This window comes from Haliotis asinina, chromosome 1 (assembly GCF_037392515.1).
Source record: "Haliotis asinina isolate JCU_RB_2024 chromosome 1, JCU_Hal_asi_v2, whole genome shotgun sequence".
NCBI classification, from domain to species: Eukaryota; Metazoa; Mollusca; class Gastropoda; order Lepetellida; family Haliotidae; genus Haliotis; species Haliotis asinina.
This window is the reverse complement of record NC_090280.1, coordinates 83,215,709-83,281,533: the sequence shown is the minus strand read 5'-3', so window position 1 is coordinate 83,281,533 and position 65,825 is coordinate 83,215,709. Positions and strand designations below refer to the sequence as shown.

The window sequence follows — 65,825 nt, the reverse complement described above, 5'->3', positions numbered from 1 at the left end:
GGTTTACTTTTCACCGTTTGTTGACTATCAGCTGTCGATTGAGACTTTGAGTGTGACTGAGATGATGATGATTTGTGATCAGAAGAAGAATTGGATGTTCTAGGAAGTGATTCCTCAGTTTGTGATGATATAGCAGGGTAAAGCATCTGTGGAGAGTCGCAATTGACCCAAGTCAAGGTAGTTTGGCATCCTGTGGATGATTTTGTTATTTTAGGGCTGTACACAGATGATGTGTTTGCTACTGTAGCATAACCTTTTGTAAGGTCAGCTCTGTTCACCAGTTTCTTTGCGTCAGAAAAAGAGACATTTTGGCTAAACCTTATTCTGTTAATCGTCATTTGCTCTTTCCTGATTGGACACTGTTTGGAGGAAGATGAATGGTCGCCTGAGTAGTTGGTGCATTTTTTAAAATCACTGTCACAATCTTCTGTTGTGTGTGTCTTCTCACCACAGTGAGCACACACAACAGACAATGTACAGGTAGATACACCGTGTCCATATTTCTGGCATTTAAAACACCTGAGCGTGTTGGGGATGTTGGTTTCAACTCGGATGTTACAATAACCTGCCTTTACTGACTTAGGAGCATTTGGAGACGAGAAGGAACACAGATAGGTGTTTGTTTGGATAGTTCCAGTATTCCGTGTTGAACAACGCTTGACATAAAGCACACCTTGATCTTTCATTTCGCATGCTATGTCAAATTCTGACATATCTGCAAACAGTCGATCGCGATCTCTGACAATAACTTTACTTGTGTTTAGGGTTTTGTGAGCAGAGACCGTGACCGGAATGCCCACGAAAGATTTAATACTGTTCAGATTGGTTGCTTGCCGTTTTTTTCCCGCACTCAACTAGCAGTGCACCCGAACGTAAGAGTCTAATGTTTTTAACATCCCCAGCAATACCTTGAATACCCTTAGATACTGCATAAGGGCTCAACTGTAATGGTTTCTTGTCAGGAGTTTCAATTACAAGGAAACGTGGCCAATACTCAATCGATGCAGACGGTCTGTGGTCAGTATCAACAGGGTCAATATGAAGTGGACGTTTTGTTTTCTTTGGTCGGATTTCATAAGCCATGGTTAGTGTAATACGGTTCATCATCCGAGCCCCCACCCACTACGGAGTATCACAAGGACAATGCTGAAAGCAAGTGGGTCTCCGACGAGGAGCACCAAGGATACCCGGATGATATACTCCAGCAGAAGAATTATGAATAATTTATTCTACCAGATTGGCCCATGAGCCTCCGCCTTCTGAGCATAAGACTCTAGGCAAAGTTCACAACGTCAAAAATGCATTTCAAAATCAGAAACTATCGATGAACAATTAAGCCAAGTCCGAAATTAAAACATATATATAGTCCATGCACAGGGCTTGGCATGACCAGCCGATTGGTTGAATCGGGCCCATTCAACCACCCGTCTAGGTGAAGTAAGGGCCGAAGTGGTGTGTTAGGCAAACAGAACATTTTTATAGGCCCGATTGCTCTCAACCACCAGGATTCCGTCCTCCACCGACACGGGACGCAACCTACGGAAAACAGGTTGCCCAATTCGGCCGCTCCTTGCGACCAGCAATGGGGTGCTATGGACCTTGCTGACCCGGGTCAACACGGGGATTAGTGAGCTCTTGGTGTTACCCAGCACCCACCACGAGGAGGTGGCTCACCACGGGTGCCCATTCTTTAGAAAATACAAATGGACACCAATGCAGTTTGTACATTTCTTAACGTTACTGTCACAATCTTCTGTTGTATGTGTTTTTTCGCCACAGTGAGCACAAACAACAGAGAATGTACAGTTATTAACCCCATGGCCGAACTTTTGGCATTTGAAACATCGAAGGGGGTTTGGAATGTACATTTCAACGTTGATGTTACAGTATCCTGCTTTTAGTGATTTTGGGACATTTGAAGAAGAGGAAGAGAACAAATATGTATTTGTTTGTACAGTAGCACAATTTCTACGGGTTGTAAAATGTTTGACATAAAGCACACATTGATCCTTCATATCTGAGACGATGTCAAGTTTTGACATGTCAGCAAACAATCATTCACGGTCCCTGACTATTCCTTTGCTCGTGTTAAGTGTTTTGTGAGCCGAGATGGTAACTGGAATGCCGATAAAAGATTTAGTACTCATAAGGTTGGTGGCTTGCTGCCTTTTTGCACTCTCAACCAGCAGAGCACCGGAACGTAGTCGTCTAATATTCTTAACATCACCAGCGATGCCTTGTATACCTTTAGCTACAGCAAAAGGATTCAACTTGAAAGGTGTCTTGTCAATAGTCTCAACGACATGAAAATGTGGCCAGTAATCAGTTGAGTTGGGCAGTCTGTGGTCAACTTAAACGAGATCAGTATCAAGTTGACGCTTGCTCCTTTTTTGAGGGGTTTCATAAGCCATGTTTAGTTAGTTACATTTCATCATCTGAGCTCCCCACCCACCACGGAGTATCACAAGGGCAATGCTAAATGCAAGTGGGTCTCTAACGTGCAGCACCAAGGATACTCGGATGATAAACTCCAGCGGAAGAATTACAAATAATTGTAAAATCATTTATTTTCGCGCGGCTTAATTTTCGCGGAAACAGAAAAATTGACTAATTCGCGCGGTTTAATTTTCACGCGTCATCAAAGTACGGAAATCACGAGCGTATAGCACAGGGAACTGTAAACTGTAAAGAAAACACTGACCCTAGCTGTCGTCCTGTCGCCTGCCTAATTAGCTGGGGAAACATGAAGAATCCATGTTGAGATTTGTGTAAGAAATCATTGACCTATATGTGACCTCGATCCGTGACGCGCTCGGCCAATCAGCTACTCAAAAAGCTCTGTGCACGTGTACCAGTATTGACAAACCACTACATGCGCAATGGAATATCCAGACCTACAACAACATATCCAAGAGGAAGGATTTACACCAAAGCGGATTCCACCAAGCTGGACTTTTGGACTACTTCACTAGTAGCAGGTGACCTGACATTTTTAATTTAGTAAAGTCGTGTGTATCGTCTCAATCAGAGACACTGAAAATGACGTGTGTTGAATCAACTATTTAATTTGTTGTCATGTATCTTTTTGTTTCACTGAGTCATGAATGAATGAAGTGTACTTGTAGTCAAATTACTAGCAATACAAAACTAAAACTCAAAGCTCTTTGTTTGTTTTTATTTCCACAATTTATCATAATTATTCGCGGAGGTTTTATTTTCGCGGATAATTTTTTTGCGCGAAAAGCGCGAAAATTAATCCCCCGCGAATAATAATGATTTTACTAATCCACCAGACTGGCCCTTGAGCCATCGCCCTCTGGCATAAGACTCTAGGAAAAGTTCATATGATCATATTTCACAATCCAAAAAATACAGACCAACAGTAGTGCCAAGACCGAAATTCAAACAACTCCAAATCAAATTTGTGCAATGACACATACACAGTCCATCCACAGGGCTTGGCATGACCAGCCGATTGGTTGAACCGGGCCCATTCAACCACCCGTCTAGGTGAAGGTAGGGCCGAAGTGGTGTGTAGAGCAATAGGAACAAGGTTCCAGGCCCTCAACCACCAGCATCCCTTCCTCCACCGACACAGGGCCGCAAACCACGGCAAACAGGTTGGTGGACCAAATATGCCCCCGGATCCACACGGGGGATTGGCGAGCACTTAGCGTTAACCAGCACCCACCACGAGGAGGTGGCTCGCCACGGGTGCCGATTTTACAAAGAGCCATCCTTATTGCGTAGGATTTATTTGGTATAAGTATCAGTGCACATGTCCCATATTGTCATGCATGACATGTTCTTCACCTTTTGCTGTAAAGCTGATTTTAGCTCATTGGGTATGTGTTTTTCCCAACAACCATGAGAATCGCTGCAGCCCAGGAGGACGCCTGGGAAGTACCTCTTCACTTTCTCGAGACTCACCTATCACAGCAGTATCACATCTCTAGACGATAAGACCTGAAAACATTGTTCCATAGCCTTACATATTTAGCTTTTACTCTAAAACGTATGTGTTAAGGACAAATGAGATGTTTTCACTTCCCCACCACACATCCAGATTACATGGAGACGATGTTTAAACAAAATGTCTCTGTTTCCTTCAGGTGATACCGATATGTACTATTGTGGCTGTATTTCCAGGGAATAAATGAGTTGTGTTGAGTAAAGCTCTTGTCAGAATACGAGCAGTTAGCCCTTTACATAATTGTGAGAAGATGTGGGTTCACCCTATCCAATTATGGGACTTATTCAGAAACACATGCGAAGACACGCCAAACGTCCACCGGAACATCGTTAGAATTGCAGACTGCAAGAGGAATGAGGCTCCATTACGCGCACTAGTGAAAGTACGGGATAGAGTCTTGATCTTCAATAAGGCAACTAACGGGATCGATTGGCGAGGCAAGACATGGTTAGCCACATGTTTTCGCCAACGCTTTCATATATATATATGGACAGAAGGGCAATGAACACAAGAACCACTTCTTGATCAGTCAAAGAAGCATTTTCTAATCTGTAATTTGTTTTAACCCTGTTCAATTAATGTCATCTCACATGTAAGTTGATACATGCAATAATTTACCTTGTATTAAAGTATATTATTTGCCCATGTGGGCCCTGAAACATATATGACACTTACAAAATAATTAATTATTTTAATAATTATTTTCATAATTCTGAACGTTAAGTAAAATAAACCCATTTTCTGCCATTATCATCAAAACAAAAAATGGCACACGCAACACAGTAACATTGGGCGGACATTTTCGGACTACTGTTCGTAACCAGTTTGGTTTTGTCAGAACCGAGATTCTTTATGAGGAGACGTTTATTTCTGACTTGTTATATATGCGTTCGTATTTATTGGAATACATTACGGAGAACACAGGAGTTGACCGCCACTGAAAATGTGTAACACCTGGTTCAAACTGTGTATGCTTGTCTGATAATGTGCTATTTAGTTGAAATTATATAAAATAATGTCACATGGTATTCAATTGCGCACGTTTTCGTTTATCCAAGGGATGGGTTATTGCAAATTTAATAAGCTTAATAACAACCGATATACAGTAAACATGAAACAGGTGGTTAATTGCAGCAGACTGTAAGAATTTTCAAAACTATAGCTGCTTTGTTGCAGCATTAAAAAGCACTTGTTCAATAATACCACTGTAAGACGACTCCATCTGACAGCAAATTTAAAAGTCATTTTAAAATTCACTCTCCCAATATTATCTAATAGTACAGAGAAATATATGTGAAGTGCTGGACTTGACAACATATGTATAATTTGGAAGTAAAGCATTTAGACACAATGTGGGCATCGCCATGGGCGTATTAGCTCCCTTCTTCGTTATGCATATTAATCAAAATTAGTTTACTGATATCTTTTTCATGGTAACACACTCGTTTTACTAAGTTTGATAATATCTAAAATGTTTAAATTTTACCCTCTCTTTTGTGTAACACATACAGTCGCGATTTGTCGATTGCAGAAAGTGTCAGCAGTGATCAACACTTTAGCCGTTCCGAGTGATAAGTAACTGTGTATTTTAACGCAGCTTTTAGCAATATTCCAGGAATATCACGGCGGGACACACATTGTACCTATACGGCAATTGGGTTTGGATTGATTGATTGAGTTAGCTTTTACTTCACTTTTAGCAATATTGCAGCTACATCACGGCGGGAAACACCAAAAATGGGCTTCACACATTGTACCCATGTGGGGATTCGAACCCGGGTCTTCGGCGTGACGAGCGTATGGTTTAACCACTAAGCTACCCCACCGACCAAATAGAATCTGGACCTCCAAATCGGTTGCTTAATTGCTGAGGTCATAATGGTCTGCAAGGAAGTAGTAGCACTGTCCGCATTATATTAAAAATATTTGATGTTAACAAATAATGAGCCAGGAAGAAACCTAATTCCTCTTGATGGACATGGCACCCTTGAAGAGCAACCTTCTAGTCGTGAGTGCTGAGTAACGCAAGTGACTCTTCGCCCCTTTGTGGAATAGATACACAGCACCTCATTGCTGGATGTTAGAGGCAACCAAACTGGACAACCCGTTTGCCGTGGGTTGCGACCCTGTGTCGGTAGAAGAAGGGAGTTTGGTGGTTGAGGATGAACCAGGAGTAGTGTTCAATAATCCAGTTCACCACTTTGACCCTAACTTTGCCTAGACGAGTGCTCACGCCGTGCTATCTGCATGGAAATTGTATACAAAGTTTGGCATGTTCAAAATGTACACTGATATTCTGTGAAAGTCAATCAGCTGTGCAGACTCATAAGCAGAAGGAGGTGCCTTATGGGCCAATCTGTTGATGCTGACCTCTGATATCTGGACGCTTCCTATTGATTGTTATTGACAGAACCATCCCGACCTTTAATCTGGTAGACAGCTGCAGCATTTCATGTCTAATTCGCTTGAGTACAACGTCCCTTTATCCTCGGTCTTCGCAGCGTGGAAATTCGTTGCACTGTACGATCGTCCTTGACATTTCATGGTGGGTGCCGAGAGGGGGTGCCGTACCATATCCCTTACGACGTGGCTTCCCAAAAGTCCGGTTCAAAATGAAGACTTGTGAATTCCGACAATTCCTCGTCTAATGAGAGTACGCCCATTCGACCTGTTTACTGGCTACGTTCTGTAATCATTGGATCTTCTGACAACCAACGTTTGCAACCTATTTGCAGTATCCAAGGGTATCGGTGGTATCTGCGGAAAGGCTGCCAATGTCACAAAACATCGATCCGGTTCTCTCCTCGTAGAATGTGCCCGAAGATAGCAATCCCTGAATCTACTGAATTTACACGAGTTTGACAATGTACTGTTAAAGGCTGGTGTGCACAAAGCACAAAATACGTCTAGAGACGATTGTACGTGACAAACCTCGATGCCTGTCTGAAATGGCAAATTGAGGAACAAATTGTCCAGGAACTCATCCAGCAGCCTTTCACAGCTGCAAAGATAGGAGTACTACAAACGCTTCCTCACGATCACGTGACAAATCGCCAGAGGAAGCACTATGAATCCACGAAACATGATTCAGTGACATTGCACAGGACTTTGGAATAATTTTAATGAACTAACGTTACTGATTAAAAAAAAGACGTCTGCGTTTTGTCTCCAAGGCAACTTAGAAAGAACTGAAACAATTGACATCCGTCGTTACAGCCTACCTCTCCTTTTCTCTTGGTATTAAAGCCACAGGAAGCACTTCTATCCTGATCAGGAAGGACATCCTCAACGGCCCTGTTCCACTAAACACTGTTGTGGTGAGCATGACTCTGAACATAGGGTTTACACAATGTTCATTCTATCTACCTCCACCCTCAACTGTCCGCCTATCAGATATTCAAAACCAGTACAATCAACTCCCGAAGCCCTGCATAATCATGGGCGACTTGAACAGTCATAACGCCCTACGGGGGAGTACTGATACAAACAACAAGGGAATAGCCCTTGAAGATTTTCTCATCAATAACAATTATGAATCTTCGACGATGGCTCAAGGACCTATCTCCATCCTGCCACTGGAATTTACTCTGTTCTTGACCTATCACTAATGGTCGGCCCATGGTTGGTTCTACTCCTATCAATCCTAGGAATGCTCCCGATCCCATGAACCTATGTTCCTGATCCCATGGACGTATTTCCTAAATGCTATTCCTAAGTTCTGCAAACCTACACAAACACAAACCATGGTTTGACACAAACTGCAAACATGCTGGAAAAAAATAGGAAGGAGGCGGAAAATTATGTGCGTTATCCTACTGTGCATAACCCGAATGCTGTTAAAATTACAAACGTCAAGGCCAAACGTACCTTTAAGGAAACTAAAGACATGTCACGGGGAATATATATCCAAAATCAGCTCCAGCAAGCACATGTCCAAGGTGTGGAGCTCTGAAAGATGGTGAAATTGCAAACAACTTGGCCAACCTTTGGCAAATCACTCCTCCTCATCAAGATATAATCCTCAGTTCCAGAAATACCAAATCCATTTACAAGAAATGAAATCAGTCAATTTTAACTCTGATAATGGCGAGGATTGCAATGAAATGTTTTCTCTCCATGAATTACGTACTGCCTTGGGGCGGAATTATGACACAGGTGCTGATGATATCTATTATCTGAATAGCTTCTGAATTCTACTCATCATATTTGATGACATTTGGACAACTGGAAACTTTCCTCCCACGTGGCACAATACCATCGTCGTCCCTGTACCAAAGCCTGGCCTTGATCATACCGATCCCTCTAACTACCGTCCTATATCACTATCTGATATTTGGAGGCCAATAACTTCCTTAGTGATCTCCAATGTGGTTTCTGAAAGAACCGAAGTACCATTGACCATCCGTTGCGTCTGGAATCATTTATCAAGTATTCCATTGTCAACAAACAGTATACTATATCTATCTTTTTTCGACTTTTTCGGAACAACATGGAAACGTGCTATCTTAAGGAATTCGTATAAATTTGCAATGAGAGGCAGATTACCTGAATGCATATCCTAGACTTTATACAACGGAACATTGCTAATGCTGGTGGGATCCACATTATCTGACTACATCCACCAAGAACAGGGCGTCCCTCAAGGCAGCATCCTCTCTGTCACCCTTTCCAGCATCAGAGTGAGTGAGTGAGTTAATATTTAACGCCACATCGGCAATATTTCAGCCATATCGTGACGAGAACAATTTAACATGAAATGGAATATATTTATATCCTAAAAACCTGTCAACAAAGGACAGTAAAACAACTAGAATATCACAGAGAATGTAAAACTAGTAATTAGATCTAGAACAGTTCAACTATAAGAGGACAATACAATATAAAAATGGGCTATGGATCGCCAACAACTGAAGGTAGATCACCATACTAGGGACCATGGGGACTTACATTACTTTTGCTACCTACATGGACCCTAGCTGGATTCACATCATCCCTTCAGTCATTGGCTTTTATGCGGAGAATTAGCCATACAATAAAATAACAAAAATACTGCGATTAAAATCCTGGAAACTTTAAATTTAGATCAAATGTTTCGGGATTTACGTACCCTCTCAGGAGGACAATAATTTTACAGTACTTTAACCCCCTTTGAGGGTACAGCCACTAACAATTTGAGTTACTAATCTAAACTTCCAATTATAAAATATATATCTATTTACAAATCAGTTAACAGATCTAATGCTTTTAAAAATTCTATGATTAAATGAGAACTAGTATTGTTAAAAAGACCCTTCATTGTTCTTGAATTGAAATAACTGTCCCTTGTGATGGAATACTCGACACAGTCAAGCAAGATATGCTTGACTGTGATTCTTTCATCACAAGGGATACAAAACGGAGGATCCTCACCTTTTAGTATATATTCGTGGGTGTATCTTGTGTGGCCAATGCGACATCGTCGCATAATGACCTCTTCAAATCTGGACTGACAACCCAAGTAGGTATAACCAATAGAGGGTTTTATCGCATGTAATTTGTTTATACCCACTTGGGTGTCCCACTTCTTCTGCATCAGATCACGGATATAAGATCTAATGGTGGCTTTATAGTCACTGTAAGGAATAAGAAGTGGTGTCACAGATTTCTTGAGTGCTGCCTTAGCAGCAAGGTCAGCCAATGTGTTACCTGAGATTCCTACATGGCTGGGTAACCAACAGAAGACGATGTCGTATTGGCCAGTGGCAAGATCATTACACAGTTCAATAATTTCTACTAAAAGAAATATTTTTAATAGCCTGAAGGCAAGAAAGAGAGTCTGAATAGATTATGTATTGTTTGTGTTTAGGATGTTTCTGAATATATTGAAGAGCCGTTAATATGGCGTTAGCTTCAGCAGTGAAAATAACTATTATCCGGTAATCTAGACGATGTTGTTCTGGATCCAATGACAGTGGCACAAGCCACTGTGCCACCGTCCTTGGACCCATCTGTGTATATACATTTATAGTTGTTGTATTTACTTTTTAATTGATGATTTTCTTGTTTATATTGTAATTCATTAGTTTCTGATTTTTTAAATCCAGTTAATGTTAGGTCAACTTGTGGCCTAACCAATTGCCAAGGAGGAGAAGAAAGAAGACAGGAAGGAGCTATGTTTTCCAGCTCAATGCCGGAAACAGCAATAAATGGCTTAATTCTCAGTCCAAGAGGCGGAAAAAGAGAAGACTTTTTGTTGTATAAGTCCTCATGAAGGGGATTGAACACACAATTATAGGCAGGGTTAGATTTATTACAGTATAATTTAGTAATGTATTGTAAAGACAATTTTATACGACGTTGTGTAAGAGATGGTTCATCGGCCTCAACGTAGAGACTATCAATAGGTGAGGTTCTGAAAGACCCAAGACAAAGTCTTAAACCTTGGTGGTGGACAGGATCAAGAAGTTTAAGGTTGCTTTTACAGGCTCCGCCATATACAATGGAGCCATAATCAAGCTTTGAACGGACCAATGATCTGTAGAGGTGAAGGAGGGTAGCTTGGTCCCCTCCCCATTTTGAGTTGGAAACAACTTTTATTAAATCCAGCGCCTTCAAGCATTTATTTTTTATATATTTAATATGCGGAAGAAAAGTTAAACGGGAGTCGAAAATTATACCCAAGAACTTGGCCTCCTTGACCACATTGATGGGAGTGCCATCTAGAAACAGTTCCGGGTCCTTATGTGGCTTATATTTTCTACAGAAGTGTAGACAATTAGTTTTTGACTGAGAAAATTTGAATCCATTTTCGAGACACCATTTATTTATTTTGTTTAAACATAACTGTAGTTGTCGTTCAATAGTGTGTATATTTTTACCACGACAAGAAATATTAAAATCATCCACGAAAAGTGATCCATCTATTGAATCATTTAAAACCTTGGACAAACTGTTAATCTTAATACTAAAAAGTGTGACAGACAAAATACTGCCTTGTGGGACACCCTGATCCTGATTATAATGGTCAGATAAGGTTGAACCCACCCGGACTTGAAATTGTCTATCGTTTAAGAAATTTGATATAAATTGAGGCAAACGGCCCCTTAATCCAAAATCATGTAAGTCTCTTAAAATACCATATTTCCACGTCGTATCGTATGCTTTTTCCAGATCGAAAAAGATCGACACTGCATGTTGTTTATTAATGATGGCATTTTTAACAAAAGATTCTAAACGTACTAAATGATCAATGGTACTTCTGTTTTTACGGAAACCACATTGTATATCACTGATTAGATTATTTGTTTCCAAGTACCAAACTAATCGGTTATTGATCATGCGTTCCATGGTTTTGCAGACACAGCTAGTGAGTGAAATTGGTCGATAATTGGAAGGATCGGTATGGTCACGTCCAGGTTTAGGAATTGGAACAATTATAGCATCACGCCATGAAGAAGGAAATTCACCAGATGTCCAAATACTATCAAAAATATTTAAAAGGGTCTCTAAACAGGATTCCGGTAAGTGCTTCAGAAGTTGATAATGTATGTTATCAGCTCCTGTAGCAGTATCGTGAGCCTGGTCAAGAGCAGTATGAAGCTCATGTATCGAAAAAGTTTCGTTGTAATCTTCCCCATTATCTGAACTGAAATTAATAACCTTCTTTTCTTGCTGATTTTGGTATTTTTTAAATTGGGGTACATAATTTGATGAGGAAGAATGTTTTGCCAATGTCTCGCCAAGTTTATTCGCAATGTCTGATTTATTAATCAATAAATGTTTCCCATCTTGGAGATGGTGAATGCTAGATTTAGAACCCTCACCCTTGATTTTCTGGATCATAATCCACACCTTTGATATCGGTGTGCGTGAATTTATTTTAGATATATAGGTTCGCCAAAACTGGCGTTTACTTTGCTTGAACGTACGCCTTGCTTTAGCATTTAAAATTTTGAATTTGTCTAAATTGTGGACCATAGGATGGCGACGGTAATAATGCTCCGCTCTCTTCCGTGCTTTCCTAGCCTGTTTGCATTCATCATTAAACCATGGTTTTCTTATGTGTGGAACTGCAGAGGACTTTGGTATACACTCGTCAGCAATATTATTCAATTCATCTGAAAAACATTGTATGGCATCAGGAATATCATTAAAAAGTTCAGGTTTAAGTTTCTCTGCACAAAGTGTTTCATATAAAGGCCAGTTAGCTTTTTTAAAATTCCATTTTAATGATGGTGTAACGTCAGATGGAATCACAGGGTTTAATATTGTTGGGAAATGGTCACTTCCACAGAGATCGTCGTGGACTGACCATTCAAATTCACTTAATAGGTTGGAATCAGTAACAGACAAATCAAGAGCTGAATAAGTACCTGTGCCAGGATGTAAATACGTATTTGAGCCGTCATTATATATGCATAAATCATTATTTGAAATAAATTCCTCTAGTAATTTACCTTTGGTGTTTGTATTAATGCCACCCCATAGTGGACTGTGGCCATTTAAATCACCCATGATTATACAGGGTTTAGTTAGTTGCTCATAAAGATCTTGCAGATCAGTTAGTTGGACAGCCGATGAAGGCGGAATATATAAAGAGCATAAAGTAAAAACAACTTGTAATGTAAGTCGGACTGCAACAACTTGAAGATTTGTTTTTAGTGGTACTGAGCTATGGATAATATTGTTCCGCACCAGGATTGATGAACCACCAGAAGCTCTATCACCCGGGGGAGAAAAGGAGTGGTATGCATTGAAGGGACGGAGCTCAAAATTATCTGTCTGTTTCAGATAGGTTTCTTGGATGCAGAACACCGACGGTTTAAAATCTTGGTTTAATAAGTGTAGATCATTTAAATTATTCCGGAGTCCTCTACAATTCCACTGAATTATAGCAGAAGACATTATTTCCTTGGTGGATGTACAGGAGATCTACCCCTCACTTTCCTTGTGGGTGACAAGCTATGAGTCCGACCTTAAATGTGGTCGGACACATCCATGGCCTCAAGTGATCCAAACTTATTATATAGTTGGACCTGATCATTAGACCCCTTAGGAGGCCTGTTACGTTGATTTTTCTTCGTGATTTCATTGCTCGATCTCGATGTAATGTTCACATTTGACTTCACATTAGAGTCTGATTTAGATGCCTGTTTCTGAGAAGCAGATGAATCCTTCCCAGAGGAAACCTTAGACTGAACAATAGTTTGTACGCTGGAAGTTTCTTTTGAAGAACTCGCCTGTATTTCAGCAGACAGCAATGTTGGAGCTGATGTACTAGCCAACGTGTAATCCGTTTGACAACCGACTGAACTGCATGAAACGTGTTTTGGTTTAGAGGCCTGCACAGAAGCAGAAACAACAGCAGCATAACTCGGGCCCGACTGTTCTTGTGCCAGAACGATCTGTTTTGCTTCAAAGAACGAAACGTTTTTCTCATGCTTCACCCGTGAAATCTTAGATTGTAACTTCCATGAAGGACATTCCTTGGATGAAGAGGGATGGCAACCAGAGCAGTTTACACATACAGGTGTGTTATCACAAAGGGTACTATCTTTGCACGCTCCAGCGCATCGTTGGCATGCAGCTGGATTGTGGCATGACTTGGATCCGTGCCCATACTTTTGGCAATTATAGCACCTCAAGGGGTTGGGGATAAAAGTATCAACCCTTAAGTTGCAGTATCCTGCTTTCAGAGATTTTGGAGGCATCGAGAGACAAAATGTAAACAAGTAAGTATTTGTCTTGAAGACATCATTATTCTTTTTGACTGTAAAGCGTTTAACATGAGTAACACCATGTGATTGTAGTTCAGTAACTATGTCAAGTTCACTCATGTCTGAAAGGCAACGTCCAGTATCACGGACGATGCCTTTGCTGGTATTTAATGTCCTGTGAGGGGACACCTCTACAGGAACATTTGCTAGAGACTTTGTTTTGAGCAGAATTTTTGACTGTATTTCTTTCCTGCATTCGATTAGCAGGGAATCAGATCTCAACTTTTTAATGTCTTTCACCTCCCCAACCAAACCTTCAATGTCTTTTGACACAGCAAAGGGATTTAACTTGAGAGGGCCCCCTTCAGGGGCACACATCACAATGAAACGAGGCCAATTATCAGGGTTACTGGACGTTGTACGCGACTCATCATCTGAAGATAACGAATCATCAGATTCGTGTGATCGTTTTTTAAGTGGGGGTGCCATGGTAGAAAAATATATGATTCACCCTCCTAGCTCCCCACCCACCATGGAGTGTCAACAAGGACGATGCCTCATGCCTGTGGATCTCCTGCAGACGGTACCAAGGATACTAGGAGGGTATACTCAAGCAGAAAATATCTTGAAAAGATATATCCCACCAGATTGGCCCATGAGCCACCGCCTTCTGGGCATAAGACTCTAGGCAAAGTTCACAACATCAGATTTCAAAATCAATAAACATTTTAGATGAGCAATTAAGCCAAGACCGAAAGTAAAACAAGTTCAAATCAAATTTGTGCAATGACATATATAGAAAAGCCATGCACAGGGCTTGGCATGACCAGCCGATTGGTCGAACCGGGCCCATTCGACCACCCGTCTATGCGAAGTCAGGGCCGAAGTGGTGTATTGAGCAACAGGAACACGGTTGCAAGCTCCTATTGCTCTCAACCACCAGGATCCCTTCCTCCGCCGACACAGGGCCGCAACCCACGGCAAACGGGTTGGTGGACCAAATATCCCCCCGGGTCCACTACGGGGGTGTCGGCGAGCTCTTAGCGTTATCCAGCACCCACCACGAGGAGGTGGCTCGCCACGGGTGCCTCCAGCATCAGAAAAGCCTCCCCAAAGTTTCAAATAGTTGTATTGAAGGGTCCATGGACGTTTTCAATATTTCATGCCACTGTACCTGGTATGGCGATCTACCTTCAGTTGTTGGTGATCTATAACCTGTGTTTCATATTGTATTGTCTGCTTTAATTGCTAGAGTGTTTCACTTTTCCACGCTACTTTTATACACATATCTGTGATAGCCTAATATTTTATTGCCCATTGTGACAGGTTTCATTCTTCAAAATGTTTTCATGTTTCTCATATATATTGCTTTCGTCACGATAATATTACCGATGTGACGTTTTATTTTTAACTCACTCACTCAATATTTTGTGCCGTGGAAACAGTATGGATTACAACTCCATTGATAATGGTGGCGCCTGCCAAATCAATCTAGGAAAACAGATTCTATCCACCACCAAGGCCCTAGAGCTAAGGCTTATGCAGGAAGCAAATGTACTCATGTAAGTCCCTGTGTTGCCTAGTATGTTAATCTACCTTCAGTTGTTGGTAATGTGTAGCCCGTTCTATATTGTATTGTCCTCTGTCGTTCAACTCTTTCAGATCTAATTATTAGTTTTAAATGGATACCTGTGGTATATGAGTGGTTTTACTCTTTGTCAAATGGGTTTTAATTTTCAATTTTCAATGTAATACAATGTAATTCTTAATTGTTCTCGTCACGATATGACCGCAATACTGCCGATGTGACGATAAATATTAACTTCCTCATCTTCACAACTAAGGTCCAAGCTATCTTCACAGCTTTGGCCTATATTAAACACCAGAACTACTCGAAAAAACGTCATCGTTTTTACAAATTCATGATCTTGCCTTCAGGTACTTCAGAATGTTACTACAAGTCACCCTATCATCCTAAACATTTTAGAACTTTACAACAATCTTTCTTTTGACCAATGTGACATCGTCCTCTGCTGGTTGCCGGGTCACGTCTGTATAACAGGTAACACAAAGGCCGATTTTGCAGCTATGGCGGTCCTTTAGAAACCCTTATCTCCATAACTCATCCTGTACAGAGATTTCAAGCCCAACATGTAAAGTTATACCCGTGACTTTATGCCAAAAAGGTGGGACACCCAGGTAGGAGAAAATGAACTTCAGGAACTGAAGTCAAACAGTAGTAATATCTACGTCGATTGTCAGTCAAGACGAGATGAAGTAGTTCCACCAAGATGTCGTATTGGCCACAGCCGTTTTACTCATGACTGTCTGCTGAAAACGTATAGGGATGAACCTACATATGTGTCTCTTGCGATGAAGTGTTCACCTTCTAGCATATTTTGCTTGCCTGTGATCACTTTTCAGTGAACTCCCATTATGATGCAAGCAATCTGACAGATGTGTTTTCCAGTGTGAGCGGGCGTTTGATTGTAGTTTTGTAAAGAGAAGAACGAACTGTTTGTTTAAATGAAAATATACTCTTCAAAACAAGTAGGGGATAACGAACTTTCAGTTTGGATAGGAAGTGTAAACGTTAACAAACGTTTCAAGAACAGAAATCTAATGAACGAATCATCATTTCCCTCTATTACCAACCCTAAACACCAGGCATGATATACGCGTGCATGGGGTCTCATTCTTGATTTTGACGTTTTTTTTCAAGAAGGTCGAGAAATTACTTAGAACATTAATTGTAACACTCATCTTGCATCACACATTTGTTAGTGTTTGTTTCTAGTCGGTTTTTTTCTAAAATGAAAATCGTATACACACAAATTACATGCCATACACGAATCATCTTTAAAAAGCGACTACATTCCAAATAAGGAAGTAAAAAGAAGTGATGCACTCCCAAAACATTAAATGATATCATATCAACATTGATTGACTCCGATAAATCTCCTCACCCGAGAAGGTCCCGGGGTAGAATAGGCCTTCAGCAACCCATGCTTGCCAAAAAAAGGCGACTATGCTTGTTGTAAGAGGCAACTAACGGGATCGGGTGGTGAGGCTCACTTACTTGGTTGACACATGTCCTCGGTTCCCAATTGCGCAGATCGATGTTCATGTTGTTGATCACTGGATTGTCTCGAACAGACCCGATTATTTACAGCCCTCCGCCATATATCTGAAATATTGCTGATTTCCTCGTAAAACTAAACTCATTCACTCACGATAAATCTCCTAAATATTTTTTGGACCATTGACCTAGAATGGTATGAAATGTAAAGTTGATCTCGTCACTTCATTGCTGGAATAATGCCATTATGAATACTGTAAATATTACTGGAGTTGTTAAATCTCTCCCTGCTGTATATGTCCAAGGGGAAAGCAAAGAAATGATGCATGGGATGTTTTGTCACTCCAGATTTGTTTGAGTGGAAAAGTACCGCTGCTGGTGCGAATGTAATTGATAATATATGATGTCTGGGTTTAAGATGAAACATTCTGTTTTGCATGAACATCAAGGAGGCTATGATATTGTGGTTTGGCGGCTGTCGTTTCCATAAAATGCCCCCAACCACACCTTATACAAATACATTGAATCTGATCTGAACTATGTTGTATTGGTATAGCATGGAAGTCGGGACAGTGGGCTTGAACCCTGAATTATATACATGCAACATTAAATGAGAACGTTGGCTAGACTCACCAGCTGTTGCCAAGCTCAATCCGTCATGATTTACGTAAATGTAATTTTTACTAAATAATACCTGCACGTCAAAGCAGACATGAATGCTTCTGTCGTATTTAGATAGATAGGAATAGGCAAGAAACCAATAACCTCTAAGGTTGCTTGTAAAGTAGTTGGGATGTTTGCTTTGCGTGATAAGCGTTACATTAAGGCAATATCAGGGCTCGTCGCCAGTCACAGCCAAAGATATTCCAGCATGGTTTTTGTGAATATCAGTCCTCGTGTGGCGCTTGTTGACGAAAAAGTATCCATCACAGTCAGCGGTCTTCGTCCACAACAGCCCGTGACGGTAAAAGTATGGGTGGAGGAAGGAAAGGCAGTGTTCAGCTCATGTGGCCATTTTCTAGCAAACCAACAAGGACAGGTCAACGCTGCTCAACATGCTTCTCTAGGTGGAACGTACAGAGGTATGCGAAAATGGCTGCTTCACCTAAACACCCCAATAATCGTTATGATAGACATCTTTAGACACGAATCATCTTAATTGGAATTAAGACGACCTTTCGAGCTCGGGTTCGTATTGTGCACACTTTCATTAACGTGGTTATTTACACAATAATGCATTACAACAACTGCGGGTTTATCTCTGTTATGTTCAATTTGAGGATGTTACAAATGTGCAACACCTGGTAAAACAATGGTGTTCGCATAAGTCATCGTGTAACTATTTTCTTGTCTCTAGGATTTTCTCGAAAGGTCACTCACTTGGGTTGTCAGTCCAGATTTGAAGAGGTTATCTAACTTAACTTAACTTACCCCGTACATGTGCTGGTGTTGCGCTTTGGTGGTGAAAAAGAGAAAATGTGGACTACCACAAGTGAAAGGCAGTACAAAGCTTTAAATATGACAAGAAGGTGAAATCTATCAAACAACAGAAACCTTGACAACAGGCCAGTGCAGAGATTGGACTTGACACAAATTACTGACTCTTAATAACAGACTACAAGCTACCAGCTGCAACTACCTTACCAGGGAGTTAGTGAATCAGTGCAAATGTTGGTGTTAACACAGACCTCTTCAGAAATGATAAAGTTTTTTTATACCTAAGTTTAAAATTATGAAGTTTAACATATTGGTATGACATTTATTTACACACTGTTACATATATGTCACTAATCTCTGACTTTAAATCCTTATGTGTCTACACAGGTTTGATAAATTTAGATTTTATTTTTTGTAGGCACAGTTTCTTTATGTGTGTAGTATATAACAGATCTCTTTCACTGTGTTAATAGTCATAGGACATGTGATTTCCTATTCCTAAACACGCATGTATCACCATGTATTTTTTATCCAGGTGTTGACAGGATGGGACTCATCTGGAGTATGAAGCCTGTTCCAGGAATTTCAAAGAATCCACTTCTTAGAAAACGAGATGTGACGACACCTCTTGTATTGAAGCTATCTGTGATAGATGGCCACGTTCCTTTGGATGACCTCCACGTGGACTCGACAGTGGTGCTGGCCACAGACGAATTAGAACGCTGGTACAAACACAGAACTGTGAGGAGGATTGTCGTTCGGGAAGGTTCCCTGAGAGGAGCTCTCTTCTTCCCTGCAGGTAATACCTACACAAGCTTCAGTTAATCTCTCTCTCTCTCTCTCTTTCTCTCTCTCTCTCTCTCTCTCTCTGAGAGATGAGATAGATTAACTTCAAAGTGAGCAGTCAGGTACGGAGTGTCAATCTTGAATGTTGATGATGTTGTTGACAGACGTTCATAGGCAAAGGCACACAACCCAAGTATAATTCCAAATGTAAGCATACAAAGCGTTGTTGTATCGCCATTCTCTTAACACTTTCTCCATAGCCGGAAGAGGCAACTCTGTCGCGCTATGAAAAAAGGTGTACCATTAAAATACTGTGGCGATTGAACCACACCATAACAATTATCACCTCATCATTGACTACAGAAATTAGAAAAAAAACACACTCCCGTAACAAACGGTGGTAAGATGACAACCAAATTGTCTTTCTACAGCGTGTGCAGAGCTGTCTTCTAGCAAACTTTCCTATGGCTATTACCCTCTGCTCAGTCGTCAGTCTTTGGCGTGACCACCTTCCAGTGTCAATACTGAGTGAGTGAGTGAGTTAATATTTAACGTCACATCGGCAATATCTCAGCCATAGCGTGACGAGAACATTTAAGACTGAAATGAAATATATATATCTATTATAAAACCTGTCAACGAAGGACAGTAAAACAACCAAAATATCACAGAGTAGAATATAAAACTAGTAACTATACCTAAAACAATTTATCTATAGAGGACAATACAAGATAAAAATGGGCTATAGATTGCTAACAACTGAAAGTAGATCACCATACTAGGGACCATGGGGACTTACAGTACCTTTGCTACCTGCATGGACTAGCTGGATTTACATCATCCCCTCAGCCATCAGCAATTTGGGAAATCTAGCCATGCAAATAAAACGACACTTATGCTACGATTAAAAACGTGAAAGTTTGAATTCACTTTGAATGTTTGTGGACTTACGTACCCTCTCAGGGGGACAATAGTTTTACAGTACTTCAACCCCCTTTGAGGATACAGCCACTAACAAGCACAGTTACCAATTTAAACTACCAATAATAAAATATTTATCTATTTCTATACTCTGTCAATAAATCTAATTCTTTTAAAAATGCAATGATTAAATGAGAGCTTGTGTTATTAAAAAGATCCTTCAGAGTTCGTGAATTAAAATACTGATCCCTTGTGATGGAATACTCAACAGTCAAGCAGGATATGCTTGACTGTGATTATTCCATCACAAAGGATACAAAATGGAGGATCCTCACCTTTAAGCAAATATTTATGTGTATATCTTGTGTGGCCAATACGACATCGTCGCATGATGACCTCCTCAAATCTGAACTGACAACCTAAGTAGGTGTAGCCAATATACGGTTTTATTTCATGTAATTTATTGATACCTACTTGAGTGTCCCACTTCTTCTGCATCAGATCACGGATATACGTTCTAATGCAAGCTTTGTAATCTGAATGTGGAAGAAGAAGTGGTGTCACAGATTTGTTGAGTGTTGCCTTGGCAGCAAGATCAGCCATCACATTCCCAGAAATACCTACGTGACTAGGTAACCAAAAAAAGACGATGTCGTATTGGCCAGTTGCAAGATCATTATACAATTCAATAATTTCAATTAAAAGTGGATGTTTACAAGAAATATATTTAATAGCCCGAAGGCAAGAAAGAGAGTCGGAATATATTATATACTGTTTACGTTTCGGGTGTCTTTGAATATATTTGAGAGCTGTTAATATGGCGTTAACTTCTGCTGTGAAAATAGAACTATTATCTGGTAATCTAGAAGATATTGTTCTGGATCCAATGACAGTAGCGCAAGCAACTGCACCACCGTCCTTGGACCCATCTGTAAATAAGGATTTGTAATTGTTATATGTATGTTTCAATTGATTATATTCTTGTTTATACTGTAATTCATTCGTTTCTGATTTTTTAAATGTAGTTAATGTTAGGTCAACCTGTGGCCTAACCAACTGCCATGGAGGAGAGGAAAGAAGACGGAAAGGTGTCAATACTGAACTGTTTGTGGGACACAAAAGTTTATACAGGATACCTGAGTGTGAAATGCATGTTTTCCAACCAGAGCCGTCGATACAGACAATACAATTACGGCAAAATAAATGACGACATTGATTATAAGTACATTGCTCACGACTTTGAAGAAATGAATGATTACGTATCTGATCATTTTAAGGACCTACAGTTCTCTTGTGAGAACGGTGTTTGTATTTGGTAAATACCTGATGGAGCTATGTAGACACCATCAACTTGCACATGATCAGTGGCCGCTGTGGAAGCGATAAAGTGAGTGAGTTTAGTTTAACGCCTCACTCAGCAATATTCCAGCTATATGATGGGCTGTAAATGATCGAGTCTGAACCAGACAATTCAGTGATGAACAACATGAGCATCGATCTGCGCATTTGGGAACCGATGCCATGTCAAACAATTCAGCGAGACTGACCACCCGATCCCGTTAGTCGCCTCTTACGACAAGCATAGTCGCCTACTCTACCCCGGGATCTTCACGGGTCGGAAACGATATAGGTGTTAGTGATTTCACTGTCATACGTAATAAAGGTTGCTGTGTTATTATGTTATTGAATCAGAACCCATTTGCAGAGTAATATTTTCTTTTCACATCCTTTCAAAACCTGATTCTGAACACCTGCCAATTAAATTCCCATTACCTACCAACACATGTTCGGGTGATATTGCTGATAACAGCACTTTTACTACTGATTCATGCTTTACCAAGTAAAACGTGGAAGCACGATCTCAGAGATATTTGTGTCAGTGCTCGAAAGCTCATCTGACGCTTTGAATGCTGCTAAGTATTTTCTTTATTTGATACTGAACAAGGAGTATGCATATTTACGGAGGTCAGCTGATTGTATGACACGAGTTGTTAAATCACGCAGCAAGGCACATAACTGGTTTAACAATGCGTGTTAATCTTTTAAACACCAGCGCTGTTATTTCTTCAACATATTTCGTAAAGGCAATGATGAGGCATCTCTAGTCGCTTACTTAACAAGTAGAAATGCATACAAACCAGCTTGTAAGACGGCCAAGTGCACTTCGATTAATTGAGATGAATGACTCAGTGGGTGATCTTAAAACGTTCTGGCAACAGCTGGATCTCCTGACCGGTAGGGTTTCAACCTCGAAAAATGGTAGTGTATCTCCAGAGGCCTGGTTTAACCTCTTTCGGAACCTGTTTGCCGGAAACCAGAATGACCCCCGCGACGATCTCCTGTTCTATGATTACATCTTGTACAAGTCAATGTGACTTGCAAACCCCGATGGTATATTTGATTCACAAATTAGTACTCCAGTATGCTCTATACTCCAGTATTACCAGGCTCAAGGCAACATAAAGCGAGATGGTTACATAGCGAAAATCTTCAGCACTTTTTCGCCTACCTTTTCTACAAAGCATAATATTATTTAATTGTCTTTGTTATAAAGGAGTGTTTCCTTTGCCCTCCCCAAAAGCTACCATTTTCCCATTTTATAAAATGGAGAGAAAACTGTTCTCTGCAAGTTACCGTACCACATAACGTCTAAGTGTATGTGTAAATTATATAAAAATATCGTAAACAGGAGACTTGTATTTTGGGGTGAGTGTAGCAATACAATTAAAGAGGAACAAGCTGGTTTCCGATCACGACAATCTAGAGATGATAATATCTTTACCCTACAGGCCATTAAGAGCGAAAACCTCTCAAAAAAGGGTGGACAATTCTATGCTTTATCAATGATTTTTCCAAAGCGTGCGATACAGTCAAAAGACAAAAGCACTAGTATCTGTTCACAAAGAACCGACAAGGTTAAAAAAGGGATAAAGTGTTGTGATCCGTGTACCAAACCGTGAACGCATTTGTGTGTACATCGAATGACGTAAACAGAAGTATCTAAATGTCCTCTAGGGGTGCGGCAAGGTTGTGTTCTTAGTCGGTTTCTGTTCTCATTTTTCATTAATAAAATGGTCGATGAAATCATGTCCACTTTTAGAAATGTCGTTAAGTTATTCCCTTAATCTGTCGATCTGTTTCTTCTTTATTTGTTGATGACGTTGTTCTGTTTCCTAGTACGGTAATTGGACTCCAAAACAAATTGATCTTTTAGAGAATTACTGCGAAACATCGCCAAGTAAGTTTAAGTAAGACATATATTGTATTTATACATGGGGCAGACTTTCCAAAACGGGAAAGTAGACCTACAAACCCGCTGCAATTAGAGTTTCATCATCACACAGATACCTTAGCATGCTAGTTACTAGAAATCTTATTTGATAGGCATCAATAAACGATCTGACTCTTAAAGCTAAGAAGACTCTCATAACCGTTTAAGTTTGAAAATCTCTCATATGAACCAGCTTTTAAAATCTTGACACTTGGATCCTGATAATTATATCGTTTTTATTTAAGGTGTGTGGTATTCAAAGATTTAAAAGGCACCCACCAAGAGCCACCTCCTTGTGGTGGTTGCTGGGTAACGTAAAGCGCTCTTCTCCCATTTGAACCCGGGACAGAATGTGTCTACGGCACTCCATTGCTGGTCGTAAGAGGCGACCAAATTGGGCAACCTGTTTGCCGTGGCTTGCGCCCCTATGTTGGTGGAGGACAGGATCCTGGTGACTGAGGGCGTCTAGAGATTGGAACCGTGTTACTGTTGCCCAACATACCATTTTTTGCTCTTACTTCATCTAGATGCATGGTAGAATTGGCTCGATTCTATCAATCGGCTTATGCAACCACGCCCTGTGTATGCACGTATTGTACATTATTGGGCATTTTATTTACATTGAATGTTTGTATTTAACAATATATTTTATATGTTTACCAAGAGTACAATGCCAGAAGACTTTGGCTGATGGGCCAATCTTGTGATATGGAACGGTGATTACTGAGAGTTCTTCTTTCTTTTATTAACAACAGCTTGTCATATCCTTATTTATGGACTAAGGCATTACTGTAACCCTGGTGTCGTAGGTTTGCTTCCACTTCTGTACCGTCCGTGTTGACACTCGATGGCGGGTGGGGAGCAGCGACGCTGGAACTTATTCTTTCAACGTGGCTTTAACTGCACACCCTGCTTCACTGAAAACAAACAAACAAACAAAAACAGACATGTGGATTCTCTTTCATCTGATGAAGATTTTTCTTCACGAGTTCCACTTTCCCTAAAACAGAATCCCTTGGCAATATCTAAGGAATCTAAATTGTTTGTGGGGAGGTGAAAAACTTCATTCTTCTTCGTTGTGGATCAACCCTCGTGGAATGTGATGGGAGAAAAAAATCTGATAAACTGATGCGTCTTGAGCATTTTCTTAGAAGTTGTTGTTTCTGCTCACAAGTCACTCAGTTCTTGCCGAGGCATAGTGACATATCGCTGTCTGTCGGACATGGCGGAGGGGCACATAGCAGCTGAACTGACGTCTCAAGGCAAAACCGCTGTAAAGTGCAAGAGGTGGAAATGCTGTGAACACTCACACATATTTCTTTTTCATTTTTTCGTAAGCAATACTTCCTACATCAGGCACCCGTGGCGAGCCACCTCCTCGTGGTGGGTGCTGGGTAACGCTAAGTGCTCGCCAACCCCCCGTGTGGATCCGGGGGCATATTCGGTCCACCAACCCGTTTGCCGTGGGTTGCGGCCCTGTGTCGGTGGAGGACGGGAGTCTGGGGGTTGAGGGCACTGGGGGCCTGTGACCGCGTTCCCTTTGCTCAACACACCCCTTCGACCCTTACTTCACCTAGACGGGAGGTTGAATGGGCCCGGTTCAACCAATCGGCTGGTCATGCCAAGCCCTGTGCATAGATTATAAATTTATTTATCATTGCACAAGTATGATTTGGAACTGATTTTGATTGATTTTGGTCTTGGCTCTAATATCTAAAACATGTTTGATGTTGAATTATGTTGCTTTGAACTTTGCCTAGAGTCTTATGCCAGAAGGCGATGGCTCATGGGCCAATCTGGTAGACTAATTATTTCTAATTCTTCTACTGGAGTATATCATCCGGGTATCCTTGGTGCTGCAAACTGGAGGCCCGCTTGCTTTAGCATCGTCCTTGTGATACTCCGTGGTGGGTGGGGAGCTCGGATGATGAAATCTACATAACTAACCATGGCTTACGAAACCCCCACTAAGAAGAGCAAACGTCCTCTCGAAAATGATCCCGTTGACGACCTCAGACCGTCCAAACAAATTGATTATTGGCCACGTTTCCTTGTCATTGAGACCAAAGATAACACACCTTTGAAGCTGAACCCGTTTGCTGTGTCTAAAGGTATCCAAGGCATTGCTGGCGAAGTAAAGAACATTCCACGATTACGTTCTGGTGCGCTGTTGATTGAGTGTGCCAGAAAACAACAATCAACCAACCTTTTGAATATTGACACTTTTGTTGGTACTCCGGTTACTGTCACGGCCCACAAAACACTCAACACCAGTAAGGGAATAGTGCGAGATCGTGATCGATTGCTTGCAGACATGTCTGACCTAGATATCGTTTCCGAGATGAGAGATCAGGGTGTACTATATGTCAAACGTTTCTCAACCCGTAAAAACAACACAACCATAAAAACCAACACATATCTGTTTTCCTTCTCATCGCCTACTGCTCCAAAGTCACTTAAGGCAGGGTACTGTAATCTCAATGTTGATACATACATTCCGAATCCGCTGAGGTGCTTCAAGTGCCAAAAATTCGGCCATGGTGTAAATACGTGCACATTGTCTGTTGTGTGTGCTCATTGTAGTGAAAAAACACACACAACAGAAGATTGTGACAGCCATGTTAAAAAGTGCACAAACTGCGCAGGGGATCACCCATCTTTCTCTAAAGAATGTCCTGTGTGGAAACAACAAATGGCCATTAACAGAATAAAGTTTACACAGAACATCAGTTTTGCAGATGCAAAGAAATTGGTCCAGAGCTCAGTACAAACGGAAAGCTATGCTTCCGTTGCCAGACCAAACCCAGACGCAACATCCACAATTATGAAATTATCTGCAAGCTGTCAGACAAACTTGACTTGGGTGAACACGGATTCCCCTCAACCTTTGTCACCTGCCATATCTACTCAAACTGCAGAATCACTTCCTGGTACATCTCAGATTCAATCAGCAACATCCCCTGATCATAACATATCTTCTCAGTCATCAACAAGGTCTCAACCCAGTAAAACAAAAACTAAGAAGCCTGATTCTTTGAAAAAGCTAAGTGGCAGAGCCCCAAAAGGTTCAGAGAATAAAATTCAAATTTACAACAAATATGGATCACTCGAAGACATGGACGTGTCTGAAAACGTCCGCTCTAGGGCACACAGCCTGTCGCCGACCAAAAAGGTGCGGGGTAGATCCCCAATAAATCCCCCCAAAAGATAGGTTATCAGAATAATATTATTCAGTGGAATTGCAGAGGACTAAGGACTAATTTTAATGAATTGCAGCTTTTAATCCAGGATTTTACACCGTCAGCAATGTGTCTACAGGAAACATATTTAAAACACACTGATACTCTCGACCTCCGTCATTTCAATGCATACCATTATTTTTCACCTCCCGGTGATAGGGCAAGTGGAGGATCATCAATCTTGGTACGGCAAAATGTTATACATAGTTCAATAGCGCTTAAAACAAATCTCCAAGCTGTAGCTGTGCGACTTACATTACAAGTTGCATTTACGCTTTGTTCATTGTATATTCCACCTTCATACACTGTCCAGTTAACTGATCTACAAGCTCTTTACAATGAACTTCCTAAACCCTGTATAATCATGGGCGATTTCAATGGCCATAACCCACTCTGGGGTGGTCCTACTACGAACACCAAAGGTAAATTACTTGAGGATTTTCTTTCAAATAATGATCTCTGCATTTACAATGACGGATCACATACATATTTACATCCTGGCACAGGGACATATTCAGCTCTTGATTTATCAGTTACTGACTCTAATCTCTTAAATGAATTTGAATGGTCGGTTCACGATGACTTGTGTGGGAGCGACCATTTCCCTACAATACTAAAACCTGTGAGCCCCTCTGATGTACCTCCATCATCACGATGGAATTTTAAAACGGCCAACTGGGCTCTATATGAATCTCTCTGTACTGGCAAACTTAATCCCGAACGTTTTATTACTGCTCCTGATGCTATTAAATGTTTTTCAGATGTACTCATTGACATTGCTGATGAGTGTATCCCAAAGTCTTCTGCAGTTCCACATATTCGAAAACCATGGTTCAACGATGAATGCAAACAAGCTAGAAAGGCAAGAAAAAAAGCAGAACATTATTTCCGTCGCCACCCTATGGTGCATAATTTAAATAGATTTAAAATTTTAAATGCTAAAGCACGGCGTACCTTTAAACAGAATAAACGCCAATCTTGGCAAAATTATGTATCTAAAATAAATTCTCGGACACCAATGTCCAAGGTATGGAACATGGTCCAGAAAATTAAAGGTAAAGGTACTAAATCTACTGTCCATCATCTTAGGCATGGAGATCAATTGCTTACTGATAAATCAGATATTGCTAATAAACTAGGTGAAACCCTTGCTAAACACTCTTCCTCTTCCAATTATGTACCAAAATTCCAGCAATATCAAAAACAAGAAGAAAAGAAAACTATTAATTTCAATTCTGATAATGGGGAAGATTATAATGAAACTTTTTCTATTCATGAACTCCATACTGCTCTTGATCAAGCTCATGACACTGCTACTGGAGCTGATAACATACATTATCAACTCCTGAAGCACTTACCAGAATCCTGCCTAGAAACTCTTCTCAATATTTTTGATGATATTTGGACATCGGGTAACTTTCCTCCGTCATGGCGTGACGCCATAGTAGTACCAATACCTAAACCTGGACGTGATCATACGGATCCATCCAATTATCGACCTATTTCACTAACTAGCTGTGTTTGCAAGACCATGGAACGCATGATAAATAATCGACTTGTTTGGTACTTGGAAACAAATAACCTTATAACTGATATACAGTGTGGTTTCCGCAAAAACAGAAGTACTGTCGATCACTTAGTGCGTTTAGAATCATTTGTTAAAAACGCACTAATTAATAAACAACATGCTGTGTCTATCTTTTTTGATCTCGAAAAAGCATATGACACAACCTGGAAATATGGTATTTTACGAGACTTACATGACTTCGGCTTGCGAGGTCGTTTACCTCAATTTATAGCCAACTTTTTAAATGACAGACAGTTTCAAGTTCGAGTGGGTTCTACCCTGTTTGATCATTACAATCAGGATCAGGGTGTTCCACAAGGCAGTATTCTGTCTGTCACACTTTTTAGCATCAAGATAAATAGTTTATCAAAAGTTTTAAACGATTCAATTGATGGATCGTTGTTTGTGGATGATTTTAATATTTCTTGTCGTGGTAAAAATATGCATACCATTGAACGGCAACTGCAAATGTGTTTAAACAAAATAAATAAATGGTGTCTTGAAAACGGCTTTAAATTTTCTAAATCCAAAACTAATTGTATACATTTTTGCAGAAAATATAAGCCACATAAGGCCCCCGAACTATCTCTAGATGGCACTCCCATCAAAGTTGTAAAGGAGGCCAAGTTCTTGGGCCTAATCTTTGACTCCCACTTAACATTTCTGCCTCATATTAAATCTCTTAAAACTAAATGCCTGAAGGCTCTTGACTTGTTGAAAGTTGTTTCCAACTCAAAGTGGGGAGGGGATGAGGCTACCCTCTTACACCTATATCGATCACTGGTCCGTTCGAAACTCGATTATGGCTCCATCGTATATGGTGGAGCCTGCAAAAGCAACCTTAAACTTCTTGATTCTGTCCACCATCAAGGTCTAAGACTTTGTCTTGGGTCTTTCAGAACGTCACCTATTGATAGTCTTTACGTTGAGGCCGATGAACCATCTCTTACTCAACGTCGTATAAAATTGTCTTTACAATACATTACTAAATTATATTCTAACGAATCTAACCCTGCCTATAACTGTGTGTACAATCCGCTTTATGAGGATTTGTATAACAAAAAGTCGTCTCTTGTCCCCCCTCTTGGGCACAGAATTAAACCATTTATTTCTTCTGCTGGCATTGAGCTGGAAAGTATATCGCCTTCCCGTCTTCTTTCTTCTCCTCCTTGGCAATTGGTTAGGCCACAAGTTGACCTAACCTTAACATCATTTAAAAAATCAGAAACAAATGACTTACAATATAAACAAGAATATAATCAATTAAAACATCAATATAGCAATTACAAACCCTTATTTACAGATGGATCCAAGGACGGTGGCGCAGTGGCTTGTGCCACTGTCATTGGATCCAGAACAATATCTTCTAGATTACCAGATAATAGTTCTATTTTTGTAAACGCCATATTAACAGCTCTTAAATATATTCAAAGACACCCGAAACGTAAACAGTATATAATCTATTCAGACTCTCTCTCTTGCCTTCAGGCTATTAAAAATCTTTCTTGTAAACATCCACTTTTAATTGAAATTATTGAACTGTATAATAATCTTGCTACTGGCCAATACGACATCGTCTTCTGTTGGATACCCAGCCATGTAGGCATTTCTGGTAACGCAATGGCCGATCTTGCTGCCAAGGCAGAACTCAACAAATCTGTGACACCACTTCTTATTCCCTACACTGATTATAAAACTACCATTAGATCTTATATCCGTGATCTGATGCAGAAGAAGTGGGACACCCAAGTTGGTATAAATAAATTACATGAGATAAAACCTTACATTGGTTATACCCACTTGGGTTGTCAGTCCAGATTTGAAGAGGTCATACTACGACGATGTCGTATTGGCCACACTAGATATACCCATGCATACCTGTTAAAAGGTGAGGATCCTCCTTTTTGTATCCCTTGTGATGAGAGAGTCACGGTCAAGCATATTCTGCTTGACTGTGTCGAATTCTCCATCACAAGGGATATGTATTTTACAGTTAAAACTATGAAGGATCTTTTTACCAGCGTTAGTTTTCATTTAATTATTGGTTTTTTAAAAGAAATTGATTTTTTGATTGAATTGTGAGCAATATGTTTCTGTAAAAAGATGTATTTTAATAATTGGTAGTTTGGATTCGTAACTAGAATTGTTAGTGGCTGTACCCTCAAAGGGGGTTGAAGTATTGTAAAATTATTGTCCTCCTGAGAGGGTACGTAAGTCCAAAAACATTCATAGTAAATTTAAATCTACCAGGCTTTTAATCGTAGTATTCGTGTTGTTTTAATTTTGGCTAGCATATTGTACACTCGCCAGCGGCTGAAGGGATGGTGTAAATCCAACTAGGGTCCATGCAGGTAGCAAAGGTACTGTAAGTCCCCATGGTCCCTAGTATGGTGATCTACCTTCTGTTGCTGGCGATCTATAGCCTGTTTTTATATTGTATTGTCTGAATATTGATATTAGTTTTAACTTTCCAAGCTAGTTTTAATTCAAATTGTGATACTGTAGTTGTTTTACTGTCCTTTGTCGACAGGTTTTATAACACACATATATTCCTTTTCAGTGGTTTGTTCCCGTCACGATATGGCTGGAATATTGCCGATGTGACGTTAAATATTAACTCACTCACACTTCCTACATCAATAAAAGCCGGTTACTCTAACATCGGAGATGAGGTCTACGTCCCGAATCCATTCCGATGTTACAAGTGTCAACGGTTTGGCCATGGAGCCAAATTTTGCACTGATACGGCAAGATGATTCCGTTGTAGTTGAAGTTGTGACAATTGTGAGTGCACAACTGATCTTAAATGTGTCATCTGTGGTGGTCAGTACTTGTCTTCGTCCAAAATATTTAATTTAAATGTACAACTCTTACAATGAAGCAAGAAATTTATTTTCAGATCAGTCTCCTCCTCGAAAACCTTTTCAGATGCTGCGTTTTCATTTCAAGGAAATTCATTTCATTGTTGAATTGTGAGTAATATGTCCTGTAGATAGGTGTATTTTAATAATTGGTAGTTTAGATTAGTAACTAGAATTGTTAGTGGCTGTACCTTCAAAGGGGGTTGAAGTATTGTAAAATTATTGTCCTCCAGAGAGGGTCCGTCAGTCCCAAAACATTCCATGTACGTTATACTTTCCACTGTTTTTAATCGTAGTATATGTGTATTTTTAATTTGTGACTAGATGTGACTAAATTGCTAACATCTGAAGGGATGGTGTAAATCCAGCTAGGGTCCATACAGGAAGCACAGGTACTGTAAGTCCCCATGGTCCCTAGTATGGTGATCTACCTTCAGTTGTTGGCAATCTATAGCCTGTGTTTATATTGTACTGTCCATATAGCGATATCAGTTTTAACTTTCCATGCTAGTTGTAATGCTACTTGTGATATTTTGGTTCTTTTAATGTCCTTCGTTGACAGGTTTCATAATATACATATAGTCCTTTTCATTGATAAATGTTTTCGTCACGATATGGCTGAAATATTGCCGCCGTGACGTTAAATATTAACTCACTCACTCACTCATCTCTATCTCGATCTCAGGTTAAACCTGCTTAAACGGCTCCATTTTCGACTGCAACATAGCTCAGTGTAATTGCAGAGGTCTAAAGGCTAACTTCAATGAATTACAATTGTTACTACAGGATCTTCTTCAGGAGACATATCTTAAAAATACTGATACCTTACCTTAAGACATTGCAGTAATTATCACTCCGTTTCCGCTCCAGGAAAAGAGCTGCTGGAGGCACTTCACTTTTAGTGCTTTTATTCACAGCCCCGTCTCACTTAATACAAATCTTCAGACTGTTGCTCTTCGGTTAACCCTGCACAATGCTTTGACACTGTGCAGCTTGTGTAGTCCCTCTTCGTGTAATATACGACAATCGGATCTTCAAAATCTCTATGAACAGCTTCCGACGCCATGTCTCATCATGGGTTACATGAACGGACACAATCCGCTTGTGTCATTGAGGTATTTATTTTGGATAATAATTAGTGTATTTGTAATGACGTTTAAGACACTTATTTGCATCCCTGGATATATCACTTGTTGATTCTAATTTGTGTAATAAATTTGAATGGGATTGTAAACGACGATCCTATACAACTGTATTCAGATATCCTAAATAACATTGCTGACCAAACTATACCGAAGTCTTCCGCCGTTCCACACATTCGTAAGCCATGATTCAATTGTAAATGTAAACAGGCCAAAAACTGCAGGAAGAAAGATGAAAAGTATTTTCGTAGACATCCTACCGTACATAAGCTAGATAACGCTAAAATATTTAATGTCAGAGCCAGACGTGCTTTTAAACAAAATAAGCATCAGTCTTGGCGTATTTATTTTTCTATAATATATTCACGCTCACCTATGTCAAAGGTGTGGAACATGATTCAAAGATTATAGGGTAAAGGTTCCAAGACTACTGTTCAACATCTGAAGGACGGTGCTAATTTATTAACTAATAAATCTGGCATTGCCAATGAAATTGGTGAAACGTTCGCCAACCATGCTTCATCACACTGTTCACCATCTGAATGAAGTTGCTAATTTATTAACCAATAAATCAGACATTGCCAATAAACGTGGTGAAACGTTTGCCAAGCATTCTTCATCAAACTACGCCAAGTATTCTTCATCAGAAACTACAGGAAAAGAAAACATACAGAAACAGGGGCTGATGATATTCACTATCAGATCCTGAAGCATCTGCCCGAAACATGTCTGGAAACAGTGCTAAATATTTCAATATGGACTTGAGGGAATTTCACAGCTTCCTGACGTAATGCCATTGTAGTTTTCATTCCAAAACCTGACCGGGATCATGCTGATGATCTCTGTAACGAATTGTGTCTGTAAAACTATGGAACGAATGTTAAACAATAGGTTAACATGGTATCTTGAAACCAATAACCTTATAAGAAATATTCAAAGTGGTTTGGGGGAAAATCGTAGTTATTGAAGTATAGAATCCTTTGTCAAAATACTTTAGTAAATAAACAACATGCAGTATCGTTCTTCTTTGATCTAGAGAAAGCATAAGGTGCCACGTGGAGCCATGGCATTTTAAAGGATTTATATGATTGTGGGTTTAAGGGGTCGTTTATCTCTTTTTATGTCCCTGTTTTTAAAAGACGTGCAATTTCAAGTCCGAGTGGGTTCAACCCTGTCTGATCATTACAATCAGGATCATCTTGTCCCTCGAGGCAGTATTTTGTCTGTCACTTTATTTACTATCAAGATCAACAGTTTATCCATTATGCTAAATGATTTAATCGATGGATCAATTTTTTGTGGATGATTTTAACATTTTTGATGCAGTAAGAATGTGCATACTACTGAACAGCAACTGCAGCTTTGATTAGACAAAATAAATAAATGGTGTTTGGAAAACGGCTTTAAATTTTCTAAATCACAATTGGTTTGTCTTTAAGTCTTTAGACAGTACGAGGTGAATAAAGACCAAGAATTATTTTTAATGGCACCCCCATCAAAGTTGTTGAGGAGGACAAGTTTTTAGATCTAATTTTCGATTCCATTTTAACTTTCTGCTGATCGCACTGAGCTGGAAAATCTACTTCCCGTATTCTTTCTTCTCCTTGGCAGTTGGTTAGGCCACAAGTTGACCTCACATTAACCTCTGTTTTTAAAAAATCAGAAACTAATGAATTACCGTATAAACAACAATTTAATCAATCAAGAAACAAATATAATTCATATAAATCCTTATTTAAAGATGGATCCAAGAATGGTGATGCAGTAGTTTGTGCCACTGTCATTGGATCCACAACAATTTCTTCTCAATTACCTGACAATAGCCCTGTTTTCACAGCAGACGCCAACGCCATACTAACAGCCTCAAAATATGTTTATAGACCCCCAAAATATAAACAATATATAATATTTTCAGACTCTCTTTCTTGCAGTCAGGCTAAAATCCTTCTGTTAAACATCCACTTTTAATAGAAATTATTAAATTATAGAATTATCTTTCTATTGGGCAATAGGACATTATCTTTTTCTGGTTACCCAGCCACGTTGGTATTTCTGGGAACACAATGGCCGATCGTACTGCCAATGCAGCACTCAGCATATCTGTGTCACCACTTCTGATTCCATATTCTGGTTCGGACTCGAGTATTTACAGACTGCCAGCTGAATGCAACGTAAAACTAAACTTACTCACTTACCCACACTCCGATTATAAAACTCTGTTTAGACCAGGCATGCATGTATGAATCGATGCAGAAGACGTGGAGCACCCAAGCAGGTGCTAATAAATTACATGAATGAAAACCTTATGTTGGTTATACCGACTTGGGCTGTTGGTCATGATTTGAAGAGGTCATCATACGACGATGTCGCATTGACCACACAAAATATAAACATGTGTCCCAGGTATAAAACACGACCACTGGGCTGGTGCCCAATTTGTTTATTTGCTACATGCCATCTGTAATTATGAAATTGCATACAGGGCTGCCACTGCCAGCATTCGGTGTGTCATTATAAATTGATATCATAAAGTAAAATTATATGTAATTACTAAGTGGAAACTATTATGAAATTTAATTGTGACTAAACCATTATTAAATATAGTCACTGGAATTTGCTATAAAATATACAATTAAACAAAGTTGCACACCTGTAATTATGAAAGTAAATACACGGCTGTCACTACCAGCATGGTGTGTACCATCTGAGTGCACAGACTGCAGGTGCAGCATGTCCTAGAGTCCAGGATGTACCTGCCGGCAGCCAGCTCATCTGTATGGTGATCTACCTTCGGATGATGGTGGTTTATGGCCCGCTTTTTATTTATCTATAGTGATTTCACTTTACAATAGCGCACTAGGTTTAATTGTGTATAGCTGTGGTACTGTGATGTTTTTATGGTCCTTCGACAACAGGTTTTATCTAATTTTATTCATTTATTATATATTTAATGTTATTGTTTTCAAATCGATATAAACTAGATTGTTCTGAAATGACTGACATATTCCCGATATGACGCTAAATAACTCACGCACGCACTCACTCACTCACGCACAGATTTAAAAGCACTGCTAGCATGTTAACGCTTTGTGGGTATCCCCAGATCAACATCAATACCAACATTATCATCAATATCCCTTAGAGGCCAATAAGATTCTACTGTATAGGTTTGAAAGTGCTAGGGAGGCTAGAAATATGGCTATGTTGATTTAAAATACATTGTTCCAACGGGGTCTTGGATATGCATGGCTCGGACAGGGAGTTCAGGATGCTACAGCTTTTTTCCTGCGAGCAAGAGTGGACCAGATGTATTCAAACTGGGAAATGTTCATGTGCATAGTCTTCGTTAAAATAACATTTTATGTGTGAAAAGTGTGAGGAAATTAACAGTATCGTTATTACCGTTTCCATGTGGATAGTATGGTTTAATGTATTTTACAAGAATATATCATGATACCAAGGGTCAGCCCTGCAAAGTGTGTGACAGGGATATTATTTACAATACCAAGTCCTCATCTGTCGAAAGTATGAAGACCCAAGGAGACATTATATGCCATCTAAATGGACGTCCTGTCCGACATTTTACAAATTCTGCATACTATTGTCAACAGAAAAAGTACAGCTTCTTCGGATTATTGCTACGTGTCTATACCATTAGATTGTTAAAGCGGAAAGGCGCGTGTACTACTCACCCATTGTAACTGTACTATGCGACTCTGGCCTAGAGTTCAGAAATATTGAGTGGAAACACCCCAGATGTCTTAGATGAAATATATTGAGTCACTAAGAACATTCACACCCCAGAATGATTAGAAATTCCATTGAGAATGCAATTTAATTATCCTCAACGTTTATTTAAAAGTTTATATGACTGAACATATATTGTTCACAGGTGAAGGGCCATTTCCTGGTGTAGTCGACATGATTGGGATAACTGGAGGTCTGGCCGAGTTCCGTGCTGCCTTGATGGCTTCTAGAGGCTTCGTTTGCTTTGCTCTTGCCTACTTAGGATATGATGATCTGCCGACTGCAGTTACTGACATCGATTTTGATTACTTTCTTGTAAGTTAGTTTAATCTCAATATAATATACTCTTCTTGGAATATTTATTTCTGTGTGCCGTGGGTGACATGAATGGAATTGTAAGTACTGATGCGTGTGCGCCGGCTTGTAGTTAATATCCGTTTTCAGTTGGTCTCCTTGCATGTATTTTTGCGTCCAAAAATGATATCGCATTTTCTTCAAACTCGATGGGGAGAGAAATCAAAGGCTGGACCGAATCAAGGATATTCTAAAATGATTTAACTCTTCCACAGTTGAAATCCAGATAGGTAAACAATCGTCCAGATACTTTCTCCATATTTCATGAACATGGTTTGCTGTCTTCTCATTCATAATGCTGGCCGTTTTGTACAGAACGCTGTAAACTGGCTAGCATCTCATCCTGATGTCCAGCCTGGGGGTATTGGTGTTGTTGGTAACTGCAAAGGAGGTGAACTGGCCTTCCTGCTGGGCATGTCAACTGATAAGGTGAGCGTGAACTATTAGTGGACATTTTACACTATCAGTCAATAAACCTGCGAAGATCCATGTTAGGACAGGTGGCGACTAGCGGGATCGGGATGTTAGTCTTGCTCACTTGACTTGACACATGCCAACGTCTCCAATTTATGTACATTGACGCCGTATAGCTGGACTATTGCTGAATGTAGCATGTACCAAACAAACAACTATCAAGATAAAGAGATATAAAAAGTAAGTAAGGCACGATTTCTGTTTCAGTATTCCAAACTATGACAAAGGCTAAGGCACAGAATGTAAACACTGATTACATTTGTTTAACAGGTGAAGGTGTTGGTGAATCTTAGTGGTATCCCAATGTATTCACTTGCCGATTTACAAAAGTCCGGACAGTGCTTTTGGAAAGGGTTTAAGTAAGTAATTGGTTTATAGAGTATGTCCCGATGTTATGGTTTATTATTTGAAATGGATACAAAGGGTGTTAATAAAGTTAATAGCCGATGTGACGTTAAAAATAAACTCACTAACTCACTAATAAAGTCAATTGAGTGGTACTGAAAAGTATTTACACAATAAATTCTATTTTAATAAAAGTCATGGAATACCATTGCCTTTTTGTGGCATCACTTTATATTGTGTCCACCTCTCAGATACACCTTTTCATTGTAGTCATATTTTGCATCATGTTTTTCGACTCGTGACTTATACGCATGACAAATAAAATGTGTAGTTTCTTTTTGTAATCATAAATCAGATAAACAAAAGAAATACATTTAACTGAGAAATGTATTATCTGTGATAAAATACCAGGATGAAATTCGTTTTTGATCCTTTCGTAATCTTAATTGCATTTTTACATATGTTTATATATCTACAAACCCATGTCGCCAAACGGAGCAAAAAACACTATTATCACAATTGTGCAATTTCATAATCAACAACGAACATTCTAGAAAAACAAACGTGAATATCTGAAGAAAAAAATAAAATATCACATGATAAAAATTATCATGACTCGCGTCATACACTCTTGTTTCATGCAAAGGTGCGTGGCAACTCAATTATTTATTCTTCTTTTCTGTAAGCCAATTTACTGTGCGCCAATTTACTGTGCCCTGGTTGGCATTACAACACCCTGGATCGAGCATATTTATCACCGTTGCTTTGTTTAGATCAAACGTATATTAAATTATTAATGTTTGTGTGAAGACACGGGTGGAACTGACATGTTTTATGTTAACTTATTTCATTTTCAGGCTCAATGAAAGGAAGATCATACCTGGGGACGAAGGTGTTACTCTGAAAAACAGCTTCTCATATGACAATGAAATCATCCCGGTCAGTAGCGGTCTGAAGTTTGGGGTATACGATTTACAAGAGTGTTAAAATGCAAATGATCCAGCATGGAGGAAACAGAAGTTGAGGAGGAATTAAAGGAAAGTGCCACAATTTTTTCCATTCCCATGGAAATGTTGCATCTCTCTCTCTCTCTCTCTCTCTCTCTCTCTGAATATATGTATATATATATATATATATATATGTGTGTGTGTGTGTGTGTGTGTGTGTGTGTGTGTGTGTATGATCTTCATATTTGTATATATTTAGGAGATTTATCGGAGTCAATCAATGTGGATATGATAATATTAATTGTTTTGGAAGTGCATCACTACTTGCACTTCCTTGCAACCGCAGTTGTTTGAAATGTAGTCGCTTTTGAAAGATGATTGGTGTAAGGCATGTAATTTGCATGTATACTATGTTCATTTTAAAACAAGCGACTAGAAATAAACATTACCAAGTGTGTGATGCAAGATGAACGTCAAAATTAATGTTCTAAGTGATTTCTCGACCTTCTTGAAAAAACGCCAAAATCAAGAATGGGACCCCATGCACGTGTAAGGGGCTGCTGCGCTGAGATTCTCCTTTAGAGGTGTTTCTTGTTATTAATAACCATAGGCTTCATCAAAATACAAAACTGATCAATAACAATCGCCAAATTATTTTCCCCAAACAAAAGATGCCTTTGTAAAACAGTCAAGTACACTGTACATGGATCAAGGGCATGTAAGTGGTGTTTTGTACAATTGTACACATCTAGCATTGAAAAACTCACCAACGAATTACTTGACACCAGATGTACACTGCACGGCATTCTCCCATTTGCCAGACAGGTTATGATTGAGTTATGGCTGAATGTACAGAAAATCATCTGCCTCTTAATGAAATAGGAATAGTCCATAAACCAAATAGCAAAAATCATATACGTACGAGGAAAAAACAATATACAAGGTCTCAACAGTCAAAATTCTGTCAGAATGCCGGGAACGTATAAGCTGACAGGACATTATTCGCTGTCCACGATTCTTCTGCACGAAAATCGGATGTGATCCGCTGATAGAGATTTATCGAAGAACAATGTCTGCCATTCAGAGTGGTCTTTCAGTCTGACGTTAACGGCATAAAAGCACTCACGCCACACAAGAAAGTCAAAGGAAGCATTGATTCATAACAAAGCAATGTCTTCCCAGCAACGATTGGTCCTTGGCACTAACGACGTCTTGCAGGTATATGACAGTCCGTCAACCGTGGAATATGCTTTGGACGTAGTGAATACAGGATCTATCTGCGTGGACGAATCGTTTATCCAATTGGGAATCGTCTACTCACTCTAACCCATAAAGCTCTGTGAAGCTTTCTATTATGTGAGAGGCACTTAGACCCAGTTTTATAACTGATCTACCTTCGCTTGTTAGCAATCTAGAGCACGTTTTTATATTGTCTTGTCCTCAATAGTTAAACTGTTTTAGATTTAATTACTAGTTTAAAATGGATACCTCCTGATGAAACTGTTTTGTGTGTGTCAGTTGTACATGTCGTCCTTTGCGAACCAGATCGACGCCCGTCATTGATATTTTATGTTTGTCGATACCTTGAAATCTGCTAGTGCGTGAAGTGAAACGGTACGAGTTTATCACACGATACTCTGTTTTGTTCCAATTTCTAACATGAAAATTGCACCTAAAAGTTTCTGAGGTCCACCACCATGATACGGCTGGAATAATGCTAAACTATACACCCCTACACACTCCAACGTCCAATGCAAGTTCGTGTAGTGTCAGATGATGCATATCAAAACTTGTTTCATGTGAGCTGATAATGATATCAGAGCAACTTTCAATCACAGGCGTGTTTCACTGTTACTTTGAAGATTACCCCTATCATGATCACAGGCTGAAGTTTGATCGAAATTCATATCTCACTGTGACTTGAACAGCCATTTCCATAATCTCTGAACATGCGCACGACTTGATTTCAAATGATGCCATCCCAAAATTGGAAAGTGCCTACTGTTTTGCACTGACACATGCACCGCATCTTAAATGGCACAATTAAACTAAAAACTACTGTTAAGAGAACGTTTACGTCGCCTGTTGTGTTTACAAATTTGATGTCCACTGAATGTTGATCCTTATTCGACTCCCGTCGTGTATAATTTGAAATCCCAGAGGTTAATATCTCTTAAATGAGAGGGGAAGAACGTTACACATGTCATTTGATTCTGACGCAGGGTGACAACAATCTCTCATTTTTTATTATTTACAAAATTTTCTTATATCGAGGTTTCGACTCTAGTATGACGATCTACATTGTGTTGTTGGCGATCTTTAGTCTGTTTGTATATTACTTTTGTACAAATAATGCTACCCATATTAACTGTTCACGCTAGTTTTAATTTTCAATGTGATAATCTAGTTGTTTACTGTCCTTTGACGACATACATACTGTACAAGTGTCTTAAATACATTGGATAATTACAGTATAGATGATCAGTTTATGTAGCTACGTAACACTAACAGAAGCGCACGTAAAATCAATTTAATGCCAGTAACCAAATGTAGATAATTTACACATTAAATTCGCCGGCCCGGTGGCCGTGCGCCAGCGTGTCTGCCTGCGAATTGTAGAGTTGCAATTCCAATCCCACTCGGAAAAACATTTGTATTTTGAGCTTAATCTTGAACGATATTTTTCAATAGATTTCAAACACTCATGTATCATTTGAATGTTGATGTTCATAAAAAGTTAGGAAAAGTAAAACCTTTGAAGAGGACTTACAAGCGAAGAGTAAAACCTGTCCTCCAAAACAAAAACCTGAAATGCGTTTATTCTGGGAAAACAAGAGATGATCTGATATAAAGTGAGAACAACACTTCAGGTTTATATTACGAAATCAAATATCTAGTATAAACCAAAAGACACCGTGTTGTGTAATATGACTGGTTGGAAAACAGGAATGGTATTGGATTCCCGGAATTGCAAGACCATTCGCTGGGTAAGGTACTCGTAGAAATATCGCACAGAATTGTTTTGTTTCATCATCAGGAGTGGTGACATCATTCAAATCGTATTGTGACATAGAGTCAGAATGACTTTACAAATGAGCAGTTCCAGATGCTACAATGGGAATCACTGCTGTACCCGTACATCGTGTAAATGAGGGGAAGACAGTAAAACCCATGTGGGACTTTTTGTTTACTTTTGTTTACAATGTGGATACACGTTATGTCTTTGCCAATTTCTGGGTGTTATTGAATATTTGAAGGCCCGGAATTCAGTTGGAAAAGACGGCTTCAGGTACTCAATAACACCCGGAAATTGGCCAACACATCTTTATCTCCGAATTGAATTTTGCTAGTTCGAACCTCCCGCAGTGGAACAGAGTGAGTTATTTTAGTATCACGGTGTATGGGTTTGTCTTCATTCCACTTTGTCGTTAGAAATTTCAGATCCACAGATACCTGTCGTGGTATGTTATCTTTGTGGTGATCTCTATCACGTTTCGGTCATGGCGCCCATCGTGCTTCCTCGGCAATCCCCTACTCAGCTGCACCAAAGTACTTTTCATCTTTTACATCTGAATGTAAATCCACCTAGGGTCCATGCAGGTTGCAAAAGTAATATAAGTCTCCAAGACTCCCTGTGTGGTAATCTACCTTGGGTTGCTGTCGCTCTACTGCCCATTTTCATACTGTAATATCCTAAATTCTGTTATGATTTTAAGTGACATGCTAGAGATCACACAACGTTACGGATTATCAACTTCTTTATTTTAACAATTGCGATGTTTCGTTATAGGTTCTTATACCGTTTTCAATCATATCAACGGTAACATAACCTATACCGAAACTTTGCAATTCTTTTCAAGCGTATCAACGGTAACACAACCTATACCGAAACGTTGCAATTGTTTTCAAGCATTTCAACGGTATAGGAACCTATACCGAAACTTTGCAATTGTTTTCAAGCATATCAACATTAACACAACCTATACCGAAACGTTGCAATTGTTTTCAAGCATTTCAACGGTATAGGAACCTATACCGAAACGTAATTCTTAAAATAAAGTTGATCCATAAAGTGTCATCTCTTCACCAGCAACTTCTAAAATGCCACTCAAACAAGTAAATCTATGGTGATATAATAGTCACTTGACCACATATTGTATGCTACAATAGTAACTAATAGTAACATATGATAGGCTGTACACACGGTATGTCTGTAATATTACCGACTTGACTATACATTTTAATCCACATACTCACTTCTAAGTATTATGTATACTGCGAAATAAGATACGGTTGCTTCATGATTAATCTCGCCATGCTCACATCGTTTCAGGCCTGGGCGAATAATGCCAAGATCTTGTACTTGTGTGGCGAAAATGATGACGTATGGAGAACTGACTTTGCCCATACGTTTGTTGAGACGTGTCCTGAAGAGAAGAGGAAGAACATTGAGCTCATCATCTATCCGGGTGCAGGACATGAGATCGAACCCCCATATACACCGTTGATGACATCATTTGTCAGTAAAACCCTTGGTGAGTATTTGCATTAAGACATGCAAACGTAGCTGAACATATGTGAGTGATTTTAGTTTTACGCCGCACTCAGCAATATTCCACGTATATGGCAGCGGTCTGTAAATAATCGAGTCTGGGCCAGACATTCCAGTGATCAACAACATAAGCATCGATCTGCGCAAATGGGAACCGATGATATGTGTCAACCAAGTAAGCGAGTCTGGCCACGCGACACCGTTAGTCGCCTCTTACGACAAGCATAGTCGCCTTTTATGGCAAGCGTGGGTTGCTAATGACCTATTCTACCCCGGATATGTGTAATCTGTAATATTATGTAATCATCATGTAATATTATGATAATAATTACCATACGAAACATACTGATCACTCAGAACAAACTTGCAGTGAATGAGCGAAAATACTAAAGTCATAAAGACTTGTTTTAGCATGCGAAATGAAAAAAGTAATTACGTACATTTCATAAAGACCTGTAATCAAATGGCTGTAATATATCCATCATATTACATCAAACTATATGACAACATAAACGTGATTGTACTAAACGTTACAAAACCTTATAAAAGCGTGCTATTGATGACCAGCAACTGCACTAGAACTGTAGTTCTGCTATCTTTGAGAACTGATCATGTGTACGTCTGGTATGACGGATGTCATGTCGTTGTAAAAGGATTTATTCAAATGTGGACCGACAGATAATTTCATTCTGCGGTAGGACGATTGACTGTTTATAATGTGTGCATCATTTTTTTGTGGATAAGAGACACGCTATATTCGTTAAGACAACTTGTGACTATTATTACTCGAACCTGTCAAGAATATTTATCTTCAGTTAGTTATCTTCAGCAAACTATGCTTGTCATAAAAAGCGACTAACGGGATCTGTGACCAGCTTAACCGACATGACCCACACAGGTCATTTTGTCCTAATAGAGGCAGTTGTTGGCAATCTATGTCCTCCTGAGAGGGTGCGTAAGTCCCAAAACATTTGATGTAAATTTCAGTTTTCCAGGATTTTAATCGTAGTATTTTTGTCGTTTTAATGTATGGCTGATTCTCTGCATACAAGCCAATAATATTGCAAATAATTGTAAGTCCCCATGATCCCTAGTATGGTGATCTACCTTCGCTTGTTGGCAATCTATAGCCCATTTTTATATTTTTTATCACTTTATTTCTTTTTGTTCTGGGTACAACATTGACAAGTCAGCATATCTGTGTATACACAATTAGAAACAAACCAAATTTAGGAGTGAGTGAGTGAGTTTAGTTTTACGCCGCACTCAGCAATATTACAGCTATATGGCGGCGGTCTGTAAATAATCGAGTCTGGACCAGACAATCCAGTGATCAACAACATGAGCATCGATCTGCGCAATTGGGAACCGATGACACGCGTCAACCAAGTCAGCGAGCCTGACCACCCGATCCCGTTAGTCGCCTCTTACGACAAGCTGAGTCGCCTTTTATGGCAAGCATGGGTTGCTGAAGGCCTATTCTACCCCGGGACCTTCACGGGTCCCAAATTTAGGAAACTATTATTGTGTAAATAGATTTTGGCAAGACGACCAGAATGTCACAAAAGGGTCATATTTGCACTGGGAGTTAGCATTAAATTTATCTAATTGGTAATTGTAATTCAATATTGGTTTCAAACCAGTGAGAGAAGGTACGATGTTTGCTACCTTTCTTGAATATATGTATTTTTTATCTAATATGAGTATGAAATTTAGTATTTCTTCTCTCTTTAAGTCTGAGAATAAGGGTTTCATTGTTCAATTTCAACTGGGTATCTGTTTCATTCTCAATCCATTCTAATAGATCATGCCACAACTTTTTGACATGTTTGCATTCATATAATAAATGAATGATCGATTCTATTTCAGGGTCACAAAAAGTACAAAGTGGTGATTCTATTAGTTTGCATTTATATAAATCTTTATTAGTTGTGAGAATCATATGTAAAATACGGTATTGAAGCCATCTGTGTCTAGAACTATACGAGGCTCAAAATGGTATAGAATTGTATGTTTTCCATAGACTAGGTGTGATGTCTATGTTTAGCTCTTTTTCCCACCTACTTTGATAAGCCAGTTTTTTGTTTATAGTATCTTTGTGAAGAAGCCTGTTGTAAAATATACTTTATATTGTATTGTCCTCTATAGTTAAACTGTTTCAGATCTAATCACTAGTTTTACATTCTTCTCTGTGATATTCTACTTAGTTTTACTGTCCTTCGTTGACAGGATTTTACAATGTGTCATTAATTAATATGTATTTTTGTAATTCATTGTTCTCGTCACGATATGGCTGAAATATTGCCGATGTGACGTTACACTTTAACTCACTCTCTCACCTACTCCTAATGGAGGCTGTCGATGTCCATCAACGGTATATCTGTGGCAGGCTCGATCACTTACAGAACGCTGTCAATTTCCTGTAGTAGTGGTAAAAAAGAGAAAAACAAACAAATATGCACAAGCGTTGCGTTTTCTTCTGCTCACATTAAGAACGTTATTTAGAACTAAAGTCACGCTTATTACCTGTGTATATATTGGACATATAAAAACAAGGCATATTCTTCAAAAACAAACTTGTTTGTTTTGCACACAGGCATGACGATAGCAATGGGAGGACAACCTGAAGCTCATGCTGCAGCCCAGGAGGATGCCTGGAAAAGACTTCTCCACTTCCTCCACAAGCACCTGCCACAGAAGCATCACACAACCAGTCGGTTATAGCTGATACTGTGTAAAGTGAGTGTGTATCTCTTCGACAGACATGTTTTGTTCTGTGGGGAGGACAACCTGAAGCTCACGCTGCAGGCCAGGAGAATGCCTGGACAAGACTTCTCCACTTTCCCTACAAGCACCTGCCACAGAGACATCACACATCCAGTCGACCATAGCTTAAAGACTCCTAGACTCCTTGCAGTTTCTGGGTCGCAGTACAAAAGGTGTAAACGTTGCTTTGGCTTGTTGTTCTGGCCATGACAACTGTATTCGCTACTTCGTTAAAAACTGTATACTAAGTATATATGCTACTGTCATCACGAATGATGAGATTGGACAAAAGATAAAATCCGGCATGTGCTATGAATTCTCATGGAATATTCTGGTGTAAACATTATTAAACAGTTGCATCAAATGCATGTGTTCTGTCGGTGTTGCGGTAAGTTAAGGGGTTTAAATACTTTTTTGTGTGACAAGTTTTGGGGTTCTACATGTTATTGACCCTACGTAGTTGCAACCACCTTCAGCAAGTGGTAAGAAGTGACTAACGGGATTGGGTGGTCAGATTTACTGATTAGGTATCGACATGGCAGCCTATCTTAGTTGCATGTATCGATGTCCATAAGGACCTGAATAATGACTGAGGTCCAAATGACCAATGAACATAGCTGTAGCAAATTAGGAGCCACGTGACCATTTGGGTAATCCACATTTGACACCACCCGTCTCTTTCCGTCACCTCGAAGAAGACTCGTCCTCCTATCGATACTTGTTACGTGCAAAAATACCAAAAACCAATCAGAACGCGCGTAACGGTTGCAGTGCTTTGATAAAAATAATCCGGACTGCATAAATCGTTTATGGTATTACGTTTTTTGTTAACTAGGGGCGTAGCTAACTGAATTGTGCTATCTAATCTGAACTTTTTGACAAGAACTGAGGGTAAGAGATTCAAATACACGAATCAAATACAAACGGCTCTCAGTGGTCCAACTGAATGTATTTCTTGTGGACTTCAAGTGGTGATTGTACGTAGGTTCCCAACAGTTTTAGGAAATGTTTCGAAAACAACAATATTATATCTGTATGTACCTAATCCAATTAAAGTGAATAACACAGGGCACATATTTCGCATCTCGGGAAATATTTTAGTCTGATTACTTTTGGTCTTTATATATTTTGCAGCGTCTTAAAGACACTACATCACACCACACTTTGATAAACGATCGTAGATTTAATTTTTTAATCTAATAAGCGTGATTCTAACCTACCAAATCCTACCTATTCCAAACACACGAAATAATTCTTACATTATCTTGCTTCATGTTTGTGAGTCATTTTTGCAGATTTATTTTGGGCGTATCAAGATGAAAAGTCAAACCAAAGTTTCTCTCTCTCTCTCTCTCTCTCTCTCTTTCTCTCTCTCTCTCTCATATATGGGAAGTGTTCACTGTCTGGAAGCTGTCCTCCTCCAAGTTCCGCTCATCGATTTCATTCAAATCGTTATGGTAAAAGTCATTTTTTGATCAATAGGAGACTAACGTGAGTGCATATGCCCATATGCCGAGCATGACTTGTCTTTAAATGAGGCAAATTTTTCTTGTTTCAGGATATAATAATAATTTATAAGACAGATGATAATGATTTTGGTATACATCCATAAAATCTATCATAATAGTATAATGAGGGGAAAATTAAGGGATCACATAAACGTATCTGGAAATGATATGCTTTCGTGTGATCTCATATTTTTGTCCCTTTTTATATTACACCTAGCCTTAAGATGAACATAATACGAGCAAAACTTCATAGAGTTACACCTTGAGCTCCGATACCACTATAAGCGTAATATTTAAAGAAGGGGATGTGAAGTGGAAATGACCATGCTGATATTTACATGTTTGAAAAAATGAAAGGCATTTTTAATTATAAATCTAGGTGCTTTTTGCACAAAATATCGTGAAAAGTATAAGTTGGATTGTTTTCAAACAAAGAATGGAAAACATCTTAACCCGAAGTCTGATTTGTTTTGTTCCACTTATTACGTGAAAAGTATTGGTTGGATTGTTTTCAAACTTTTACATTTATCCTTTCAGGCTCGAGGAGATGTGGAGTGTAAATTATGATGATGGTGAAATTTCCATTTTTGAAAGGATGGACAACATTATATATGGGGTGGGGGTGGGGTGGGTATTGGTGTTAAACTAATTACTGATCCTAAAAGATAGGGGCTTTTCTAGCATTTGGCCTGGGATTAGTATAGTCGTGCCCTACAACAGAACTAGAATGTCGATTAAGATTAACGTTCGGCTGTGATGAGTTGTCTCCCCTGGGCAAGAGTAGTACCAGTGAGACCCCCATTATCCGATCTAAGTTCGTATTCTTAGATCTTTTCCAAAGTAGTAAACGTTAGACCTCCAGCAACATATTCCTTTCATATTAAGCTCATACTTACCTTGTGATTTAAGTGTTCAAAGCGTTCGTTAAATATGACGGAATCAATAGGCACAGAGCATTTAGAAAAGGTGCCAAGTCGGTTTCACCATTAACGACAAAGAAAGAAATCTTTAAAAAAGTGTACAAACAAGTTTTAATGGTAACCCATTACAAATAAACATGGTTGCACTCTGTATGTGTTAACGTCTTCCGATCTGTAAAAAAAAGAATCAAAAAGTAGGAATGAATTAAGGCACACCTATAAAATTCCCTGCAGGTAATACCTACACAAGCTTCAGTTACTTCAAGCCAACCCCACAGCGTTTAGTCCCTTGGAGCGATTGTGATTGAAACCGGTGAGGCAAACACCGCTTGCGACAGCTTTCCATGTAAGAAACAACTTTTTACATTACATATATGGCAAGAGTCATACATACACGCACGCACTCACGCATTATAGTGCTATTTAACATCTCTCTCTGGGTTCAATGAGTGAAGCCTATTTCTGGTGTCCCGCGCCGTGATATTGCTGGAATCCTGCCATCAAAACTTACCCTCCTCAGCTTCTCAGCCTCCTTTCACTCAGCTGAAACAAGGAATGCGAAAGATATAGCATCGTTTATTCAGAGGTCAAAAATGGGAATGCACATTCGTGATCATCTCTGAAACCAGTAGGAATGCATTTGGTTATTAATCGTTTAAAACTACACTTGAAGAAATGTTCATTTTCATTACTTACTGGACAAAGCAAATTGTTGATTCTGTGTTCATAATAAACCAAACTTAAGTGTTCAGGAAATATTAAGGCCGTAGGCCGCTTACGGGTTTCGAGGGTCCAGTAGGAGAATCGGACAGGGAGAATCCGTAGCAATCTCCAAGGTACTAGGAGGAGCCGTCGGTGCACTGGTGTTGAAAACCTCGATCATACTGAAACAGAAATATCCATGTACAGCTGGACAAACTAGTACACTTTCATTTATATCTGATTTAGGCAAGGTAATGCTTACTATTAATGGGATGATAAAACATGTACACCAAATCCAATGTAAGTTTAATCCACATACGCACAGCTAGTGACTATATATGGTGATTCCGTTGATCAAACTTTCTGAGCGTGTGGTGATCGTGTTACCCACGACCATTGTGATACAACACCAACACACCAACCCCCGAGGAAGAGCTTTACAATTCGTCGGCGAAAACAGTTCATATTCCAACACATCTCTCTATTCACAGACGAAAGATTACATGTGCAAAACAGCCATCAAGTACGTCTATCATTTCATTCCCCGTGAAGGTACAGGTTAAATTTGAAATTTAGCAACCCATACTTGTCGCTGATCACTGGATTGTCCGGTCCAGACTAGATTATTTTCAGACAGGTTCCATATAGCTGGATTATTGCTGAGTTTGGTTTTTAACAACAAACAAACCATATCAACCCATCCTCATGTATTACCTATGAATTACAGAAATCAACACGAATGAAAGATAAGGATATTGTCAGGAATATGTCAGTGGGCAAGGACGAATGGATTAATTCACAAAGGTAACAATGTATTGTATTAACAAATCCGTCTGTATATATTAACTCTTTTTACAGCATTCACCTGACGAAGGAGCAAGAATTAGTTCTAAAGCGTCGTGTAAAGAATAAAACAGAAGTTGGTATCCACCCTGTTATGAAACGGATTTGGGTATGGTAGCATTACTTTGAACCCTGTACTGCGTAGTATATAGTGGAACCGTCTGGACCAACTGCGATAGATGAGCACGATTCCCCAGCCACTGGTTGTTTCAGCTGCCGGTAGATGGCTCCGTCAGGCTCGTACAAATACAGGGCACCAGAATCTTCGCAGAATAGGAGGTTACCTGAATCACAGAAAAGTGTAACCTAGCTGAAGTGATTAACTAAAGGCTGTAGCACATGTAACATAACTAGAAATCAGCAGCCATGATGGCTAACGGAATTAGAAGTGGATCCAGGATTGTGAAGGGTGAATCTCCAAATTAAATCCCTCTCCCCCTCCCTTCCCCCATACTTTTTTGGGATACGCCATTACTGATGCTGTTGTTATTATAGTCAACTCACCACTATCTTGAACTGCAAATGCAATGGGAGGTAAAGACCAAACGACTACAGTGGACCAGGCAGTTTCGCCATCTTGGATCCTTAAGACAGTCTGGTTAGAAAGCATGTACACATAACTGCAAACAAAACAGGTTAAGTGCTATAGGCATGTAGACTGAGGAATGACCTGAGGGAAAACAAACAGATTCGTGGTCATATTGGTTTAAAAGGGAAATCAGTGATTCCTTAACGTGGAATGACGTGAGATAAATGAATAAGAGAACGTCTGTAAAAGCGATATGTTCCAGATGTCTGAGGAAATATTTAACTATAACGGAGTGAAAACGTTGCACCCAAACCCCATTTTTCACGGGCGGTTTAACCGTGAGGAGTATGAATTTTTTTATCTCTGCAGAGCTAAGATTCCAGACACTCAGAAAATATTAAAATCATGCCACGATACTTTTCTGTACAAGAGAAATGGCAGGCAATGGGCAGCGCCGACAGTAGGACAGCAATGTGTCAGAGAGCGAAAGACTTTAAGAGTCAAAAAGTGTGAGATCGCCTAACTTATACTGCATTACAGGGAAGCTAATATAAGACCATATATAAACGCGTTCATTACCTTCACTATACAATATGAGAAGAGTGAGGGCCACGTAATGCAAAGAGAAAGTATTTCGCATTACACGGGAAGGACCATCCCCCACCACTTACCCCAAGCATCTAACACCACCAATCACTGTGAGAATACGTTGCCTTTATATGTGATGTACATACCTTCCAGATATGTATATGCTCCCAGTCTCACCACTATAAGGGAAGACTAGCCTGACGTTCGGAAAGCTAGTCCTGTTGAAGGCATAAATTCCATTTGATGCGGCATTGTCAGGATGTGTAATGGCGACATATATTTCATTTGTTGGCGCAAAGTAGGCAATGCCTGTTCCAGATGCTGACGGGGCCAGTGGAGCCACTATCAAAAAGGAAAGACCTTTTGCAGACGACATGCTATTAAAAGTATAGTGCACTATCGTTTTATGAAAAGGACAGCAAACATGATTTTGTATAGCTACAAAGAATGACCAGACACCGCTCCCGATTAACGGTCTCATCATTTATGCAGTTACTGTTTAGGGCAATGTACGTCAGTGCCACAGAGAACATCCGTATAGGGCATCTACTTGACTCCAGTCTACAAACGATTCGTCGACATTATACCATGCCTGTGCCAGAGTTGAAGGCAGTTTGGGGAAAGCGGAATTAGTTCATGGAGACAGTTAGTTTAAGGACTGCACACGCTGATTTCAGAGACTGTAAATAAAACGTTGCTACTAACATACCCGAGCTGTTAGCCAATATAACCTCCGGCCCGTCTGGAATAAGACGACATCTCAGTACAAACGGGTTGTTTGAAAAGTAGTCGTACTCAAACGAGTCGTTAGTGAAAGGGCCCACTGTCCACCCAGAAATATTCGTGGTTGCTTCGAAGCCATTTTGGACGGCACCGTTTGGATCCACCTCGCTAACAACTGGCGAGTCACACGAAGCAACGAGCAATGACCCAGTACCTTGAGATTGAAAACCAAAAAGTGAACAATGCATACAATATTGTGGAATAGGCATGTCCCAGGTATTTCCCGTATTCAAGCCTTGGGATTACATACGGAAAATCACTCTTCTAGTGTTGAACTGCTTTAACCATATTTAAGCCCAGGGCTTAAATTCAAAACTGCACATTATTTTGATAAAAATGCACAGAATCAAGATTTTCGAAAACTGGTCTATAAATTCAAAACTGAAAGATATGAAAATGTAAAACGAAATTAAGCCATGGCCTTAATTTCGCGAGGGTTTCAATGCGGGAATTCCCGGTTGCTTACTCGTGTTACAGCTGTACATTCTGACTCTCTAGTCAAGCAAATACTACAGACTTACATGCTAACGATCAAGCAAGTACAACATATTTTAACTCTTGTGTCAAGCAAATACTACGGACTTACATGCTAACGACCAAACAGGTACTACAGAATCTATCGCTCGTGTCAAGCAAATACTACATTTTTTTATGCTAACGACCAAGCAGGTACTACAGAATCTATCGCTCGTGTCAAGCACATACTACATTTCTATGCTAACGACCAAGCAGGTACTACAGAATCTATCGCTCGTGTCAAGCACATACTACATTTTTTATGCCAACGACCAAGCAGGTACTACAGAATCTGTCGCTCGTGTCAAGCACAAACTACATTTTTTACGCTAACGACCAAGCAGGTACTGCCGATTCTGACGCTCGTCTCAAGCAAATATTAAAGATTTAGATACCAACAATCAAGCAAGCACTACAGATTCTAGCACTCGCGTCGAGAAAATACTGCCGTTTTAGATACTAACGACCAAGGAGGAACTACAGATGCTGACATTCTAGTCGAGCACATACTAAGGTTTTAGATGCTAACGGTCAAGTGGGTACCACAGATTCTAACAATCGTGTCGATGCCACTGATCAAGCAGGTACTGCAGATTCTGACACTCCAGTCGAGAGAATACTACAGCTTTAGATGCTAACGATCAAGAAGGTACTAACAGATTCTAACGATCGTGTCGAGCAAATACTACAGATTTAGATGCTACCGATCAAGTACTACAGATGGTAACGCTCGTGTATGGCAAATGCTACAGATTTAGACGCTAACGACCAAGTAGGTACAACAGACTGTAACGCTCGTGTCATGCAAATACTACAGAACTAGATTCTAACGATCAAACCGGAGTACAGATTCTGACGCACGTCATATGCTATTATGCCAAACAAGTCCTGTATATGTAGGTTCTGCAATAGGATAATATCGACATTCTCTGGTCGCTCAATCGACTCATGGGCTCACGGTCAACACAATATGCAAGTAAACACAGTCTACAATAATTCACAACACAAGTCCTGACGAACGCAGGGAGTTGAACCATACGGCAGATTACACCTTTACCATGTCAGCGAATAGAGGTGACCTGTCTGGACAAAACGACTGACTCTGAATAAGATTCTCTTGGGATCGAACCCCATCGCGGGGCTCCAAATGATGGCCACCATCCATTTGTGTGTGTGTGTGTGTGTGTGTGTGTGTGTGTGTGTGTAATACACGTAAGACAAGAAACAGTATGATCAATGACGCTAAATCGAGCAGACAATGCCAAATTCTAACAAAACGAAACATAGATAGCTTTGTCACAACCAACTTTATACATAACAATAAACGATTAAAACTATTCAGTTGAAAAATGAAACTAGTCACACTGACTCTGAATTTGAATTATCCACAAACCCAGTGTTTTATTTGTTTGATATTTATGGTAAAAACTGCTTCCGTTATAATGTTAATATACTCTATCCAGGTGACAACAGTACGTTAGCGATTATGACATCACTATCGTTCAATAAGCCAGTCTGGTTACACTTTACTCGTAGGACAACTTTCATCTGGTGACACAGCTACTGTTCCAGATACCAAGGATAATCTCATAAAGATATTCACAGCACGTGTGTAATAATATTCATGATTGATCTAAAATACATACGTTCAGGGCACGCGGTCGATGAGTCATTTTTGAGACCTTCGACGAAGGTGATCGTTGCTCGTAGGTCATTTCTGAAGACTTCAACCTTTGTCTCGTAGCATTGCACGTCTTGGAATGTTTCGTTTCCAATCAGGGTTACGTCATCTGCAAGAACATAGGTGATTCACCTCGTAAGGATAGGAAAGCCACATTAAATCGGTGCGCCTGTTTGCCGTATTAGTTGTATGATATCCACGGGGAATTGAGACTGATAATAGCAGTTAAGGTATATATCCAGGGATTGGGGGGCTGTGGGCTACAGCTTTTGAGCAGCTGGATACCTGCACTATACAAATGTTGGCATAATAGTAAATAATAATAATTTATGTGGGAAGCATAGAGTACAACATGTTATACTATATTTAGTGATATTAAATCAGTGATAAAGAAAGTAGCTATATTTTCTGAGTACAGGACGTATGGGGTTAAAGAGGTAATGAGGAATATTTCCGTCAGTGAACCATCACTTGTCATTTGGTGTACTGTGTTTATCCCAGTCAGCAATTCTCTAGTTATAGGGCGGCGATCTGTAAACAATTGAGTCTGGTAAGGTCATCGACGTTTATATAGCTGTCTAACTTGGATATATACCTAAATATATAACTCGAGGATTGCCTCCTGGGCAGTACTGACGGTCCACAGACTTCCCGCACAGCCCCCGTGGCAATCATTACTTACACTGTTTCTTTGGACACCAACTGGAGTGTCCATTACGGTGTTTTTGTGATGGAATTACTGAGAAAGTAACCGTTAGTTATCGTAAAATGTTGACACCCTAATTTGGCACAGAGCTGTGGCATTTTTCTGAACCCTATGAAGACGCGTCTTAAATAACCAACTGAGCAGATTCCAAGGGCAATAACTCCAAAACTCTTAAAAATATCGACATGCGTTGAGCAAACTAAGTAGTGGAGAGAATGGGCTTTACGACAATACATTGTATATCAAACATTATTGCATTGTTTGCGGTTAGGAGGAGAGGAAACGTAAAGCATGCTTAAATGTGAAAACAAATCGACCTTTGGGTTTGTGTCGAAATTGTGAGGTAATTATTCATCATTTTACATAATAATAATGTGAAGGAAAAATTTTCCCATCCAATTATCTACAGTTTGGTACCTTGAACAATGTAATTTATTGGGATTTTTTCCGCAGGGCTGTGAGATTCTGATGAACCCTATGAAAACGCGTCTTGGAAAATTGACCAAAATCCAAGGGCAGTAACTGCGAATGTTTTCAAGATATCAACACGTGATACACAAACTACAACGGCGTATCACACACGATTATACAACTTGCAGTTCTCGAGAAGAGGCCTTTTAAACACAATCACCGTCAAAACTTAAAAATCGGCAAGAGTATTTTTTTTCCAAAATTGCGGCAAATTTATTTTGCGTTGAATCACATAGGAATTGTTATGTTTACATCGAGTGAAAATGTGGTCAATTTATCTCTCTTTATATTTTTGGAGATACATGTATTAGGATTCGAGGATTTTGACATTTTGGATTATGTGCCCTCGGCGGAAACCGGAAGTAGGACGTTTTACAGCATTGTACCTATTGTAGCCTACAGGCTATCATCCTTGAAACATCAAAGCCAGGGGTTAGTTCAGGAGAGTTGGTATATATATCTTACAAATAATAACTAGGATTGCCTCCTGGTGAATACTGATGTTCCCGCACAGTTCCAACTATCAGTGTAAGTTAACTTAGCCTCAGTGCTTTTCGTTATACTCCACTACTGAGTCTAACAAAACGTAGTAAGAGGATGCGTCAGGTAGCCTTTGGGCGACCTGCGACCGTCCAATCACACGTGAGAAGGCCGAACGGATTTAACCAACCAGACAACGGCTACTGTTTAGGGTTGGCGGGACTTAAAAAAGTCGTTGGTCACTGACACTGATTACTCAATACACGAAAATTGGCATAAAACACAGGTATTCGACCTGTATTAGATATGCTTGGGGCTTTCCGATAACATGGTTAGCATTAGCTAATATTTCCGCAACCTGACATCCTTGAATATTGACAAAAATGGTATTTTCTGCGACTGTTTGCTCCCTGTTGACAGTATTGTAGCGTGCTAAATGTACATTACCCGGTAACGATCGTATGGAAAATCGTTCGGGTACAAACCTTCGCGAGGTAAAAGTTCAAAATGTGCCCGTGTGCGAATGTCCAATTTCGCGATTAGGTAGTGTTCTGACTGGTCAATCGCAAAGGTTACGTCACGCGACCTCCCACATGGTTTTGTTAGACTCAGTAGTGGAGTGTGACGAAAAGTACCGAGACTAAGTTTACTTAAACTGTTCCCGCTACCGCCTTATTTTGTTACTGTTTCTTTGGACACCAACTGGAGCAGTGCAGAAAAGGTTCAATGATCCTGGTACAGTGATGGTGGTAGACAAATTGGGAAGCTCGTGCTCGGAGTGTTCATCAATGCAAATTTAATCTCGACGCTGTATGGCTATAATAACAGCGATGAAACGTAAAGCGCAACACAGCCCAACGCATTGCCCGTTTAACATTTGTAAAGCCGGTTGTAGAGGGACGTTGCTAGATTTTCCGAGCGCTTCCATCAACTATTCCAATATACTTGTGAGTGAGTTTAGTTTTACGCCGCACTCAGCAATATTATAGCTATATGGCGGTGGTCTGTAGATAATCGAGTCTGGACCAGACAATTCAGTGATCAACAATATAAGCATCGATTTGCGCAATTGGGAACTGATGACATGTGTCAACCAAGTCAGTGAACCTGACCACCCGATCCCGTCAGTCGCCTCTTACGACAAGCATAGTCGCCTTTTATGGCAAGCATGGGTTGCTGAAGGCCTATTCTATTCCGGGACCTTCATGGGTCCAATATACTTGTGACGTAAGTACTGTACTTAAAATAGTAGGAATGTGGAGCAAACACGTTTCTCATTCAACTATCTACAATCTGACACCTTCACAAATGAAATGCGCTGTGTCTCAAGAGAGCTATGACATTTCTATGAGTCCTATGAAAACCCGTCTTGGAAGAATGGACCAAATTTTTTAGGACAATAACTCCAAAACTGTTCAAGATATCAACATGCCTTGAACAAACTACGTAGAGTATGGTCTTTCCAACGGCGTATAGAACAGGATTGTACTATAAGTTGTTCTGGAGAAAGTGTTTAAACGCAGGCACCACCAAAACGTGAAGATCGACAAAAAATCAGTTTTTCCAATATTGTGGAACGACATACTTTATTCATTGAATCAAAAAAGGATGATGATGTCTACATCGAGTGAGTGTGTGGTCAATTCATCTCTTCTAGTTTGGGAGATATTGGGGTTCAAGGATTTTGACGTTTAGGATTATCTCCCCTTGGCGGAAGGCCGAAGTCGGGATTTTTTTCAACATTGTATCAATTGTCGCCTGCAGGCTACCATTCCTGACAGGTATCATTGAATAGACCCAGGGATTAATTCAGGAGAGCTGGTGCAAAATTCGCACAAATAATATGAAAAATCGTTTGTGTAAAAACAGAAGGTATTCCAGGCTGTCGTCTAAAGCCTAATTATAATTATATTGTGTGAAACAGAAATATATTACACAAAACGCCCACTTAAGCACCCCCTGACACATCACAAGACTCAATGAGTCCCGATTTAAACCCAATGAAGCATATCTGGAACAAAAATGACTAGCCGCTGTGTGCGACAAAGTAATCCTCATATATAGACCCTGGTACAACTGGAAGCTAGAATGCCGTAGACTGGCCCTTCCACAGGATCAGGAGGCTGACAGGGGGTATGAGGAGAGTGTCGGTTGTCATCCACTCACGTGGACGTTACATTTCGTATTGACCTTGAATCGTTCAAGACACTGAAAGTGACATTTTGAATGTTTACATTCGCCACAAATAAAAAAAATAAACATTCCAGAGCCATACTTGCACATACGTGGCTTTGTAAGAAAATCAGTTTTTAAAATTGCAATTGTTTTGTCGTTTTGTTATGAGTCAGAGGATGATGCGACAAACACACGCTTTTCGTGGTCCCCACGAGATAGTTTATGTCCGTGTAGAAAACCTATTATTGCAAAAGTACAAGGGTTGTTTAATTATGTTCTTGTGAATGTTATAATTGTCTGGTAGAAACAAAATTATGGTTATGATTAAACAATAACAAAATCCATGAATAAATTACAAAAGCTAGAGGAATTCTAGGGAAGAGAAGCTGTTGGTGTATATTAGGCTTATAATGGGCTACTGCATCCCAATACAAGAAACATGGGTACGTGTATCAAGTTCCATTTCATCAGAGTTTGTCATTAAAAAGAACTTTAATCCGATCTGTCCGTTACCTTTTGACATATCCACGCACACTGAAGGAACTATGTGAAGAAACTGTGAGGACAAGCTTGACGAAAGATGCGTGTCAACTTTGAAAACAACAATACGACGGGGTCCCTGGTTATATGCATTCTACATGTACACGCAAGGTGAATCTTTAGAACACATGTTATAATAACAGTTTTAACAACTAGAGCTGACTAATCCAACCATCAAATGATTTGTATACAGGAAAGGTAACCACAGCGTTGTAATAATTTTATGGTATTAAAAGATTACGAGCACGAGTGTTGCAAGATTTCACGTAAAAAGAGCTGGCTCGCTATGAAAAGACTGAGATTACCCGAAAAAAGTGATTATATGTTGAAACGCCGGGCTATATGTTAACGCTTTTGCTTTACAGCACACAGACACAGACACACACGCACGCACGCACGCACGCACGCACGCACACAGACACAGACACACACGCACGCACGCATGCACACAGACACAGACAGACACACGCAATAAGTACTGAAGGACTAAGGCATAATTCAATGACAATGTAAAAACAATTTAAATTATGAAAAGTAATTTAAGTTATCCTAAAAAATATCGAAATTGTGATGAAACAATAAAATTTGAAATTGTGACTTAATCGGCACTACCAATGTAATCGACGTTGCCTGCACACACACGCAAGCATGCAGGGTCGAACCCTCACCCCCAACCACCATTAGGTATACTGGTTCAACAGTAATATATATAAGCCCCCACTATAAAGTGAAGTATATGGTTCCACTTACCCAAACAGGGACACCTAGAGTTAGTGACGTCCAACAGGCCTCTTACTTCAATGTTAACGGCATAGAGCAATGTAAGCAGAGTCTGAACTTTATCTGGTATGTCATCGGACTGTGATGAAACGAGGACGACAAGTAAGAAGAAAGGCAAGCCTTTTACTGAGAGCATGATCTCTGTTGGAAACGCCTACTGACAAGCGACAACCAGTTACCCGACTATATACTGTAGAGAGACAGCCGTAATCAATGTCATCGTAACAGGGTCAGGCAAAGTGAAATTGATTTCACCAACAGACGTTTCACCTGTTTTTTCTTTCATTACCTGTTCTATTTCGGATTCAGGTTGCAAATATTACAACTGATGTCTCAACGAATCCATATAGGACCACGACTTCATTTTTCCAGGTTTTTATTTTACCTCAACCGCATAATGAAGACAAGGACGTTCTGTATTGATGTGTGCTTGTCTAGGCCTGGTCCTGACGTAAGTTCTGAGTCTGGACCAGGCAATCCAGTGATCAACAGCATGAGCATCGATCCGCGTTATTGGAATACGGTGTGGTTTGCTCCAAATATGTCAGCGAGCTTGACTACCCGATCTGTTAGTCGCCTCTTACGACTACCACTAATTCTTTTCTGGACCTTTGCAAGTAAAGACATGAATAAATTGAAACTTCACTGTGATTAGAATTTCAAAGTTCAAAGAACCATGACATGTTTTAGACATACTGTTCATATTGGATCGCTTTAATGTTTCCTCAAACATCACTTTTTTTAAATGCTTCACTTCGTGTTTGTTTGTCTGTCTGTTTGGTTTGATCGTTTGTTGTTAAATACCGCAATCTTATTTAACGCAACATTCCATCCCTATGTCGGGGCATTCTAGTGATCAAAATCATGCGTATCGATCTACGCAGTTGGGATACGATGATATGTGTTAACCATGTCAGCTGGACACCTGATTCCGTCAATCACCTATACAAGAATGGGTTGCCGAGGTTCAGTTCTTCTTTACAAAGTTTTTGCATTCGTACACATACCGATATTATAATGGTGACGAAATTATAACAACGTAACACTCATTTTGAAAGATATTTGAAATTTCATTTATCAATATTATCTATGCGTTTCTATTTAGGAGAGTATATGATTTAATTAATATATGATTTAAGTGGCATTTTAAAAGTTGGAAAGTATCATAATGACAAATTTTAAGGATAATAACTTGTTTCATTTCGTGAGTGCGACGTTACTAAACAGATGTTTTGACCGTTGAGAAGCAGGGATCCCGTTGTTTGCCCATAATATCGATAGATTATGTAGAGGCGAGTAACGCGTTTTTTTTTCTATAATTAGAGCTTAATGTTTCTTTCCATAACAATAACACCTTTGTGACAATAATATTATTTGTATATAGCCCTTTTGGTTTTATATCAATTCCAGTGATCAAGGTTTATTTTTTCGTGAATGGACACTGACATATTTAACCAACTGAATGGTTTTAGAAAATGATAAAGATGATTTGTAAGTAAACAAACACCACAGTCGCCAAAGGCTGACGTGATGGTGTACATCCAGCTAGGGCTCATGCAGGAAGCTAAAACGCCGCACGTCCAAATGATTCTGAGTATCCACCTTCAGTTGGTGACCTGCTATGTATTGTTTTAGATTTGTATACTATTTTTTCATTTATATCTGTGATATTCTAGTTGCTTTTACTGTTCATAGTTGTTTTGACGTCTTTTGTAATCTGAGATTATTTGTATCACATGCGTGTACACTATGTGACTAATATACGGTGTGAAGCAGTCCAGTTTCCTTGTACTGCCATGAAATAGCTATACAGTCATCAACATTTCATACAGCTTTCGTAAAGTAGTGGGATGGACAACTGGCGTCATGCAACAGGTGAACGCAATGCTAATTTGGCTTCCCGCGGGTGGTATCAGTCAAGGCTGACTTAACATTTCTGTTTTCAACATCTGCTGGCTTGCTCGCGAAGGATATGTGCCACAGTGACCTTGTATCGAGGATATTGACGTCTCCCCGAGGCTGCTGTCGTCAACTCAAAGGACCCCTACTATACCAGATCAATAGTACCAGATCGGTGGGCTTATTTATGAAAATTTATGAGTGATCGTTATATAAGTGCGTGAGTATGGGTTTACGCCCTTTTTACAGTATTCTGGCACTATCACAAGGGGGACACCCAAACTGGGCTCCACCCTTTTTACCCATGAAAGGGTGTCGAGCCCTGGTCATCGGCATGACGAGCGGGATCGCTATACGAAATAGTGATGACTGATACCGTGTCATCTACTGATTCCCATCACAATGCACACCGCGACACTTCGCTGTTACACCGAGTTAGACGAAGCTCGGGAGAGTACACTAGTACATAAAGTTTTCGCTGGTCACGCTGAAGATCAAGTTTCGAATACCCACATGGGTACAAAGTGTGAAATTCATTTCCGGTGTCCCCTGATCTTGGATTATTGCTGAAAGTGGCTTAAAACAAAATGCATTCATGCAAAAACAGGACCATACACTAGATCACCGAAAGGAGGTCAACGTATTATTCCACATCTGCCGACTGGTGGATCTACAAAGCCACAATGTCGACTGGAGACTACAGTTCTTGGCATGGTTTGGAAACCAGAAACAATATACATGTAGTTACTGCGATGTACATTTACGTGCTTCGTGCATTATGTCATGAACACTGTGAGTCTGCACTAGTTTTCGGCACGAGTGAGTGGGCTGAGTGAGTCGAAATTTGAAGTCGGCAGTATACCAGCCATATTGTGAATGTGAGAGTGCTATATTACAATAAACTTAGTCAATGTAAATATCTGTCAGGGATGACCATTTAAAACGAACATGTTCTCAGAAAATGTGAAGCCAGTTTCTGGTGCGCCCCGGGTGAAACATTCATTGCAGTCATAAGAAAACCATATCGCTGCAAGGAACAATATAAAAAATGGGCTATACATGGTCAGTCTCTGAAGGTCACCATACTATGTGAAGTAACGGTTTATTTTGCCCCAGATACGTTTATCCCAGCCCGTCTCACCCCAGGATGTTCAAGCCTATACAGTTTCAGCCCATTTTGAGGATTAACCCCAGAAAATCATAATAATTGTGGGGTTTTTTTTTCAGATTAAAGGTAACGTGCAGCCTGGCTTGGTACCTCTTGATCTCAAGGCGCAGATCAGGGGAGGGTCCGGTTTTTCCATCGGAAGCACAACCCTCCTCACACTTTGAGTAATGCAGAAGGCTGCAGTGTTTGGGAGTCTACATTATTCTCCGGAAAGTTCTTGGTGAATTTGAAAAGGCAGCGTTTCCCGGGAGAAGTCCAAGTTGTTGTCTGGGTTGCGAGTAGAGAGGGCAATGGCCCGGAGTTGATGATGAGCCTCACCAGCCTGACAGAGCCAGAATCGCCAGAAACTTCTCTGGTGCATACTGTCTTTAATCTGTTAAACACACAGCGAACAATTCGAGCACGACCCAGTTGTCCTGTCGGGAGGGTGTCAGCGTCATAATATATGTGTAGCTGGGGCTCATGTCCTGCCATAAGCGCTCAACATAAAGGCTTTTGATTTCGTTTTATATAATTGTATCTGATTGAAAGAATATTTCCAAATTCCAAACAGGCCATACAAATTGCAATTCCAAGCAGAGAAAAAATTCACATACATCCACGAAACAAAAACTCTCGAACACGTCCAACAAAACTGTACACGATACCTAAATCACTGAATGCGCAGGCCGCAAGCTCAAACTTAACACCACAACCTCGTACAACCCACTAGATAATATATATCGTATAACAACTGGTTTTCTGGTTCAAATATTATTCCATATAACCCACTACTGCTAACCTAAGAAAACAAAAACATAATATGAAAATCCAAAACATGTATTAACTTCAAAAATGCATTAACAAAACATTAACAACAAAACAATAAAACACTAATTTACAAAATACAAATCCAAAACATATTAATGAAAAAACCAAACATTTACCACCTTACCATCACATAGTTCCTTCCTGGGCACTTCTGGTGTATTTCAGAATTCACAATTCATAGAATTTTAAGCATGCAACCTTAACGCTTTTTATCAAATTCGACCAGGTCCCAGGGTAAAAAAGGGCTTCAGCAACCCATGCTTGCCATAAAAGTCGATTATGCTTGTCGTAAGAGGCGACTAACGGGTGGTCAGGTTCACTGACTTGGTTCACACGTCATCAGTTCCCAACTGCGCAGATCGATGGTCATTTTGTTCATCACTGAATTGTCTGGTCCAGACTCGATTATTTACAGACCGACGCTATATAGCTGGAATATTACTGAGTACTAAACTCACTCACTCATTTGTCAAATTCAACTGAAACTTGGCACCCTGTTTCACGCACGGTACACGAGTGTGCATGCCGTTGCACATCCGTGTGGCACGGGATTCAGACGCGTTGTCCTTGTGACATGGGATTCGAATGCGATACACACGCCTGTCACATGCGTGTTACACGCGTTCCCAAGGCGGTCATGGGGAAGAACGTTTAGGCAGTAGTGTAATAGTCACATGTTGAGAATTCAGCGACTGATTACCCGTGATCCGGATTAGAATCCACCTTCAGTAAGTACGTGTCGTAAGAGGGTCGATGCTCATGCTGGTGATCACCGGATAGTCTGGTCAAGACTCGATTAATTACAGACCGGTACCATATACATGTAGGTGGAATATCACCGGGGTTGGCGTTGAACGATAAACCAAACCAAACCTGTGTTTCGCAGTGGTTACTGGTTACTGGCAAGAATCATTAGCTGGAATACTGTTGAGTAAATTAAATTAAACTCACCCCCTCAACGACTGATCGCCTGTACGAGGAGAAGACTGTCAGGTGTTATCTGTGCAGGGGGTGGCTAAACGCGTGCTGATGTCGCCAGTTACGGTTCATTGAGAGTGGGGGGTGGGGGGGGGGGGGTGGTCAGAGGGCTCGAGACTCAGACACTCAGACACCGTTCGAACACGAACACACACACACACACACACGCAGTACGCAGCAGGCACGCATTCACTCGCATGCTGTTCTCTACTTTTCACGTCTTCATAACATTTCAATATATCATTACCTCTAGAAATGGAACACATCCAAATGGAAAATAGTCTGCATAAAAATAATTATTTTCTGGAGGAGACAATTTAGGAAATGTTCATGACGATTTTGATTATGACTGTGATCTTCACATTGCTGTAGATAATGATGATTCTCTTTAAATAATAAACATGATACTAAGATTTCAAAACGTAAATCGTCAGTTGAAGCTGTCTAAACCGGCACTCGTTAGTACTGAAGACATAATCCGGTTAGGACAATGGCTTAGATTCATGGCTGTTTTATTCCCATTTCCATAGATTGGTTGTTACTGAACTATATATTTCCGAAATAGTGAAGAGTTTGTGAGGGGTGTGTGAATAAGTGGGCGAGTGAGTGAGTTTAGTTTAGCAATATTCCAGCTATATGACGGTGGTCTGTAAATAATCGAGGCTGGATTTAACAACCCAGTGATCAACAGCATGAGCATCGACCTGCCCAATTGGGAACCGATGACATGTGTCAACCAAGTCAGCGAGCCTGACAACCGGATCCCGTTAGTCGTCTTTACGACAAGCATAGTCGCCATTATGGTCATATTCTACTCCCCACCTTCACGAGTCAGTACATGTTAGGATAGAAGAAAACCATGCGATAAGAAGGCACCAACGTGAACTGATTCTAGCATAAGTAATTCAGGCAAAATGCATACGCTTCATGATGTAATTACAAGCATTGGGCAAATATCAACACATTATGCTCGACAACCTTTGATGTTCTAGTCAACGTTGTCCTGATGTGGAAGCGAGGAGAGACAAATGAAAATGTTATTTTCGATTTAAATCACCTCGGATTATACCTTTGAACATTTAGGTGATCATCAGACCACAGATACAGTAATAGAAACATCTGTTTACAAATCGTGTCCCGTCAATTCCATTTTGCGATAGTATATATCTTTTGACCAAGAATGAATGTTTCGTTACATCAGTTTCATAATCACATTAGACCAAATCAGTGATTGATAAATGTATGTTTTTCAGACATGTTTCTTAGTGGGAGATAGATAAAATCAGAATGCTGACATTTTAAGCTGGAATAAGTTTTTTTCAAGTTCTTTTTATAAATATATCATTTCAATATTAAAATATTAAGAAGTACGGAGTCATTAAAGGTCACATGCAAAGCAAAACACAACTTTGCAAATTCTTATACCTTTATACCTTACAGTAAAAAGTTATCAAAAAAAGTAATTCAAGTTAGAAAGTTGAAAAATCCGCGAAATCAGTGTTCAAACAATTCATTAATTTCACCGTAGCGATGGGGTGAAAAGTGTTTTAACAGCTGCACAATGATTAGGTTTGCGCAGCTTGAACCGGAAGGCGACTCGTAGAAACACAGCAAACGATGCGTGCAAGGATTGTGGGTGTGGTTGACAGTTGGAGAGCAAGAGATGTTTCTTGTGATTACAAGCATCTTTACTCTGCAGTAATAACATCCAGTGGTCCCATGCTTGGTTGCTGATTTGCAAACCAAGTTTTCAAGAAAGTATAGCATTAGAAATACTAATTTCATTGTCAAAAATTGCTTGAAAACTGAAATGTTTTTATATGTGCGTATGGAAACCGAAGAATATGTTGGCTGTGATAGGCAGTTTCTGCCACAGACAGAGTGTCTGCTTATGGATTCCTGTGTGTGTGCCTGTCTGTCTGTTAATGACAATATGCAATACACAGCTCCAATCACTGACCAGTTTGACCTTAACACCTATGAGGCTATACACACTAAACAAAATAAATAGATTTATGACTCGTGCACCAGATTTCTGTCTCTGTCACATTATGTAGTTGCACAGACAGGCAGATTTGATACTCGTGCCCATGACATGGTATTATATCTGTGGGTTGCAAACACACAACGTCCATTTGTCTCGGATGACGGGGTTGGACGGATACCGATGCAAACTCAGACTGTCAGTTTCACGTCCTGCTTTGTACTTAGCGCAACGACAATAAAGTAGTTGACTATCCATAGGACTTGGTTTTCCTCCATCTTGGATCGAACGCAAATGCAAGTATTTACAAAACCCAACATTTCTCTATACATTCTCTGTGGATAACGACTTCTTCTATTGTTTATGGTGCAGTGGATTCTTACACCGTTGTCACTCTTGTTTGACAACGGTATATGGATCCATACCGAAGCGTAGCATCATATACAATAAAAGAAGATGTTATTCATAAAGAATCTTACTTTCCTATCTATTACTCGCCATACTTCTAAAATACCAGTCAAACAGAATAAACCCTCAGTATATTGGAATATGGTCCAGTCAATCAAAGGCATGCACACTCACCCGCGTTCACTGAGTTCGGTTTGCCG

At 39.8% G+C, this 65,825-nt stretch overlaps 2 protein-coding genes across 2 annotated transcripts; one reads left to right on the top strand and one right to left on the bottom strand.

The window, feature by feature from the left end:
* The first annotated feature begins 17,422 nt into the window (after nt 1-17,422).
* Nucleotides 17,423-45,520, top strand: LOC137298202 (acyl-coenzyme A amino acid N-acyltransferase 1-like). Its single transcript, XM_067830372.1, has 8 exons — nt 17,423-17,829; nt 18,720-18,983; nt 35,864-36,033; nt 36,388-36,501; nt 36,817-36,905; nt 37,749-37,830; nt 42,172-42,373; nt 44,987-45,520. Exons 1-8 carry the CDS (start codon nt 17,541-17,543, stop codon nt 45,112-45,114), a joined length of 1,338 nt encoding a protein of 445 aa, XP_067686473.1. The 5' UTR covers nt 17,423-17,540; the 3' UTR covers nt 45,115-45,520.
* Nucleotides 45,521-48,359: 2,839 nt separating this feature from the next.
* On the bottom strand, nt 48,360-58,514 carry LOC137276430 (uncharacterized). The gene is made up of 7 exons (XM_067808224.1): nt 58,349-58,514; nt 53,192-53,335; nt 50,956-51,183; nt 50,393-50,588; nt 49,634-49,749; nt 49,254-49,413; nt 48,360-48,468 (listed from the first exon to the last, which is right to left on the bottom strand). The coding sequence occupies exons 1-7, from the start codon at nt 58,512-58,514 to the stop codon at nt 48,360-48,362; spliced, it is 1,119 nt and encodes a 372-aa protein (XP_067664325.1).
* Between the last annotated feature and the right edge of the window lie 7,311 nt (nt 58,515-65,825).

Excerpts from the sequence above, each read along its gene's own strand:
- LOC137276430 (XM_067808224.1), bottom strand. The coding sequence starts at position 58,514 with ATGCTCTCAGTAAAAGGCTTGCCTTTCTTCTTACTTGTCGTCCTCGTT. Across the intron at positions 53,336-58,348 it reads CTCTAGGTGTCCCTGTTTGG|ATGACGTAACCCTGATTGGA; the intron begins GTAAGTGGAACC and ends ATGTTCTTGCAG. Across the intron at positions 51,184-53,191 it reads ATCGACCGCGTGCCCTGAAC|GTACTGGGTCATTGCTCGTT; the intron begins GTATGTATTTTA and ends TTCAATCTCAAG.
- LOC137298202 (XM_067830372.1), top strand. The coding sequence starts at position 17,541 with ATGTTTGCTTTGCGTGATAAGCGTTACATTAAGGCAATATCAGGGCTC. Across the intron at positions 18,984-35,863 it reads AGCTCTCTTCTTCCCTGCAG|GTGAAGGGCCATTTCCTGGT; the intron begins GTAATACCTACA and ends TATTGTTCACAG. Across the intron at positions 36,502-36,816 it reads TGGGCATGTCAACTGATAAG|GTGAAGGTGTTGGTGAATCT; the intron begins GTGAGCGTGAAC and ends TTTGTTTAACAG.